Consider the following 72,089-nt stretch of genomic DNA (forward strand, 5'->3'; position numbering starts at 1 on the left):
TATAAGAGAATGTTCAGCATCTAGTCTTGATTCTAGGCATTTGATTGCCTTTGGAGTCTGTTATTAGCATCTGTCAGCATAAGGAGTGCCAATGAAAGTCAAGGAAGCCATTATGAGGCTGGGCCATTATGTGTGTGTGTATATACAGACGGGTGACAAATTAAAGGAAAAACCTGAATACATGAGTGGAAAAACATAATGAATGCTGATGCATCCATACAGGTGTACTGCATGATACAATTAAGCAATAAAACAACCTATCATACTTTGTGGCATGTATAAAAATGCTGAACAGGCCCTGTTGACCTTGAGTTTGGATCAAGATGGCAAGAGGAAAAAAGATCCAAGTGACTTTGAAAGAGGGTTCATTATTGGGGCATGGATGGCAGGACCTTCAGTCACAAAGATTTCTCAACTGGCTAGTGTTTCAATAAGAACAGAGACTAAATCGCCATTTAGATCTATGGGAAAGACATCAGTAAATAGGGTCAGAAATTGTGGTCGAAATCACACATTTGATGACCGTGATGCTTGTGCATTGGTACGATATGTAAGGGAACAAGCACAGAACCGTCCAGACCCATGGCGCAACTCACTTCCGCAGACACATTTTAGCTGGCACCACCTGCGCATGCGTCCGACTAAACCTCCATGAGTGAGTGAGTGACCACACGCATAGCCCACGGCGGCAGTCCTGCCTGCGCGCCGTGGGGAAAACAGAAGAGCTACTCTTCCTCAGGTGACTGAGAATGTCAATGCAGGACACGATTACTCAGCAAGAAGTGTGTCAACAACCACATAGAGATGGACATTATAGTAGGGTTGCGGTGCATGAACCCCTCATTACAAACACGAATGCACAACGGTGCAAAAACCATAGGCACTGGTCAAGAGAAAAGTGGGGAAAAGTGATATGGTCAGATGAGTCATCCTTCAGCATATTCTCAACAAGTGGGTGAGTGCATGTGTGGTGTACACAAAGAACGGTACAGACCTGAATGCTTTACCTCTACAGAGAGGGGGTCCGATGGCACTGTTATGCAGTGGGGGGCATTTTTCTGGCATGGCTTGGGTCCACTTATCCCCTTAGAGGGAAGGGTCACTGCAAATCATTACAGTTATTTTGAGTGATCACCTTTATCCTATGATTAAACATTTTCATCCTGATGGGAGTGGTCTCCTCCAGGATGACAATGCCCCCCATCCACAGGGCATGAGGGGAGACTGAATGAATCATATGCTTTAGTTTTCAGTCAATGGATCTCAATCCAATTTAACACCTACGGGAGATTGTGGACCGATGTGCTGAAACAGCACTCTCCACCACCATCATCAAAACACCAAAAGAGGGAATATCTTTTGGATGAGTGGTGTTCCATCCCTCCAGTAGAGTTCCAGACTTGTAGAATCAATGCCAAGGCACACTGAAGCTGTTCTGGCAGCTCATGGTGGCTCAACACCTTACTTAAATACTTTATGTAAGTTTTTCCCTTTGTCACCCGTCTGTACAGTATATGTATGTGTGTGTGTGTGTGTATGTATATATATATATATATATATACACACACACACACACATGCATACATATAGACAGACAAGTAAATGCTGCATTGATTTGTTGGGAAATGAATTGAGATGGTTAATCAATGTGTGTTGTCTGTTGTGCAGGGATCGAGAGCACGGATCAATTTCAGCAACCGTAACCGTGGCGAGGAACTGTGCTTCAGCTTAAATGCAGGGTCACCCGAGAAGGACCAAAATAAAATCTAATAAGAAGCTAAAAAAAAATCACAAAATACTTGAAATAATCAAAGAAGACCATGAATACATCAATTTCTTTAATTGTGCAGAATTCATGAGTGAATGCATTGAAAAAGATCAGCCCCAGCTGAAGAACGAAAGCTTTGACCCGTAAGATCACAAATGCACGAAAAACACTAGTCACGCACTTCATTGTGGGTGACTGATAATTAAGGCTCCTATCAGAAGCACTTTGATTTTTTCCCCCTTTTCTTTTTCTGAAGCCTGCTAAAAGCAGCTTCAGAAGACAGAACCAAATCAGTACAAATGCAAGCTGGACCTGAGAATCAGTTTCAGTTGTGAAAAATGAGAAGTTATTCATGCATTAACCCTCTCCTGACTTTCTATGTTCTGCTCATGGTGAAAATGTCAGGGGTTGCCTCTACGTGCTACTATTTATAATGCTACAGTTCAGCAGACAGGAAGAAATGGAAGGTTAGGGGCAAACCTGGCAATCTGTGAGACAGTACAGTGAAATTACTGCAGCTACACAAAGTATTACTTATGATATATCAAATATATTAATACCCTGCCTGAAAGTACTTGTTTTACCCAACCTCCCTCTTCAAACTAAACAGAAAGTTCCAGCAAGACACCCAAAGGAAGATTATTCAAATGGCCTGATTATACAAAACATTAACATTTACCAACGTACTGCATTCTCCCAATAAAGCTGCACCTTTAAACAGGCTGGTGTGCAAGTCACCAGTGTGTTGTCCTGTTTAAAACTGCTCATGTTTCACCCATTTTAAACTGACATTTCAAATGAGTAAAAATGACTAAAATTCATGCAGCATGAAGCTTGATTTCATTAAAACAAAGGTTCACACCTTGTCTGTAAAATTTTAGCGATGAAAAAACAAAACCAACCTGAATTTTAGTCAAAATTTTTGAAAAATATGTTGTGATTTCAGACCAAAAACAGTAAAAAAAAAAAAAAAAATAAAATAAAAAAAGAAAACAAACCCACAATTAAGGCTTTGCTAACAAGATCCGATAGGCATCATTTTTTTTTCATTTCAACAAAACCAAGACACTATTCTCAACAGCTTATAAGCTACATTTTTCTTAAAGGCAGCAATAGCTTCTGACTCATGAGCATAAGCCTGTGAAAAAATAGCAGAGGCCCATAAATGGAATGGATCTGAAGAAAACAGAAATAAAATCATTTTCTTCCCCCCCCCCTTCCCCCAGGTTCTGGAACACGACTGGTGCAGAGAAAACAGACAAATTCGCAAGTGGCTCGATCTACTGCAGAGTTTGGCACGGAGTCAACAGCATTCGTGATTCTCAGTGTTCCGTGCAACCCAAGCTAAAGGCCACAGCCACAGCTAAAACATAATTCATCTGACAACTCCCCCACCCCCAATAGAGAAGCAACGACAGAAAGACTGCCTCAAATTTAATATTGCATGCATCTCCATGGCTTTTCAGTCTGTAATCAGAGTAGACACTGTGCACATTGCTGGCATCAAAGAAATGGCAGCGTTTCTGAGTTTTGTCGATGCCGTGGTTGCCGTTTGGACTTCCATCACTTCTGGATACATTTCAAGCTTGTGATAACCTGTGAGATAGCCACATATGTATTCCCATACTGGAGCTACGGATGTAACAACTGTGTGCATGAAAACTCATTCTGAGATGCACCAGGTTCAAGCTCTTCGAGGGCAAGCTCTGTCTGGACATCCCTGGTGACATCACAATTAGAGAGCTTTAATTAGAGCGCTTCAGCCACAGGGGACAGGTCGCCCTCTGCTGGTGTGAAGAACAAGACCACATTGGCCGGATGGAATTACTTTGCTAAGTTACTTAAAAATGATACACAAACTTTCTGCATTATACTACAATAAAGAGTTACGAGCAGTTGCTACCCACATTCAAATCAAGCTTTTATGAAGTTGTGCTTAAATGTAAAATTGTACTATTAACAGGGAAAATGTCATTCTAGATAGCAGGTTGTGGTGCACATTAGTGATAATAATAAGAATAATAATAATAAGAATAATAAGTTTATTTCATGGTCCATGGCTAACCACTAGTTTGTGCCATTATAATACACTGCAAAATGCAGGCCTATTTTGTAGGTAGTAAGAATGCAAACACCACACAATGGACATGCCCAAAAAAGAACATAACTTCTGAAGTCTAAGCCAAGATTGCTTTGATATGAAAGACCAAGTCCCAGCCTCCACTTCGCTCTGTTATCTAAACTGTAACCTTTGTACTTCTTTCCCCTCACATTCATTGCACAGTAAAGTCAGCTGTCTACACAGCTCCTGTGAGTCGTGCACCCGACTGTTAAATGTCACACGCATGCACGCACGCACACAGGCAGGCAGGCAAACACCCCAAGCATACAGGGACATGGAGACAGACACACACATGTACACATGCATGCACAGGAGTACACATTTGCGCACGCACACACACACACACACACACACACACATACAGACATTCAGGCATGCAGGACGGCAGCATCCTCACACGCATGCATTCAAGCAGGCTAGCCATCTACAGATGCATGCACGCAGGAAGCAATCGATGCTGTACAAGAACACGCACACACAAACACACACGCAAGAAATGACATGCACACTATACATGTGCACGCACGCGCAGGCACGCATTCACACACGGCCTTCAGGGTGGCTCGGTGGTTCACGGGCTTCGTATTACAGAAATGAGAAGTGCGAAATGTGTGGCTCTGGTGCGAGAGGATGTCCACAGATAGAGTGTAGAGCCTGGCAGGCTGGACCCTCACGCTTCAGATTAAATGGTTAAAAATAAAATAAAAACTCCCTTCAGTAATTCCAGTGACATTTAGGTCACAGCAATGCAGCAGAATAAGAATCACCTCTCATAGTTGTCACACATCATCTGAATCAGAGTGCATACACACCAAGTCTCATATTCAACCAATGACCATACAAAATCTAATCTAAAATGCATGTTGTTTTTTTCTTTTGCATGTCTTTATGAAAATAAAGTTTTACTTTTAAGTGCCTTTAGAATGGCTATCTACTCGAAAAAGATTTAATAATGCACATTTTGAATTTGATCATTGCAATTTACCAAGCAAAGGCAACAATTTGTGCTTGATCTGAGGCATGAAACTACACATTAAACACTATTGCAATAAATCTGCTATCGAAAGCTAACATATCCCATATCACACTGTAGCTACTGCATTCGCCTAATTCTAACCCGTTATGCTAAAGGTTTACGCCCCCCCCCAAGGGTGACTTACTTCTAGCGCGACCTACAACTTAGATGCTATTTGCACGAATTGATTCTCTTCGTCCTTCCATCCATTTTGTCCGGTTGTTTACGAGAAGGAGATACTGGGACGGAAGCCAAGCAAGCCACGAGGCTAGTCTCAGCGGGGCACACTGATAACTCTGTCTTTCAAAGGTCACGAGGCAGGACGCCGAGGGTGAGAGAAATGGGGGGGGGGGGGAAAGGTTGTTGGCGTGCTCAAAGTTCCAGGCGGGCATTCCCTAGCCTAATTGCCCACTTAAAAGGGATAAGATATGTTCATCCTTTAAAACGGCACAACCTCACCCTACAGCTCTTGCTGCCTCGGTTTTCGGCTGAACTGATGCTTTGCTCGTGCGTTATAGCGAGGCGAACAAGTCTGATAAGCCGTCACTGCAACTTTACCAGCACACTTTCACCATGCGGTTACGTTATCATCCACCGCTTAAAAGCTGGCTTCCAAGAAACTCATGAAACCACACACGCAGTTTATTTTTTTTTGTGGCTGACTCGTACGAATGCAACCACCTGCTGCACATGTGGACTGGAAACTTGCAGCTCTTCATAGTTTTGCTTAGTAGAAATTCGCTGATTGTTCCGGCTTGAAAGAAAAAACAGCTTATGAATACGAGGTAATTTTAAAAACCTACATCTTAAATTGTGCCAAAGTGGATGCCTAAGGTTGTTCAATTGAAACAGGAACTAAAAACTGAAAAAAAAAAAAAATAATAGATGTAAACAAAAATAGAATAAATCTATAGCTCTCCATTTTCTGATTATATCTATGTTGGGTTGAAATTCACACCATCCCTTTTTTAATCCTTTGAGATTTAACCTCAACATAATCACCTACCGCTATTCACATTTAAGACCACAACCAAACAAACGTAAAAAAACCTGAAAGCTTAGTCAACATGCTTAAAACTCATAAGAGCACAAAACAAAAAACCCAACTTGAATTTCAAAATGACATCCCCTTTCATGTGCACCAAAACCCAACCCATGCTGTCAAAAGTGTTCAATAATCATGATATGTGCATTGTTGTCAATCTAGCGGACACCTATCTGTGCTTAAATTGTGCGTGATACGTTTTTGCAATCCGTTTCTCTGATGAGTTCAAGGCACACGCTTTGAAATTGATAATGCAAGAGGCCCCTTGGTTCCTGAAGCTCCGCACTCATCCTAGCAGCACTCGGAAGACATTTTCAAATCAACCGCGTGCCCTTCGGTCTGCGCGGGGAGTCAGTGAAATGCACTTAGCAAGAGGTATGCTGGAGATTGCACAAATGTGGCATGGGAACATTAGGACGGCAAAGTCGCAGGAGGGGTTAAATTGTAAGAGCTGGATGCAGCTCTCTCAGGAATACGTTCTCTCAATGAGCACCAATGTAATGGCTGATGATGAAACTCTTTGACCCGGGCAGTTATGTCCAGGTCGGTGAAATAAATAGCTGGTCAATACTAAACACATTGCTGCTTAAATGTGGGCGAGACAACAGAGTCCGATTTGCAGCGTTAATGTTTTACTGCACCCACACAAAGTAAGCGATGTCGTTGAGGTCCACGTGGTAGTCGGTGAGGTGCATGGGGCCTTTGTCGTAGTATTCGCCCCTGTAGCTCCTCCACCGCCCTGCCGGGAGGTAGATGTCCCTCTCCTGCTTTCCGGGCTCCAGCACGGGGGCCACCATGAGGTCGTCGCCGATCAGGAACTGGGAGTCGATCTTGTAGGCCGCCTCGTCGTCGGTGGCGATCCACCACAGGGGCCGTATGATGGGGTCGCCCGTGTCCAGGACCTCGGCGGCCAGCTCCAGCACCCGGGGGGCCACCAGGGTCTCGTGGAGCTTGGTGAACTTCTTGGCGATGGCCACCACCTCGTCGTCGTACTCCCAGGGCGGGATGGAGAAGCGCATGGCGGGCATGAAGGCCGACAGCTCCAGCCAGCGGATGTACAGCTCGCGGTCGGGCAACCGCTGGCCGCCGTAAGTCCTGTTGGGATAGACGTTTCCGCCGATCATGTCCGGCAGGACGAACTGGTACCCGAGGATGCTGATGGTGAGGACCGTGGGGATGATGGACTTCAGGCCGAGCTCGTAGCCCCAGACCGAGTCGCGGTCCATGATGCGGAAAAAGCAGGAGATGTTCTGTGACTGGTAGCCGACGCGGAGCTCAGCCCGCTCCCTGAAGGGGATGGCCATCTCTGAGTAACGGCGGGTGTAGAGGCTGGGGTCGCGCAGGGGCACCAGGGTGCTGAACTGCTGGGGGAGGTAGCTGGTCTCGCCCGCGTCAAACTTGAAGGAGACGACGCCAGGGTACTTGGCTTTGAGGGCTCGAAGGTGGGAGGCGTACCATTCACGGGCGCCCGGGTTGGTGAAGTCGAGGATACCGGCAACGCCGTTCCACCAGTGGACCAGTGCCGGCAGGTCCCCCTCTGGCTGTCGAACCAAGAAACCCTTCTTCATGCACGTGCCAAAGTTAGCCGAGTTGTAGTTGACAAAGGGGTGCGTCCAGAGAGAAACGAGGAACCTGTCGGCCTCCAGCGTCCGGAACATGTCCGAGGTGTTGGGGAACTTAACGGGGTCGAACTCGAACTCACCGTAGCCGGTGGTGTAGCGGTCATCCAGCTCCAGGTGGCTGCAGTTGAAGCCGTACTTGCGGATGTTGGCTGCGTAAGCCAGGAGCTTCTCCTGGTCCACCGAGGTCTTGTGCACGGCCCAGGTGGACCAGATTGGGTGGCGGAACACCGCTTCAGAGGGCACTTTGTTGGGCTTGTTGAAGTACCGGCGGACCATGTATTTGTGGATGGAGGTGACGTCGGAGCCCACGCACACGCGGTAGCTGAGCTCGGCGCGGGCCGGCTGGCCCGGCTCCGGCTTGTACAGGCTCTCCTGGTACCGGGCCTGGAAGCGCATGATCATCTGGTCCTCGTCCCAGCCCAGGTGAAAGGGCACCGAGTCGTTGATCTTGATGGCGGTGGCGTTGGACGAGAGCCAGTAGCGCTCGAGGATGCCACCGAAGTCGCGGCGGTTGGCGTAGACGTCGCTGGTGATGAAGGGCTTGGGCGTCTGGATTCCCGTCATGGATATAGGCCACCGCTGGGCGCTGGACTCCGCCCCTCCGTACCAGTGCGAGCCGTTGTAAGACATGGCGTGCTCCACGGGCTGGTCGGACTCCAGCTCCTCCCAGCGCACGCGGTAGCACATGACCGTGTCCTTGGGCCTCACCGTCTGGATGAAGAAGTTGAGCTTCCGCGTGTCCGAGCGATCGCATCTCAGGATCGTCCCCTCCTTTGAGCACGATTCCAGATCCAGGCTTCCGGACCTGATGTTCCAGAGGAAAACAAGAAAATCGAGACCATTAAGGCTACTTTTCGAGCCTGACATTTTCATTTAATTTACAAAATCAAAGTGCATCACCTCTCTGGCACATCTCTTGTATCATCCTATTGGCCCTTCACATTGGTCACAATATTAGCTTATCAGGAGACGCTGGTAAGCCATTATCATGCAATACAGACTTGACTTTTTTTTTTACTTATAGTGTATCACTTGAGGGATTTTGCACATTTGGCATGAATACTTTCCAAATCCTCTCGTTTTCTTTCGTCTCATTTTACAATTTCATTTTTATTTTATAGACAGCGTCATATGGACAAAAACAGTATTTGATTGGTGCTCAGAAAGCATCAGTCGAGGATGATTGGTGTTAATGGTGCAGTAACACATCCGAGATGACATGGCACACAGAAAAGTAGTTTCTGACAGACATTGATAGACACAGATAATCACGACATAATTTGTTGAGGATGTTTGATAGAGACAGCATGAACACATCAGAAATGAAATGCCACACAGATATTTAGTTTCTAAAAGGACAAAGCAAAGACAGTCTTCTTAACTATATTATTTTGGTGCACCGGTAAACTGGCAGTTTTATTTTTTACTGTATGGATGCACATGTGTATATGTGTATATGGATCTGTGAAGGCAGGGCTACATGCAATGTCTATGTAGATGCAGCCTATGGGTATAGGTAGGCTATATATGATGAAGAATTTAGCATACATTATGCAGAAGATTAGTTACTTTGCCGTTTGTTTTTTCTTTTTTGCGGCCAGGACGTAGCCCGGCCTTCCCAGTTGATTAAGTTCAGCTGCCTCCAATTAGATTTAATGATGTCCTTTCTGGAGTTTTCCGCATTCTGATGAAGGCCTAACAATAGGTCCGAAATGTCAATGTTTTTAATAAAGATGGAGTAAATAAAATTTACATTTTTGACATTTTTACTGAGAACAAGAGCTACGCCTGTTCATCCTTTAGTCTGTTATATACTTCTCGGCTGCACCTGCTCACAGCCAGTTTGATCTCTGTCTTTACTCTTTTAAACAGACATGGCAGACAGACAAAAGATAGCTATGAATTTGTCCAGTGTTTTCAGGGCGGCGGAAACCCGGACAGAACCGGATAGAACCGGATGAAACCGGACGGAACCGGACAGAGGCACAGACCTGAAGGCCATGCGGAAGACGATGGCCCCGGCCTGGCTGCGGATAATGAAGCCATCCTTGCTGAGGTCCAGCAGCTCCGTCTTCAGCAAGTCGGCCTTGCGGAGGGAGCTGCTGTAGTAGCACCAGGCGGCCACGGCCGTGATGACCAGCATCACTCCCAACAGGATCGCGAACATCATCTGCCTCCCCTCCTTCCCCATCTTGTGCTTGCGGTGCAGGTGCGAGTGCTCGTGGTGGTGCGTCACGGCGCCCACCATGGCACCATCGGCGCCTCCCGGTACCACGTGGTACATCGCGAAAGGTGCTCCCCCCTTTTCACTGAGGCGATTAAAGAGAGAACGTTTCCCTCGTTTCCCCCTCTTCCGCTATCAAAAAGGCACTTTAGCACAGTTGAGGTGGCGCCATTGACTGTAGAAAAATATGGACTAAGTCACTGTGACGTCACACGCTGAATCGTCACGGGCTCGGTGAAAAGCATTTTGAAGCCTGGGAAGTGTAGTTTGTGGGCACCGACATGTTGTACAAATTGGAACCAGAGACTGCACAGTAGGGACATGAAGTCTGGTCATCCAACTAACCACGTGAGACACAGTGACTTGGTAGTGATGCAAACTTCCCCCGATTCGTCCAAAAAATATTAGGTCCAATAGCAAAATAACTTAACCAATCGGCATTTGGGGAGACATTAGATGAAGGAAAAACACCTATTGCGACTACATTTTCTTTCGGAAAAAAATTTACTTATTTTGGCTGTATTGTTGCTATCGACTTACATTAGTTAGTAACATCTCTCAACAAGACAAGGAAGTGAGTTTCAAAAACGCAGCCCGGTTTTGGCTGCCTTAGGTGGCGCACAAGACTGCATGACTGCCTGACTTCAAGTTAAGCTGCGGTTGCATCCTTCGTCGCAGTTCTCCAAGACACCGCAGAAAAGAGGGGTGGAAGATGACTAAGGGAAGTCTACACCTCCCTCTTCTTTCTTCTTTCTTTCAGCTTTATTTTGGTTCCTCTTTTCCTTTCCTGCATACATCCAAAAAGCAGAGCTGGAAAGAGAAGAAATTTTTATTTTAGATTTTCAATTTCAAATTTTGACATTTTATTTTAATACAGATCAGAAAACATATAGGCCCACATAAACATGACCATTTATGCATTTATTCAAACCAAGAAAAGCCAGTATCCATTAAAACTTTCCCACCACTTCAAGGTGCAAATTAAGAACCGACCATGAGAAATACAGACATGATGAAATACCATTGTTAATTGTAGGTGCTGTGTCAGCGCCGGCTCAAAGACACAGGTAAACGGGCCAAAACTTTACAGCCAGACGCTCCGCCACCGAACAGCGTGCCGACTCACGCAGAAAGCAGCTGGGTGTTACCTCATCTGCTTCCCTGTTATTAATTCACCACACAGCCAAAAAGCATCTCGTCAGCAATTCTCAATAACACCCAATGCGGTGCTAATGTGGAGCTTCTGCAGAACCGTGACATGTCCCGGAGACGCAGGGGGAGGGTACCCACAGATATGACAATGGATGTGTCTGGACGAGAACTTTAAAAAAACTCGGTTTCATTACAGCGGAGGGCAAGCGAGGTGACACAAAGCAGCTAACAAGGACCCATGGCCTGGGTGCAGCCTACAGTACGTGTCTCTGTAACTTCTTCCACAGCTACACGCAAGAGTTTTTATTAAACACCTTTATTATCTGCAATCACAGTTCGGCAAATTCATAAATTGAAAATCTAATTGAAGATGTCTGAAAAACAGATTGTGAAGAAACGTTTGACACTAACTGCATTTACTTGCAGGTCAAATTTAAGTCTACACAAATTAGCTAATTCCATCTAAGATTTGGTAAACACTTGTTCATATAATTACACTGCTTTTCCTGTTAATCTTGGTATTTAAGACCTACCCAGACATCAAGACAGGTTTTGTTGTGTCTTCTATTTCATAGTGTTTCAGCTTTTCACGAATTTCTGTCATGTTAGAGGTGAAATACAGTTTTAAAATATATGTTCGCCTGCCAATAGTGTAAAACTTGCACAATATAGTTTGCCCTTTCAAGATCTTGTTCTGGACGACAAGCCGACGCACATTAACTTGCCGCCATCTCATCTGTGTATCTCGAAGGCAACAACAACGTATGCAACAGGAGTTATCTTTCAACTAACTTGGTCAAATTAACTAGCTAACTTTACCATTTTGTTGAAGGGGTCAGTGGAGTCACCCCGTTTTACACAATCGATATAGTCAATCCGTCATCTGCAAAGCGAGGTCAGTAGTTTTGACCAGAATTACTGACGGTGACATGGTGGCGACCAAGTAAAACCATGCATGCACTGGTTCAAACCAGAGACTGTAAAAAATAAGTAAACTGTAAGTAACCAGTTTGCCAGGTTCTCCCGCATTGAGCTCCACACGGTTACAGCTATTTGCAATGACCTATCTGGCTTGGTAGTACAAACAGCTGTAAAAAATGCATGACGGTTTTTTGAAACCCGTATCGGGACCAAAAGACTTAACTCCAGCAAGCCAGACAGATTCTACTTTTTGTTTAACAGATGGTAAGTAGCCAAATATTCGAATTCCAAAATCCAACAACAAATAACATGTCTTACCACCTTCAACGCTCCCACTGCATTTTGCTTCAGTTGACCGAGTTCATTCCTTCAGTACAAGTTGGCAAACGACGTAACACAGATGGCCACTGGTGATTGTACACTTCATCTGTCACTCAAACTAAATACCGGACGTGTGCGCTATTTCAGGAAGTGTAGTTTAAAAAATAAAAAAAAAACTCGCCCAAGTTTCTGTATGTGATCGGATGGACCTAGTACTGTAGGATCATTGTCAGTGAGTTGTTTGATCAATGTACAGTTACATTTGTGTAAGAAACAAACAAGAACATGAACTACTACTCATTGTACGGGGGTGGCAAACTAATGAGGAAATAAAGCGAGGTGAGATGCATAAAAGCTATTTGAAACAGTTCGCTGTTTGAAATATCCCAGTTACCCACATTCATCCTCTCAACTGCTGTACTGCCCAGACTTCAGGCTAACATCACAATAGCACTGCAATTTCCCCATGTACATGGTGTTTAACCGATACCCACAAGTCTCTAATTACACTTGGGTACGTTCTGACTTCGGTAATAATGGCTAATTTTCACCCCCACTTGAACAGTCTGCTCATTATTGTCTTATAGGAGTGCTGAATACGTGGCCATTTACAGATATTATAGAATATCTACTTATTTATTCATTCATTTGCTTCAAATATGTACAAAGCTGGTGACAGGTGCATTGTTTTAACAAGGAGATATAAACACGTCGCTTCGCTTCCTCTGACTCATACTAACTGCCTAATAGTGAGGGCTTCGCTTCATTACAACTTTCAAGAGGAGGGCTGTGTATTCAGACCTTATGATTCAAACGAAATTTCTGGCTTTAAGTTTGGCTACTTAAAAACAGCAGCGAGCTATATAGCTGATCTTTGTTTGCCCTCTAGTGGAATAAATATGAAAATACATAATTTCTAATAACTCCCCACAAAATTCCGTTGCTTTGAGAAAGTAGGCTGTTTGCCCCTTCCTGATTTCCTCTATAATTGAATATTTGCCACTCTGAATGTTTTCAAATCTTTAGACAAAATTAATGCAATATTAGGCAAAGAGAAACTCAGTAGACAAAAAATACATTTATCAAATTATTATTTCATTTATTTAATGAAAAAGATATCAAATGCCCATATCACACATGTGAAAAAGTAATTGCAGCCTTAGTTACTCAATCAACCAATTAACCAAATTTAATTGATAATTAGATTCAGCTGACTAAACACAGCGAGGCTTGATTGTAGCCAGCCCGGTTGAATCTAAACCTCACTCATATTGAACCTTACCATCAGAGTGAAGTAGTCACCACAAAGTTTCTACAAGCACACTATGCCACGATCATAGGAAATCCCAGAAGAGGTGAGAAAAAATTATTTCAAATATATCAGTTGGGAAAGGGTTACAAAGCCATTTCTAAGGCTGTGGGACTCCACCAAACCACAGTGAGACCCATTATCTCCAAATGGAGAACACTTAGAACAGTGGTGAATCTTCCCAGGGGTGGCCGGCCTGCCAAAACTTCTCCAAGGGCACTGCAACAACTCATCCAGGAAGTCCAAAGAACTACTGGCCTCTCTGGCCTCAGCTGAGGTCAGTGTTCATGACTCCACAATAAGAAGGAGACTGGGCAAAAAATGTGATTTATGGCAGAGTAGCAAACCACTGCTAACCAAGAGAAACATCCGTGCTCGTCTCACATTTACAAAAAAGGCACATGGGTAATCCCCAAGCCTTTTGGGATAATGTTCTAAGGTCAGCTGAGTCAAAAGTGGAACTTATTGGACGATAAAGGTCCCATTATGTCTGGCGTAAAGCAAAAAAGCATTTCACAGTAAGAACATCTTATCAACAGTGAAATCTGGTTGTGGTAGTGTGATGGTGTGGATGCTTTGCTGCCTCGGGACCTGGACAAATTGCCTTTATTGAAGGAACCACACATTTCTGCTCCGTACCAGAACATCCTTAAGAAGAATTTCTGGTCATCTGTCCATGCGTTGAAGCTGAAGTGTAACACAAAAGCAAGTCCACATCTGAATGGCTGAAAATAAACTAAATTGAAGTTTTTTGAGTGGCCAAGTCAAAGCGTTGACTTGAACCCAATAGAGATGCTGTGGCAGCAACTGAAACCAGCAGGTTCATGCTCAAAACCCTACTGTACCAATTTGGATGAATGAAGGCAGTTCTCAAAGAAGAGTAGGCTAAAATTCATCCACAGTGATGTGAAAGACTGATATCAAATAATGGAAAGTGTTTGGTTGCAGTTATTGCTGCTAAAGGTTGTGCAACATGTTATTAAGTTTATGGGGCAATTACTTTTTCACATGGGTTATATGGGTGTTTGATAGCTTTTTTTTCATTAAATAAATGAAGTAATAATTATTTTTAAAAGTATTTTGTTTATTCAGGGTCCCTTTGTCTAATATTACACTTCATCTAAAGATGAGAAATCAATCAGTCTGACAAATGTGCAATAACATTGGAAATATGCAATAATAGAGGAAAACTTTTTCATGGCATTGTACCTCGGGCACAGCCCAAGTTAATCAACCAGAAAAACTGGTATTGGAAGGAAATTATATCCATCAAAGTAGTGACAATGGGCTAATATACACTACATGACCAGTTTGTGGACACCAGACGTCTAACATCTCATCCAAAATTATGGGCGTAATATAGAAGTTGGTCCAACCTTTGCTACTATAACAACCTCCACTCTTCTGGGAAGACTTTATACTAGATGTTGGAGCATTGCTGCAGGGATTTGATTCCTTTTAGCCAGTGGAGCATTAGTGAGATCGGGTACTGATTAGGTGATTAGGCCTGGCTCGCAGTTGACTTTCCAGTTGATATCAAAGGTGTTGGATGGGGTTGAGGTCAGGGCCATGTGCAGGCCAGTCAAGTTCCCCCACACCGTTCTCCACAAAACCATTCCTATGTGGACCCAGTGTGTGTCCGGTGGCATTGTCATTCGCCTGGATTCAATGGCTGTTTGTCCTTAACTTTGACTGGAAATTAAACTGTATAGTAATTTTCTGCCCAAATACATTTTTAGTAAGATCAGTAATCACGAAAATGAACTTGTCAAAATGTGTTTGTAAATAGGAAAATGGAACATCTCGCATTTAGCTGTAAGTATAAATTAGGGACAAATACAGATTAAATCAAAGCCACAGATAAGAACAGATGTCGACTGAATTTGGGCAATTGTTCTTCCAGTTTAAGACCACAATACTGCTCTCCCAAAGTGTGGTGCTCATGTACAAAATGAGATGAACAAGCTCTGACATTTCCACTTGTCTTGTTTTTATTGATATGTTACACTACACAGAACAATAACATTGTTAAATACTGGTATGGAAATGTTTACATCTTCATAATTATTGTAATAGTAATCATAATAAAAAATTGGTGTGTTTCTATGTTTTAAAAAAATGCATACTTTTTTCAATGTAACTTTCAAATAAATTAACACATACCACTGGCAATAAATATAAGTTCTATAAAACTCATCACTTAAGGCATACTCTAACCGCAAACTTATTCAAAGCTGTGAGCAAGTGCATTATGAGTGAAAAAGAAATCAGTGAAAGTTTATCATGTTGAGGTGAGGTGCCAAGGGAGGGTATTAATTGCATTTTAAAACAAACCAAAGAAGAAAAAAAAAACCCAGACAACATCCCTATTAATTAGATGGACTGGCATGTGCTTGTACATTTAACAGTTTAAAATTAAAGACAACAAACCAACATATCAAAAGAGGCAAAATACCAGTACTGCATATGAATAGACATGTCAGGCTGAAAATGTTATAAAGAGGCATGTTGGCTCTTGTTCGTTCTCATTTAATTCTGGGGTAGTGATGTCAATATCTGTGGTCTAAAACCAATCAAATTGCTTAGATATTGAAAGCGGCCTTTTGATTGGCTTCCACCAGTGATCGACAGCACACTCAGCTCCACTCATCACCGGGTTTGCGAAGGCGCACTTTCCCATTAGGAGTTTCTCTCGTCTGAATTTTTGTCAGGTTGTGTTTGACACATTGCTCTATGGCAAACCAGCAAGGTGAGACCAATATTATGTCAGTCTCCAAGACCCGCTTCAGGATCAGGGCCACTAGGCAAGGTGATCCATTTGATTTCTCTATTTTATTTCATGTCGCTTGATCACGAAGAAGGAACAAACTCAGGAATTTAAGGATGTTTTTTTTTTTCCTCCAGTCTAATTCAGTATCATATCCAATATTAAAAAAAAATATATAAAATACATATGTACATTAATCAAAATTATAAATACAAAGCACAGCTGGGAACTGATACATAGTAACTATGTTTTGTGTTGAAGAGATATAACAAAAATGAACAAGACCGTTAACTCTCACCAAAACTGCCCATGTAACAAATCCGTGTTTGACGAGGGAGTTTCATTTGCTTGGTTAACAGTGTAGAGGGGCAAACGGGACAAACCTGGAGGGGAAACCTAAACCTCTCATTCTTTTCTCAAAGACGATGTACAGTATCAGAGTGCACGAATCCTCATCTTGAAGAGGAACAAACCGAAACTGAAACATTTGTTTGAAACTCAGACAAACCTGTCAACGTGTCAGCTCGATATTTAAACATTTGAATAACAGAAAAAAATAAACAAGACAGAGGCAGGAAATGACCGCTTCACATATACAGTAATCATACATTTCAAAATCTCAATTTGAAATTTTATTTTTGATAATGGCAATTCCTATTTCTTCCTTACCATTGGAGGCTGTGCGCGAGTGTGCGTTTGTGTGCGTCCTGGTGTATGTGTGTGTGTAAGCCATTTACAGTAAGGTGAACTATAAGCACTGAAACAGTGAGTAACAGTGGGCAACTGTCTGGCTACTCAATGCTCAGGCTCCTATCATTAGTAATGTGGGTGCTACACAACAGCTGGGGATGAAGTAACCCATTGCACCCCTGTAAACAAGTTGAGTACACTACTCTCCAGTTTTTCCAGTGTCCTAGAACATCCCGTAGCCCAACGCTCACAAAACAACATCTATCTTTCTATCTTCACTGTTCAATGCACCGTGTGCAATGTAAATATGTATCAACAGTCAGATGAGTGCAAAAACATGACCAAAAAAGCAAGGGTTTTTATATTTGTTATTTGCTAATAGCAGCTGGTTCTTGATTTGGGCTACAACATAGCATGCAATGTTGTACGCAAGTTGTTTACTTTTTTCTTCCAAAAGTCACAGAAGCACATACTTATTATTATTTTTTTGATCCCTAGGAGCAAACCTCAGTTCCTGGCCTCTCACAGTGACTCAAAAAAGCCGGTATAGTCGTCACACCTGCAACCACCTTTTTTTCAAAATGGGAGTCAACATAAAAAATAAAACTCTATGAACAACAAAAAAAATCATAAAATAAATAAAATTAATTCTGATATATACATTGCTCCATTTTAAGTAAGAATTGGAGAACACTGGGATTCCCGTGTGTGTGTGTGTGTGTGTGTGTGTGTGTGTGTGCATGCGTGCGTGCGCATGTGCGTGTATCCATTCGGTGTGCTAGCCTGGAAATTTAGACAAAGCATTCAAAAGTGCTCAATTAATTCTACATACTTCACCCCCATTACAGTCTATTTGTCTTTGAAGGACCCATCAAGGGCAAACATTAAATAGAAAGGAAGGAAACAAAACCCACTTGCCTTTCAGAATGCTATACAGCGAGAGTACCCAGCAAATTTCCCACAATCCCCGGGATACCGCCAGTCAGTACCGAGGGGAGATCGGTCATCAGTTTAATGGTACCTCTCTTGTACCTGCCCCAGTGAGATGCCTTCCTAATCTCAGCATGTCTGTTCTTTACATTAAGCACATACACAATCACACTGAAATTTAAAATGACAAGGGGTGGAGAGGGGGGGGACAAAAACAAGAAGAAAAGTCTACTCAGTGGGCTGTCATCATGTCAGCATTCACTCCATAAAATGTATCATTTGTATTTTCTGTTTATGTTTTTTTTTCTAGCTTTAACTAGATTGAACGTGTAGTTCTTTATTTTTCACCAGCGATATCACACTGTTGGCAAGGGGTGGGGGGGGGGGGTGAGGGCGTTGCCTAGGCTACCCTTGGTTTGGCTCCTCCTCGCTCTGAAACACAGAGGGGGCACACGCATGTCCTACCATAGGAGGAAGCAATGGCTGTTTACTTCTCTTTTTTTTGTATTTTTACTTTTTTTCCCCTTTTTAAATATTGGCATTTAACTTTCTATTTTTGCCTGCCTCGTCATCTTCATCACCATCGTAATATTACAATTTTCGTCGAGCTGTTTCGCCGCCCTGCTGGCGAGGGGGACTCACTGCAGACAGGCGGGGAGGGGTTGCGGGGGTGGGGCGAGGGTAGGCGAGGGGGGTGGGACGAGGGAAGGGGCTACTGGATTTGGCAGGCGGTGGAGGAGGTGGCCTGGCAGCACATGCAGGTGGGGTTGACGGATTTTGGGGGGATGAGGTCGAGGTCTTCGTCGTCCGGGATCTCGTCCAGCCGGTACCCGTCCTTCAGCAGCTGTATGTTCAGGTCCTGGTTGATCTGCTGCAGGGGCGAGAGGGAAAGAGATAGAGGGGGAGATAGAGGGGGAGAGAGAGAGAGAGAGAGAGAGAGAGAGACAGAGACAGACACACATAGAGGGAGAATGAGAGGGAGAGGAAGAGAGGTAGGAAGAGAGATAGAGAGGGACAGGGAGAGAAAGAGAGAGGGAGGGAGAGAGAGAGAAAGGGTAAAAGTATAGAGAGAGATATAGAGGGGGGGAGAAAAAAGAAAGTAGATAAAGAGATATAGAGGGAGAGTTAGAGAGATAGAGAGGGATAGGGAAGGAGAGAGAGACAGGGAGGGAAGGAGAGAGAGAGACAGAGAGAGGGAGAGGGAGAAGGAGAGAGCCAAGGCGTTACCATGGTACCGATACCCCCAGCCGCCTCATAGTCAGTCTCATTAACGCTGTCATACCACAGCACACATCATTAATCCACATGATAACATGATCTTATGGAGGAAATTCAACATTGCATAATCAATATCCAAATTAGTGCTTTCACATTTGTGCTCATATAAAACAAAATGCGTAAAAATAAAAAGCGAATAGATTTTTCCTTATAAAGCATTATTGCAGAACGTGCAAGATGAACGGACAGTGAAATGAAGAACAAAATTGTTTTACAAAACCAAAAAGGGGCACTGTCCGTGTTCATCTTGCCAACATTTTGCACATCGTTATGGGTCTCGCGTGCTGAAGGTAATGTCAAGACAAATGGCTGCGATGAGTAAGGCCATCTTTATGATGTGGTAAGTGACATGAACATTAAAGCAGTGTTATACTGCGTGGTATGTGTGGCAGAGCACGTGATACGCTGAAGTGATGTGGCAACTATCGTTAGTGCTAATTAACGGTGGCAGTAAACTGTGGCGTACGCTAACGTAGATGACAATTAAAGTCGCATTAACATAAAAGGTAATGAACGCAGACGTGTTATAGGTTAACTGTGGCGGCATATGTGGTTATAAAGCAGGAATTACATTATATACGAGGTCATTATCTGGCATGTCCTCGGAGTTCAAGCCGTGTTGCTGATAACGGCGGCAGTAAATCGCACGCGGGGTCGCTGATGCAAACGCAAAGGCGTAGCAGGTAATTCACGTTGAGTGCTTATGGCAACGGCACCATGTACGAGGTTACAGGCACGACTTTGAAGGTAAGCGACGTTAGCATTAATGGTGCGAACACGTATGCGTATGAGGCTCTACATACAATGTGTCAAAGGTAAACACTGTTAGCGTTAACGGTAAGCTTACACTTCGTGTAAGACTATGTAACATCACTTACCTGAAGTTACAGGTAAGTAACGTCAACATTTATGGCAGTGGTATACTGCATGAGTTGTGACTTTAAGGTAAGTAATGGTAATGTTGATTGCGGTGATACGATGTAGGAGCTCACAGGTGTGACTTATTAAAGGTAAATAATGCTAATCGCAATGGTCGTTGTGTGAGGTCATAGGCGAGACGTTTTGAAGGTGAATAATATTAATCGCAATGGTCGCTGTGTGAGGTCATAGGTGAGACGTTTTGAAGGTGAATAATATTAATCGCAATGGTCGCTGTGTGAGGTCACAGGCGAGACGTTTTGAAGGTGAATGGCGTTAATGAACGCGGTTCGCTGTGAGACGTTCAGAAAGTAAGGTGTGTAAGCCGGGGGGTGCATAGGTACCTGGTCCCTCAGACATCTCACCTCGGCCGAGGAGTATCCTGACGAGGAATATCTGGACATGTCGAAGTCATCGTCACTGAAAGGCAAGGAGAGGGTCAGTCGGGCGCCTGGGTCTCATCACCGAACCACAGCATCACACAGTGGCAGGCTGAGGCATTGCACGTGGCGATCACAGCAGGTAAAGAAGTCAGTAAAGGATTATTCTAGCCTAATTACAACGCTCAGACGCATTATGGGTACGCTAAGCTATTACAGTAGGAATTTACACAGTGCTGCGTTTATACAGGGGATGACAGCGAGTGAATGTGAACATTCAGAGATGAGGTGCTTTTCTACCTTTTCCTTCATGTAATTGTAAGTCAGTTGATTGTAAGTCAGCATAGATACAAGAGTCACATCAAATGTGGGATTAATAGGAATGTGTGGATATGTGCATACATGCCTCTATGTGTTGCGAATGGGTGTGTCCATGTTTGTGTGGACGTTTTTCTCTTTATATGAGCTTGTGTTTTGACACTTGTAGACGTGTGCGTTGGTTGCCGTGCTCACTTATTTGCATTTGAATTTGTGTGTGTGTGTGTGTGTGTGTAGTTGTGGGTTTCTGTGTGTTGCAGTATGGACAAATAATATGTTGTGTAACGATGGAGAGAGAAAGGGTTAAAGAGAGAGAGAGGGAGAGGGAGAGAGAGAGGGTTAGAGAGAGGGAGAGGGAGAGGGAGAGAGAGAGGGTTAGAGAGAGAGAGAGGGTTAGACAGAGGGAGAGGGAGAGGGAGAGATATATACAGCTTAGGGTGACACATCTGTTACAGTCTGATGTGTGGAGTAGAGATGACACCGAGCGGCCTCTCCTAATCCCGCCTTTAATCTTGCCCCCGGAGGACAGGCCCGGCAACCGCACCTCTCTAATTGGCTGCAGCTCCCTTGCCTGTGCCTAACCCATCCAGGTTCTGTCCAATCGAATCGCGGCCCAGGCTGTGACACGCGGTTTGCAGTCCTGTCCCCTGTCCATCTGTCCATGGGAGGGGGCGGGGAAGTGCTCTTCGGGCAACTGATTTGGTCTTCTCACCAGTCCGCTCATTTGATGCCGGTAGAAAAAGCACTTCCCTTTCCTTAAACTAGTCTGACTGGACCGCATGTGATGGCATTGAAAACCTCTGGAGCAGTCAGACAGAGTGCTTCTAGCCCAGTAATGGGGACGACTATTATGCCCTTCCCTGTAGGACGGGACAGTGAAGTCTGTTACACATGGAGCTCAGTACAGACAGGAAATGCACCAGGGGACGGTTTAGATGCTACACAGTAAGTTGAAATTCTGAATGGTGCTACATAAATATATTATTATGATTTGACAATGACACTTAATATTATTATTATTATAGCACGTAAATATTGCATCTCAGATTATCACTCACTGTCCATATAAGATCATGCATAATCAGCATCATGCAACCATGAGAAATACCTTATAAAATGGGTAAAAAAAGTGATGTTTCTCACTAGTTTAAATCTCAGCGAAACCCCCTAAGACAACTGTATGAGAGATTGACTTCTACTTAACTTTGAAGGCACTTCAGCTGAAACTACAACCGTATCTAATGAAGTCATTTACTCCTTGGTTTGGTTTTCTTGTTTTTCTAATCTTTCACCTCATCAACAAAGAAAGTTCTCCTTCTCTTTAAGATCAGTCACAGTGCTAGGAGCAAATAAAAAAAAAAAGTCCAATTTACAAACCCGCTCCCCAAAGGGACATTCCTGTTAGCTTCAGATGCCAGTCCTGCCTGACCCGTTATGTGATTAAAAAACAGTCCCCCTGTGCTACAGCTGAGATGTAATTACAGGTGTGATGAATTGCTAATTTCCTGATCAGTGGTTAGGCCTGTTCAGGGGACAGAGCCAGGGGAGCCAGGGTAGCAATTTGCTTGTGGATAGCAATTAGCCAGTGGAGCATTTTTTTTTTTTTATTAGGTAGTGACCTGAGGAAAAGTCAGCGAGGGGGTCTGATTGCTTTCCCCCCCCCACTCAGGACCGTAACTTTGGACCAGAACCTCAAGCCCGGAACGAACGCCCTCCCGTTCCGTGTGACGGCATGGCTAATTATTTGGCGTCAGCACTGTCAAGGTCATCTGATTCAGGACCATGGACCATGTCACTGCACTCGGAAGGAGTGATTTATCTAGCAAGTGCCTCACTGACTATTACATTGATATTTAAATTGTATTAATCTATGTTTTCAGACTTCAGTCTCAAGTTTTCCGGAGTGTTCCGATAAGGCCATGGAGCTTGTGACTTTGATGGATGGAGGCGAGGTGTGTGTGCGTGTACGTGTGTGTGTGAATGCTCTAAAAGATCTCTCCTAACTATCGGTCTCCAGGGTGAGTGTGTGTGTGTGTGTGTGTGTGCGTTTGTGTGTGTACATGCTGTAAAAAAGCTGTCCTACCTATCGGTGTCCAGTGCAAGTGAGTGTGTGTGTGTGTGTGTGTGTGTGTGTGTGTGTGTGTGTGGATGTTTTAAAAGCGCTCCTACCTATCAGTGTCCAGTGCGAGTGTGTGCAGTGTGTGTGTGTGCATGTGGTGCGTGGTCAAAGTAGATGTTCCAAGCCTCTACTATCAGTGTCAGTGCACCAAAAGCTTCTCATCCGGCTTGGGCTAAGAGAGTACCTTACAGGACAAAACCTGTGGAGACAAGAGTACAGCAACGATGAACAAAGACAGGACGGGGTATGAAAGAAAGAAAAATGTGATAATTGAGGTAGGGAGTGTAGAGAAGGAACACTATAGCTAACTATGATAACATTCCACATAACTTTTCTCTAGACACATAGATTTGTTTTTTTTTCCAGATTTCCGCCAGTTCAAATTCCTCTGCTCAACAGTGACAGCTAACATTTTCAGCTCTCTGAAAATAACTCCGACAGACGAGTAACTCTGACAAGTAAAGTTATGCTTTCATTAATAATGAATATCCACTGGTCGGATCCTTACCATCATTACTGTTTTTTGTGATAAATATTTTAATAGAAAAAAGGAAAGAGTAGACATACAGTGATCGTGCATAAACTACGTACAAACTGCCATGGTTCACAGATAACTGCCAAAATATTAAGGATAATAAATACTGAATATGGGCATTTTTATTTAGATCTAATATTGCACTGGCCCGAGACTCACCGTGTCCTGGACATTACATTGTTCTTCTTGGGCTGCTGGTTGACTGGACTGCCAACACTGCCATTCTTTAGGGACCCCTTCCTGGCCAGCTCTCTCTGTTTCTCTACCAATAGGGAAACAGAACAGGGTTTTAAACGCCGCCCAAGCCACCCATGTCTCCTCCCACATCACTACACCATGGGAGAGAAGCCCAAAGTTCTATGCACCAGGCTATCCAAGACGAACAAACGAAAAAACCAGAGGATCAAGTGAGGCATCACCTTATTCATGTTGTCGCCAAACGCAATCCACTTTCTGCAGCATCAGCATTTTTACTCTGTTAAAAACGTCTTGCATACTCATGTTTTTCTCAATGTTTTATTTTAATATTATTATTTTAATGCTTACCTCTTCTGAAATCCGTTAAGAATATTTAATTCCCAATTCCCAGAGGCGCTATCACCATATCTGAGCCAACGAATGATGACCAATTGCGACATTATTAATACAGAGACATAGTCTACCTTATAACATGCTGACGACACTGCTTGACTGATTATTACTATTAGTAGTAGCAGGAGTGGTAGCAGGAGTAGCAGGACTAGTAGTAGTAGTAGCAGTAGCAGTAGTAGCAGTAGTAGCAGTAGTAGCAGTAGTAGTTGTAGTTGTAGTAGCAGTGGTAATGGTAGTAGTAGTAGTGGATGTTGTTGCAGTCGCTGTTTAGTGTTTTTAGTGTTCAGTACATAAATTTGTTGAGATAAGAGCATATAAACAGAAGACAAACGCACCCAAAACACAGCTACTGAAGACTCGAAACAGACTGAACAAGCACGTACCAAACCAGCCTTTTCATTAGAGGTGTTTTAATTTCAAGAAGACAAATGACTTGGGGGATAGGGAAGGGAATCTACACTCTCCCATTTAACAAGAAATCAATCTCCACCAGATAACCAGGTCTAATCAGCACTCTCCATTTGAAACTATGATGTTACTTTTATGTGCACAGTCATACACAGTCATAGGCGGCAGTGTAGCATAGTGGGTAAGGAACTGGGCTTGCAACCGAAGGATCATAGGTTCGATTCCTGAGTAGGACGCTGCCGTTGTACCCTTGAGCAAGGTACTTAACCTGCGCTGCTTCAGTATACATCCAGCTGTACAAATGGATGCAATGTAAATGTTATGTTAAAGTTCTGTAAGTTGCTCTGGATAAATGTCTGCTAAATGCCTGTAATGTAATACAATAATATGCTTGCGTACAGTCACTACAGTTGGAGTTCACAGGATTATTGTATTAGCGCACGCAGTATTGTGTGTGGGCCATACACAGCTGATCCTGACACAGGCTCTCGATAGCTGTCCTCAGTCCCCTGCGAGCAATGTCACTGAGACATAACGACCTGAACCGTCGCAGCATTCAGCGTTCTTCACGGATCCCCGACCACCGATTGGCCGGGTCAGCCCTGCCCCGGGCGGGGCCACCACCAGGGCTGCGACGGAATTGGACGGCTCCCGGCGGTGCTGCAGAAGCCGCGCGGAGCCAATATCCCATTAATCATCATCAGGGACTCAGACACTGGGAACATGGTGCCTCTGGAACTGTCTGCTCACAATACACAGGCCCCGTCTGTGGGTGGCATCTGCCATTCAGGTACACAAGGAGGAGCCAAGAACATTTCAACTTTTAAACTGCCGAAGGCCCAGAAGCCATTTCAGCTTAGCTGTTTTAGAAAGGATCATGCACCAGCATACAACCACCTCAGCTACTTTCTTATGTGTTTTTTTCTTGCGTGTTTTATGAACAACCATCCAATGAAATCCTTTACATCCTTAAAAGAGTAAGAGGATGGATAACATGTTTGTTATAACGAATATCAGATGTCAGTTTTAAATGAAAACAAAAGATAACCTTGCTAAAACATCATCAGGGGAAGCTAAGAAATCAGCTACTAAAGTTCCTATTTAAATAGGCAAATCTTGCAAACATCAGAGGACATGTTCAGATAAAGGCAGCTAACCAATAAAGGCAGGTAATTCTTTTATTTACGTGAACAAGCCCTGGCTCCTTCAAATTAATTTCTGTTGTTTATTTATGTAGGTTGTCTTGTTTACCAGACAGACCTGACCCAAGATAGCAGCAGGTTTGGCAAGACAGTAAATCATAAATAATACATGGCATGATACGAAAAGCAATAATCACGTGACAGTACATCCCAAAACAATAAATCAGTATAAATACAAGCACACAGTGTGAAATTGATTGTAAACAAAAGAGTCATACTCCAATCTACCAAATCGCAATGCGAGCTCAAACAGAAAATCATTATAACTAAAAGCAAATGTATTAAAATGTAAATACATAAGCCGGTGGTTATACAATTTCTCAATACAGAAAGACAGATTTAAATTCCTCAGTACAAGCTCTATTGGAGGATGACTGAGGAGACCATTTGTATTTATTAAACTAAGTTTACTTACTAATTTCAATTGACTTAAAAGGCTTACAACTGTCACTGCTGACTGAAGTGGATTGCATGACGTCACTGTCACTTTCCTGGCCAATTCGAGATCAGTCAGTATGTCAGTATGATGCAAACCCAAGCCCTGTCCATGGTGCTGAAACAGAAGGGACACTGCTCTGTGAAGGAAGTGATGCTGATTGGACGGCAGCTCCTCAAACAGTGGACCCCCCCCGACCCCAGGTCCTCAGCCAGAGCATCGAAGCCCTGTGAGCGATGTAATCATGGACCTGTGGGAAAAATTTCCACCCCCTCCACCCCCCCCTCCACATTTTCTCAGCCGCAGAATTTCTATCGCGGAGCTTTTTCACGGTGGCGTAACACAAAGGGTGCCGTGAGGAGAACTGGCTGTTCTGCAGTCTGGAGCTGTTCGTTCTCGCCCCGCGGGTGCGCCAGGTTCACCAGCTTTTCCTCTCGCTCCGCGTTTAATTGATCGATCGATCGATGCAGCCGACTACGCAGGTAAGTCAGCTGCTTTCTCGGGTTTGATTCTGTCGCTGATGTTTGGATGAAACTAAAGTCCGCAGGCTCTGCTCTGCTTAAGAGAGCAGGAGTGAGCAGCGCTGTAAATGCTTCTGCTTTCACTATGACCCCAGGCAAACAGGCCCACGTTTTCACAACGCGATTCCTCCTACAAACATAAAATGCACAAACAGCCGCCTGTGCTGTTGATTATGTCTTCATTTGAATGCTTACACAATAAAGCACCAATATTTTGCATGTACATATTGCATTTTCTTTACTTGTGTGAAGTACCTGGAGGTAAAAAAACCAGCATGAAAACGTATTATAGGAATGAGTAAAATGTATGCTGATAAAAGTTGCCCTTGAGAATTCCACAGGCCAGAAACGAGGACAGACAGACAGACGGACAGAAAGCTGGACAGACAGACAGACAAGCCAACAGGAAGGGAGGAACACAGAGAGAGGGAAGGGGCGGGGCTTCCAAGACATGTGGAAGGACTCACCGATTTTCATCTGTAGGGGGGAAGGTTTGTAGTTGAGGGTCACGGAGTCCCCCTCCCTGGCATCGGAGTCTCCTTCTGAGGTGGAGGATGCCGCTGGGTCCTGGACAGACAGACGGACATATGAAACGCATGCTGGTCGTAAATGTCTTAAATCATTTATCATGAAAAATTTATTTCAATGTATATCAAAATACATATAGTCTAATGCGCCAAAAGTTTAAAAATAAAATACAAAGAACTCTGTGGTTCTCAAACCTTTTGGGCTTTTTTAAAAAAGCCCCCTCACACTCATGCTGCACTGTGCCTTTTTCCTTCAAACCTCACACCCACCCCCCTCCACCCCCCCACCCCCAACCCCCGAGTTTTTTCTCTCCACCCAGTCTGCGCCCAGATCTTCAGTGTGTTTCAGCAACAGTATTTCATTGAAGATGCTGATTGGCTGAAGTCCACACGCCTTGTTCTCGAAGCCTTAATTGGCTTCGGACTGAAAGGAGGCCGCAAATACCTGTAGACACTGTGGACCACACCACAGGCACTCTAACAGGAACAGTGCTTTCTGGGTAATAAAAACGGGTGCTTCAGCACTCAGCAGGTGAAACAAACGTGTGGGAACACCTTGGACCCACAGTCAAACGCTTCTCCGACTGGACCCTGTTGCCTTGGTGATTGCGCATCGTACCCAAGGCTTCCGTCCTTGGCACGTGGCAGAGGGGAGAGAGGCCTGGAGGCCTGGAGGCCCCGCATTGATTCCCCCTCATCGGCTCGCTTCCACAATTACTCTCTATTTGACTACGGCTACTGCAGAAGCACCGCCTGCTGTAAACCAATTCAACAGCGCAGGCCTTGAACATCCATGACACAACAAAGCCCATCAACGCTATTTATGCCCACGCCTGTGTGAAATACCACCACCGTGCACATCCACATGACCGCAGGAGATCCGTTTGCTTGCGGTATGCATTTTTAAACAGCCCTCCGAGGACATCCACTGGAAAAGCAATAACGGCTATAAGAAATATCTTTCCCCAAGACGCCCAGGTGACTGCCAGTGTCCGCTGAATAAAAGATTCCTCGCCTTCTCCTTCTAGGCAAGCCATGAATTAGTAATGCTCAGGCCTCCGTGCTCACACTATTCATTGTAACAATGCTTTGCAGCAAATCCCTATTAGGTGAGAATCAACAGCTGGAAGGCCAGAAATGCACAGAGCTGTGATTCTCATATTCACATCCAGTCATTCTGACTACCTATTAACCACAGCCAAAGACAGATGATTAGGACAGTGTGCACTGCCACAACTATTCAACTATGAGCCGTAACTGTTCTTTGATTTGAAGCTGCTTCTGATTCTTTTTTTAATTAGCCAGATGCTTGGGACAAGGTCTGTCAGTGTCAGAAGAAGTCTAGCAGAATCTTCTTTCATGTTTGGGATTGTAACTACTGATTGGAATACTATAATTACAGTCAAAAAAGCTATTTGAAAACATATGGACATCTCTCTCTCAAATAAAAGTTGCTGCGGCCGCCATTGTAGAGAGCTCTTGCTTTCTTAGCAAGTCTCCAAGAAACAATTGAAAAACCTGTGAGCTCAAATTCTTTCTTCTTTCTTTGTTCATGATCATTTTTTGTATAATACGCAGCAATATCCAATTAGGAGGCTAAGCACCGACTGTGCATTAACAAATGACAATTCTGAAACAAAAATAATGCAATCATATTTCCCTTTTATGTTTTGAGCGCTCAAGCTGAATCGATTTTTTCAGCTGCACAAAATGGTGGGATTTTTTTGCATCAGAATTTGTTCTCCAGTCAAAGTCTGCCTCAATGCAGAGGAAGAGCTACCTGAGCTTAGTGTTACAGCCCTGGGTCCTCCCCCTGCCCATAACTCTCTCCAGATATGTACCATAAATACCATTCTCGCTGTGTTAGCATATGACCATTTACCAGCGTGAGACCCCGCAATTTCATAACTTAACACACAAAAATGATCAGTGTTAAACCAACACAGACAGAGTTCATATGAGTCCATAAGGTTTTTTGTTTCCCCCGTTTTAGTTGAATATGACTACATGACTTAATGACTCAAACTATTTATTAGGACAGTTAAGTGACTCTGGGTGCCTCAGGGATTGTGCGTTTATAAATTTGCTAATAAAGACTGACATTTTGCTATTCTGATGGATTGTTTCGAAACTCTGCTTCGCTAAAACAGCGAGTTATAAAATTTGGCGATAACAGATCACTTGAAATCTTGTCCATAATTCTGACAGATGAACATTTCCATTTGCGGTCGCACTGATGGCGGATTTACGGAGCTGAGGAGGATTTACGCAGCGCGTACGCACTCCTCTTCTCTCCCTCGCCTGCATCTTTCTTTGAGTCTGAAATGATCCGCGCGATGGCTAACCCCTGAAACCTTAGCTTTCCTCTTTCAATTCAGTTCAATTCAATTTTATTCGTATAGCGCTTTTTACAGACAACTGTCACAAAGACGCTTTACAGAGTAGCAAGGCAAGAGACAGAGCAAAAAGAGCAAACAGAGCTAACACCAAATCTGAGCCCACTAATAGCAAGTACATAAGGCAAAAACTCCCAGTTGGGTGAAAACCCTCAAATGGTTTGCAACTTCTTTGCGAAGTTACATTCATATACAGATAACGCCCTCTTTCAAAGGCTTTTCGGGAAACGAAATTTAGCCTAAACGACAGCAGTGAAAAAGAAGATGCATTTTTAGTATTGCTATTCTGATGCAGACAAAACAGTTTATCTGGGTCCATAGAGAAGAGAGATCGCTTTATTGCATCATATCCATCTGGCTTAATCTGCGCATTGTTGCTTTAGAACCTCAGTGGTCTTTCACTACCCATTCCTTTCAGCTCTCCTTTTTTATTCCTTTATCTTCCCACACGACTCCCTACGGCTTGACAAACTGCACAGAATGATTTTTTTGGGACACACACACACTCTCACACATTTACATACTCACAGACTCACACCCTTATACACTCACAAACACACGTACACACTCACACATACATAAACGCACACACTCACACACACTCACACACTCAAACACACTCAAACACTAACAGACTCACACACACTCATACATGCACACACTTACACACACTCACAGACTCACAGACTTAAACACACTCAAACACTAACAGACTCACACACACTCATACACACACACACACACACATTTCCCAGAGTTCCTATTTGAGTTTTGGGTTTTCCACGCTCCATTGAGAACACAGGCGGGGCTGACCTGAGAAGAGCTGGGTCCAAATCCACTCCCTTCACCCTTCCCTAAGCCCCTAATTCCTAACCATTATCCCCTAACCCACAGTATGTTTTAAACCTTAATTTCACACACAATTTCTAATTCTGAAATACAAATTCAGATGAACTAAATTCAAATTCAGTTGTCTGTCGGCACAAGATTTACATCATACTCCAGCCCCTACCTATTCTTGGTTTTGCACATGCACACGTGCCATATTTCTCAAATTCAAAGCTTAAGGGAAGGATTTATTGGTAATTTACGCACCTAAATATGTAGCTTGTCAGAGCCTGTCAGCTTGCTGTCTGCAAAGAAAGGGATATCCCACAATGCTCTGCATTACTTGTGGCACAGGGGCACAAATCCAAGTCTTGACACAGAAGATGCAGGAAGTGTAACCGCTGACCCCTCCCCTGCAAGTGGGTCAGCAGATGATGTCATGGACACCTCAGGCCGAAGGCCAGTAACAGCTAAGGGGAGGAGTCAGGGGGCTGTCTGTGATGCAGTCTATTGTAAATTGTTATATAGGATTGGGGTAGAGCCATGGATCTCAACGGCATAATCTAGTGCTTTACCACCTACCACATCATAGCTAATTAACTAGTGTTATGCTCTTTTTTTTTTAAAAGCAATGATGGATCGTTAAATAAAAGCATGTAGAACAGCATTCTAACATGCCATTTTTCAGCTGTTGGAGCAGATTTCAAAAGCCAATTAAACCCCTCCATCTGTTCATCTTCCCCATTGATGTCTAGAAACCAGGAAACAAACTGTTCCAGGATCAGTCCAAAGACTCTTCATCTTCATTAGACTGAATGAATCTTCATTCTCAGACTTACTGAAGTACTTAATAGTTTACGGAGGATTAATAAAGTCAAGTCCACCGGCCTGCTCAATTTCCTGGAGCAGAACTCAATGCAGGTGGAATTAAACTGAAATATAAAATTTGCGCTGACAATTTAACAAACTTCTTCACACAAACAGTTTTTAATGCACGGGCAGAGAGACAGAGATAAACTGAAGGGATTTGTAATGGATTTGCTCAAGGGCCTGGGATCCTTCCAAGATCCTTCTATAACACAGTCATGCACTCACCCGCTTATAGGCAAATGAAGGAATTATACTGGAAACGGAGGCTTTTTTTGGCTCACGTCAGTGGTAAATCCCAGGCAAACACACACACACACACACACACACACACACACACACAAACACACAACACACACAAACACAAACACTCACATACACATACACACGCACGCACACACACACACACACACACACACACACGCACACATGCATGCTATTGTTTTCGCTGTTCTTCTATTCACAACAACAGATTTGGAGGGGAAATGACAGCAAGCTGAGATCAGGCCTCGGAGTTTCTCTGATTCTGAAGGCTCTTTGTTTTTCCTCTTCTGCGCTCCATGTGACCGAGTGCCCTCCTTCTCCTAAAGCAAGGCTTACATAAGGGAGAACACCTCCAACTGATTCTCCTTATAACCAAGAACCTCAATGTTTCAACTCAGGAAAAAAAAGACACTATCTATGGCTGTGTTGCTGTACCTGTGATTAAGAGACTGTTGTGTTTTCGCGGCTCTGTAGCTTTGAGTCAACATGTTTAGTAAAAAGGACGTAATATAGTCTAATATTTCTACCAGTCAGTTACCCACCTTCCTATAATTTTAGCTCATAAAAATATGTAAAACAAAAAGGTGTAAAAGAGATAGGAAGGATGTTCTCTGTAATACAAGATATACATACACTACTTGTGTTATTCTGAATTATAATGCGTGAGTGAGTGAGAGAGAGGGAGAGAGAGAAAGGGGGGAGGGAGAGAGAGAGGGTGAGAGAGAGAGAGAGAGAGAGAGAAAGAGAGAAAAAGAGAGAGAGAGAGAGAGAGCGAGAAAGAGAGAGAGAGAGAAAGGGGGGAGGGAGACCATCTCGAGGAAGCACGTGCCAGTCACAGGCACTTCCGGGGGGCTTTGCTGAATAAATAAACCCCAGGGCCTTCAGTGAATGCCACTTCAGTACATGTCTCTGGGGGACAGAGCATTGGCTGCCAGGCTACAGGCCCTCCTGCCCTGGGGGCTAACGGGCAGGGCGAGGCTGGCATCACTCTCTCCAGCTCATTCAGCATTACGACTGCATGCAAGAGCATGAGACCAAACACCTAGCCTACCTAGCCATCAAAACTATATAGAACATACAACAGAACTGAATGTTTTAACAAATAGACGCTTTGTTCTGATGATGTTACAACTCTCTCTCTCTCTCTCACACACATACACACACACACGCGCACACACCACAAATATGTGTGTAAACATCTGCAAACACAACTTATCTGCATTAAACAAATGCAGCTGGAGGCTGTACATATGTCAGGTTTGATAAGCCGTTGGCAGGCCTTCAGATGAATGAGTGATAAACCTTTTTTAAAAAAAAGAAAAAACAAATCAATCTAGGAAGAAAGAGGACATCAATGTCTCCCTCCAGGGGTTCCTTATCTCCACTTTCGGGAAATGGAGGGCTGGGGTTATTAGCATATTAGCCTCAATGCTAAAAAAATTGTGTTATGAACCCCACCCCTCTCCCCTCCCCCTCCCCCCTCCCCCCTCCCCTCCGTGTTACCAAGGCAGAGCACTGGACAATGAACAGTTTGTACGGCCGGATAAGAGAACGGCACCATGGGTAATAAAGGGGGGAAAGCGGCAGCCGTCCGCAGGTAGCCGTAAATCAAAAAGTCTGCAGCCGGGTCGCTGATGCATCCTCCCTTACTGCAAGGGACATTTTAGCATGGCTAGCGTTCCAGGGGCTGGCCAGAGGGTATAAGAGTGAATAACACCCCTGTTCAGGGGGTGAACCTTTCACTGAACCTACATCGGTGCCCGGGTGCACGGCTTCCAGGCACCGCCCAGCACATTGCGCCCTCATAAAACTGAGAGCGTCTGCAGAGCGTCGGTGGAAGGAAGATCACAGGGACGGGAAATGCAAAGGAGCCTCGGCTGGTAACAGCTGGGTCTAGACTCATTTCGAAAACGCACACTCTGTCTGCATGTCTATTGGGCTAATTAGCGTGGAAATCCAACAGAACACCGCAGCTTTCTCAGAAACGCGGTTCTGTGCAAGGCGGGTCGGCAAGGTTACCGGAATCCGCGTGGATTGACTCGCCGATTTGAACCCACTGTTTCCGCTTGACGGCTAAAACGATTCGGTGGATTCTAACAGGTCGGCGATTGACAGCTCATTGTAGGTACAGACGGTTACGAGGTTCAGGAAACCTTTGTCTCTCAGTGGTAGCCTTGAGGCCTCCTTTTGGCTGACTTCGCATTTGCCGGAGTGTAACGACCTGCTAATTGATCTCTTGCCTGACTTAACTCTTTCCAATGACCAGCCGTCTATGACCACACTGTGTCAGAAAGACACAAGAGGGCCATGGTGATCGAAAACAGCCAATACTTAGCGAAGGACAGGCTAATCAATGTGATCAGAATGCTCTCAGCCCGCTAATGTATTCTTTCCTCTTCCGTGTAAGAGGCCGCATTTGGTCATTTGCTTGAGTGATTGCTCGTCTGAACGAACGACCAAACGACGCAAGGGAGAAGTCGCACTTCCTGGAAGTGTGTGGACAACGTGCTGTATCTGTGCATCATTTCAGAACAAGGACGGTCAGTGAAATGCTGCAATGCTGCAACGTTGCAATGAAAAAGTCAATGCTGCATTGCTGTAGTGACTTGCTGCAAAATCAGTTTTACTCTAGCCCCTAGTACAGATCAGGCTGGGATTTGGACTGGGGAAACCTGATCCTAGATCAGCAGCCGTATCCTTATCACCGTTATGAGTTCAAGCTCGGGTGCCTGTTGTCTGGGACCCCAGTGTAATGCAGGTGCGAGGCCTGGACACCTGGGCAGCACACCAGGGTTCAGAAACAAAGCAAACTGGCCAGAAGCCAAAAACACCTTATTTCAGGTAAAAGCAGCTTAAATACAATATGGTGGAAGCACATGAACACGCTCGCAGATCTAGAGATTGTGCCGGAACAAATGTTCCAGGGACACAAGGTGGAGGGGGGTGAGGGGGTGGGGGGGATGCGGTGGTGGCAGTGTGGGCTGGACCGTATGTGTGTAACCCTGGACTTTAACTTAATAACCTCAGCGGGTGGCAGTGTAGCGGAAAGGCTAATGATCAGGGCTTTGTAACTCCAAGGTCGCAGGTTTGAATCCCAGACGGAACACTGCCGCTGTGCCCCTGAGCGAGGTACTTAACCTGAACCGCCTCCGTAAATATTCAGCTGCACGGACCGCACGTGAAAAAGAGGGCAAGCTCTGTGACTGGCTGTGGATAAGAGTGTCTGCTAACCGCAGAAAATGTACAAAGTTTAACCCTTAAGTAAGTAAGATCACAAATATGTGATTAGAATGTTCTTAACTGAACATTCCAATGTTGATGTCACAATCACTACTGGTAATTGAAAGTAAGAGACAGAACACTGAAGTAGTTTTTTTTTTTTAGAAAAAAAAAAATAATTTCCAAAAAACCTACTCGTCAAAGGTTTAGATCTCTGGTCCAAAGGACTATGGCCACTATTCTTTGAAAGCAGCAGTTGGTGTCTCTCTACCAAGGAGAATAGAGTGAACAGCCATGAGAGAATGAGAATACATGGACCACAGAATGGGTTGAGTCATCCTTACTGAAGTGACTATAGTGTCTTGCTATGAACCGTAAAACCTAAAAACCTCTGAATGGTTTATGCGAGTTGGTGACTGACAGCACAATGTAGCTCCGCCCATCACAGGGATCATAATCCTCACTTAACACTCACTACGTTTAAAGCCAACCTTCTTAAATGGGAGCCAATGTGCATAGTTAACATTACTAGTATTCTTCTTCTTCTCTGCTTGTTTACGGTGTAGAGGAAGAGGTGCCCTTATGAATGCCTGGGACGAATCACGGCGCTCGAACGCTGACGCGGCTGAAAAGGGCCATCCTCCCAGCGAAGGGCGGGACCCCTCCGCCCTCGGCCAATCCCGAGCAGAAGCAGCGGTCAGCTGGCCGGCCGTGGGGAACCATGAATCACCTCCGAAGCACGCCATCTTCCCGTGCAATCAATTTCGGCGCAGAAACTCACGACTCGACAAAACTAGACACATCGTGTTGATGAACCCTCCTCCCTCCCCCCCTCCCCCCAGTGAAGTTTTCGCAAATGAGCCTGCTTAGATCAGCAAGACTGATATGAAAAAAATATTCAGATTCATAGCTCGCTGATTACAGTAGATAACATTTAAAAGACACTGCCTAAAAAACTCCCACACACACACAGGCACACACAGAGACAGACAGACACACACACACAGACAGACACACACACACACACGCACACACACACACTGCCTCGCATTGTAAATCCTAGCTCCGCAAAACCTTTGTGAAACTGTCTGTAATTGAACAGATTGAAAACAAGGGCCCGTTCTCACAATATAGCCTTGTGAAAAGGAAATGACAATCAAACGGTTTATTTCTCAGACGTTTTTTTTACATTTGCATAAATTAATTTCGCGGACACCCCGAGACTCACGGTGTGAGCATGGTCGAAACCGCGAACGCGTCTTCCGCTCTGACAATTTGGCCACGCCACCGATACCAGGCTTCTCGCAAGCGGCCTGATTTGCACATAAAAACGCCTTTCATTTAAACGGAATACATAAATACCGATGCCTTCAATTTCCCCGTACAGGATCTCTCAATAGCGGCAGAAACGCCAGACAGAACGCTAACGATACAGACTCCGTGCTCCCAACAGGAGACTGTTTTGCCCGCAGCTGAAATCATTTTAAGAAACAGGCTTTTTTTTTTTTTTTCTTCTAAAAGAGCCTTAGCGCCCAGCGCGTTTGAGAGACAGGTGTCGGCCAGGCAAATTAACCCGATTTCACAGGACGAGCTCAGCCGGGCGACGCCGCCACCCTTCTTCCCCCGTCTCGGTTGAAAGCAGCTGCTTCCGGAACAATGCGCGAAGGTTAGGGATGTCAAAGTCCTCTCCGCGTTCGTAAATCGGTTTCGCCAGCCAGGCTTGTGATGTGGAAAGACAGCGCGAACGCCGCTCCACCCTCCCTCTCCTTCCTCGCTCTGAAACGGAATATGTACAGTGTGTACTGTACGTCTTCTGACCGCCTCAGTTGAGCAGGAAAACTTCTCGAGTCGAACTCTGTTTCGATTTCTATGCTCATCAGACTCTTCATTCCACTTCTTACGCTGGTCAAATAAAATCCATTCATACAGGCGGATGTTTACTGAAATAATTCAGGTAAAGTAGTTGGGTCAGAAGTAAACAGCAGCACCCACCTGAGAACTAAACGTACAAACTGAGACCTGCACAGCTATTCCCAAACAAACACACTGATCTCGACTGCTTAGTTAGCAGCTTACCAAACCCACGCTGTTGAAACGGACATTGTTTCCCCCCCATTAACCCTCCACAATGTAAATTCAAATGTGCAAATTAACTCACAGGCTACAGAAAAGGTTACAAGAACCAGAGAGGCTGCTGGGGTGGAACAGCTGAAAATCCAAACAGGCTCACGTATCGGACTGCGCTCACAAGCTCACACAAGATTAAGTGATTATGTTCACCAGCCAATTGGGACCACAAACAAATCCAGTTTTCAACGGTACCTGAGTCCCCATTTAAACAATGATTACTGTTATGACATGTGTACAAAAATATGCTCATATATAAACAAATCTTACATCTGAAAGCAGAAAACTGCTATACTGAGTGCATGATTACCAAATCGGATTGGAACAAGAGCTGTCAGCAGAACAATAACAGTAATATCAGTGTGCCATGCTAGAGATGATGCTTTGGATACAAGATCCACAGCACCTGCTGTGTCAGATTCAATACACCTGACAGTCTGCACTTAAGGCCGGCGCACAGCGCGGGCTAATGCTCAAGCGTCGGGATGGTAGTAAATCGCCTAGGAAGGCCATGTGGCTGAAGGTCGTGTCACCTTGGCGAAGGTAAAAAAAATTAAATTAAATAAGCAAAGCTTTATGACATGTGACATCAAAGCTGAGTGATGTCACATGTCAGAGCTTTCGCCTCTGTGAGCACACTAGCAGCCGATGCTTCTCTTTATAAGGCGCTGAGTTCACCTTCCCCTGTGATTTGGAACACATTGACAGGTTATTTTGTTGGTGATACTTGCAGACTACCCAGTATTTTCCACTTCCAGAATGACAAGGTGCTGGACTGAAAATTATTCTCTGAACAGGACGAAAGGTGGGGGTGGGGGGGCACTTTTGTTATAGCTGTTATATAGCAGTGTATCATATTTCACATGTTCCTGCAAAAATCAAAAAAACTGGATTGGTTCTAGAACGTGCAGCCTGAAATGTGGGATTCAGCATTGTCTTTTACTTGTAGCATTTAAATATAAATGTAGGTTATTGCTTCTGATATCAAACAAACCTGAAAAAACCCCATGCAACTGGTCGAATTCTCATTACCATGTGCATCAACAAAATCCTGTGGTGGCATTGCATGGGAAAACTTTCAGAAACAGAACATAAGAACAAAAGTGAAGGAACGTCCAGATTATGAAAAACAGAGCGAAGACGCCGACAGAGGCAGGACCTCCATCATCATCACTCCCCCCCCCCAAAGGGGGGACCGGTCACCAAATCAAGGCCTGCGCTCCCAACGGACCATCGGCTCAGCCGTTCCAAAGGAGTCTCCGCCGGAGTCCGATCATATTGGAATAAAACAAGGCTGAATTTGTTAGTGCAGAATCGCAGCATCCCCACCGGGTAGCCCTGACAAAATTGGGGGTACATATGGATTTACTTCCCCCGTCTCATTGTTTCAGATTTTGAACAGCGTATATCTGAAGCGTATGAGCAATGCAAATGTATGCGGTTTAATTTAAAAACACAACCGCAGAAGACACACGTCAACGCGTCGCAAGGAAAATGCAAGGGAGTGGGTGGATAGACTAGAAAGCTGATCTTTGCGGAGACTCCGCATTATGAAGTAATCTGGCTACAGCACCAGTTAAGCACAAGCACCGCTCTCCGCCCTCCAGCATCCCTCGTTCGGATTGCTTATCTGAAACCGACACCGCCTATGCGCGTATAGTCTGCTTCAGATCAGCGTGATGACAATTAAGATAAATCTCCGAGGCCTTGGCGGTTTCTGCAACAAATCCCACCTGTCATCCTACAAGCATCTTGAAATTACGAGGTTACAGTGTTTTTTTACTTGTTTTATCTACGGAAAAACAATGTCTGAGAGCCCGCTACGCGTGCAAGGGAGACAGCATCAACTGCTTCGCTCCGCAAAAAAACACCCGTCGTGGTCACACGGGTCGCCAGCAATGAAATATACTCACCCTGTACAAGGACTGCGGGAGTTACTGTTTTCATATAAAATGTGTTTATTTTATTTTATTTTTATTCAGCCCTTATACATTGATGAGACGCTGCACTGGCATGATTTCTAACTATAATTTTGTCGATACTATAATACGGACAACACAGCTACCTTTGAGCATCGAACAGACTTTCCTAAAAAAAATAATTTATTGATGTGGGGTTTTTTCACCAGAAAAAATCCCTTAATCACAGACATTCACATAGCCCACAGATATAGAAATGTATCGGTCGTGCGTAGCAAGCACGCTACGTAGCCAGAAATATTGCACTCACCAAAGGCTGCATCTCAGACTGAGCTGTAGGCACTTGGAATCTATCCATTTCCTCCATCATTTTTGACGGCGCACTCCTTCTATGGACTTACACTCAACTGTATTCCTAATTTCCTTTAAATATATATTGTACACGCAGAGAGACAAATTAGATTAGATTAAATATTATCTAGAATCGACAATTCTCCGTTCAGCTTCATCCCAGCCAGCATCAGCGGTGACCAGGCGGTGACTCAACATCCCACTTCCGGGTCCGGGAGCTCCAGTCTCACCACAGCTTGGCTTCAGCATTTTACCAATCCGCGCGTTTAGCCTTTTTACTTATTCATGAGAGTACCATCTAATTAAACCCAAAAGCAACGGTGGTGTAACGACTAAATAATAATAATAATAATAATAATATGCTCAGTGATTATTGTTATGGGCTTAAACATGGTTCGTTTTGAATTTCAAATCACATAGTATGTATTATGTGTATGTGTAAATTCAAATCTTTGTTTCATTATGAAATCTGTATTTGTGCATCACTTGATAAATACATTTCACATATCGTCTGCCATGGTTCAACGTTCCCTTCCTGCAACATTAATCTTTGCATGTTCCACAAGCAAGTCACCAAGTACTGCTGTTCATGCACCCAGAGTAAAGTTTGTGCTCACAATAGCTGCAAATCAAGAACAGCATTATTGAAGCATAGTATTTTCTGAAATTAACAAGAAATTATTTTTTTTATATACTAGGCTATAGTTTTTGGACAATAAGACAGTACATAAATCTCTGCCCTTGATTTGATTTGACAGTTAACTATATACAGCTAACACCAAAAAAGTAAGTTATGTCCATAATTAAACTAAACTTGAGTTTAATATCTCAACATGGCTGTCATGATTCTGTGAGCATTTTCAGTGTTTGTCTGATGAGGTAGAGAATGGAGCGGTTTGCCATGGTTACCCATCTGTTTTGCCCATTTGGGATTCTGATACAGAAGATTGTTCATTTGATTTAAACTCCCCACATGCACTGATGCAGTCTAATGGAATTTTGATACAACGTGACCTGATGCATAAACTCAAAAACAGCAAGTGAACCAGTTACTCGCGGTGTCTCAAGGACAACCCGTTTTTAGGTGGAATGTCATACGCCTCCATCCCGGGGCCCCTACGGGTGAACCATCCTTAAACGTGATAGGGTGATCCAAAAGGCACAGAGACTGCAACGAGTAATTAGTCACATTGTCATCATCAAGTACAACTAAAGGGTCATTTTCTTCTTGCATTTAAATTTCATGCTTGTATTCAGGCAACATGTGTGATATCCTGTTGATGTTCTGTGTCTTCCCCAGTGCAGAAAATTGATTCAACAGCCGGAGAACTTCAACAGCTACAAACCATCTCCGCTGTCCTCTGAATATTGTCAGAAGCTTCAGAAGCAGCAGCACACTGTGTAAAGCACCATGACACAATATAAATCTACTAACCAGCATCGCTTCCTCTTATGAAACATCCACATATCCACACATAGGCCTAATATATGCAAACACAGTATTTAGCGAACTGTTATGATCACATCTTTTCTAATTGCATCCAAATTTCAGGCTATTTTATCTCATATCTATTTTATATTCATGATCAAAGAGATTCTTGTTATCATTTTTTTTTTTTTTTTTTGCTATTCTGTTATTTCACATGGCTTGGTTTTTATGACCAAACGTTTATTAAACAGTATAATCTTTACACAGTACCTGATGGACAATAAGAATTTACGGCGTCTGCAGGGGATTGTTTTTATTATTCATATATTGTCAAAGGGCTGAGAGCGATGATCTCATTTCTGTCCAAAGTCAAACAAACACAAGACCATTACCTGTAAAATAATTATGGCAGACCTTTCAGCTCCATCGGCTGTAAAATCAGGCCACGGGGGGGCAGTCTGTCTCTGTCAGACCGGCAGTCATTCATCTCTGAACTTATAACGATTTCTTCTTCTCGTGACCCGATTAATACTCATGGTCCATCTTCGGCCTTCGCTTACAGTCAGTGTTCACCTTATTTCTCAGTGGCTCAGTTTGATCAGAGCCAGAAGAGCACACTTTCTGAGAAATTCTGACACGCGAAACAGTCACATTTTCCTGATAAAGCACCGATTCTCTAAACGGTTTGACGCACGGTTTGACTCAGCGACCTGGAACGGGTGACGACTGCAGAACATCTCCTGATTCGTCGCTGGTCACAGGATCTCCCAGGAAGGGTGAGTTTCCATCAGCAGGTTTCTCATGTTGCAAAGAGCGCCCCCCTGTGGCTCGTCTCCAAAAGCTCTAAACAGAGCATGCTCTAACAGGATGGGTGCGTCCCAATCGATCAACTTTATAAGAACAGTTTTGTGGTCCCAATGCTAGAAAAATGTATCCTCCTTTCCTTGACTATCCCCTTGTCTCCTCCTTACCCTGGAAACCAATCTTTGTGTCCTCCTTCCCTTCAGTGTCCCAGTATTGGAGGAGACGAGCAAAGTAGCTTCAAACTCGGCTCCTCACCTCCTCGCCTGCAAAGGATACATTGATGTAAGCTTCCAGGGAATCTTTTCATATTTCTAGGTGACATCATTGTTGTCAGGCCCACAGAGAAAGACCACCCTGCAGAAGCTGACATTCAGAATCTGACAACTTTAGAAAGTGGTGATGGTGAACTTGAATTTCCCCAAATGCAAAATATTTAGTCAAATCTGTGTGTGGTTCAGTACGTTATTATCAAACATAGCATCCTACCCGAAGGCTAGATTGCCGACAATGAATAATAAAATATCAGTTTGTTTTTGTAGCTCATAACAAACAGACAAATTAGGCAATTTAAGACAGGGAAGAAAGTTTATTTATTTTCTTGTACATTAATATTGCTAAAACAAACATGACTCTAAACATAAATGGCAGCTACCAGTAATTCACTATGTGAATATGCATGAATTTATTCAACCGTTTCAAAAGAATGTACTGCAGCCTATTTATTACCAACAAATTTGGCTTCAGGTGTTACAGAGGGAAATGTTTTTCAATGTGAATACTGAACATATTGAAACAATAACTCGGATAATATGAAGTGACAATTTTTTTTTCACTTTTCTACGGAAAGGTTTCTGAATTAGCCTATGTGAGATGCAATGAACTTTCAATAGAATGTAGGCTGTCACAGTATAGCTCAGCGGTAACCAGCTCTGTTCCTGAAGATCTACCGTCCTGTAGGTTTTCACTCCGACCCTAAAAAAGCTCACCTCATTCAACAGCTAGAGATCCAATTGAGCTGCTAATTAGTAGAATCAAGTGGGCCAAATTAGGGCTGAAATGAAAATCAACAGGATGGTAGATCTCCAGGAACAGAGTTGGTTACCACTGGTATAGCGTTTGTTTATGGGAGGAATTAGTGCTCTGTATGTTCAGACATCGGGCAAAGTGGGATACTGGAATTACAGTAAATGATTATGTTTGTATAGTATGCAATATTTACTTTGATCTAATCTTGCTGATTACATATTAATTAGTGTCTCAATGTGAACCGCAATGTCAGGTTCATGTTTGTGCAGACTACTGTACACATACTTGTACTTGAAACTTACAAGCTTTTTTCAGCTTTAAATGAGCTCACCACATATAAGATCTGTGTTTGGCTACAGGACTATTTGTGGGCTTGGAAAAAAAGATAGTGTTTATTGTAGGGTGTCAGGATCTGGACTGTAATTAATCCTTTTGGCCACCAGATGACATCCTTGTTGACTTTGGGTTTCCTTTTTTTTTTTCTTTGAGTGTGTCGTGGTAAAATGTTCCACCTGTGTCTTAATTGTGCTGTGTATTTAAGTTGCCCGTTTTGTAGCTGTCTTTGCTCAGTCTTTGTCCTGTCTACCTTGAGTAAGTGCTACCTTGTGATCTCTTTTGTTGGACTGTTGCTGTGCTTGAAAACTCTCTTGTGTTTAGTTTCTTTTTCTATGAGTTTTTTGGATTTAGAAAATTTTTGGCCTTCCTTTTTGGAATCCAGTTTGTTGTTCTTGGAAAATTAAAAACCTTTTTTTGCTTGATTTTCCGGTGCCTGCCTCTACTTTTAGGTTCATCAGTCTTTGAGTCTAGCCCAGCAGTGGAGCTCTAGACTCTGACCACAAGGACAGGGGTTTGAATCCCAACCCGGTCCTGACAGTAGGGCTATTTCATCAATAGTCAATATCAACTTTGAAGACGGATAAGCTGTCCCAATTTTCTCCACGCCTCCTTGTTCTCTCCTTTCCTCCACCCGTCTTCTCCCCTCCTTTCCACCACATACTTCTGGGTAGGAGGCAAGTGGTAGTGGGAGAGTGGAGGAAAGAAGGTGAGGAGTGAAAAGTAATAGGATGCATCCACTGTCTCTTCGGTTCAGCTGGTGGTCAGTGACAAACAGTGCCACCTTTGGATGACTGCGTGGTGTTGATGTTGCTGTAATGAATGGGAGATTCCAACTGAGAGAACAGGGGAAAGATGGCAGGGGATAAATATATATATATATATATATTTTTTTTTTTTAAACGTGCATGCGAAATAAAAACACAGTAATGTATTTATTTTAAAAGAGAATAATAATACAGAAAAAATACTGCTTCTGCTGAAGGAATGTTCCGTGCGAAGCTGGCTTGTTGCATTAAGAATTCTGAACAAGTGGTGTGGAGGCAGGCAGCCAATCAGAGCCCTTGGAATGTGCTTTTTGGAATGCCATCTGCATGGTAAAATCAAATAAAACCCAGCAAAATCCACACCCACAGCTGCACTTATTGCCACTGTTGTCCCTTCGGTGATTTTATGTCAATATAGTCAACTGTGCAGCTTAAACGTAATTGGCGTATTAAAGTAGCTGAAAGCTATTTTCCTCAAAGAGTAGTCAACAAAAGCACCCAGAAAAGCAGTCAGAGGTCTTTTATAACATACAATAAAGGAATCTCCTGAGAGATTGCTCTGAAGAGCGTAAGTTTGGAGAACAGATCGTTACTGGTGCAGCCTACCCTTGCATCAATCCAGGGCACCTTTAAAACTGCTTTTATTACTCACCTGATCCCAGAGGCACCGTGAATAAATGCAAGGCAGTGTTGGGCGGTTTGCAGAAGTGTGCCCCTCATCAGACCCCCGAAGGAAAACAGTCTGTGTTTACTGTGTTTACAAGGATCAGCAGGGGTGATAAAGAGACAGCGCTCAGACGCAAGACATGCCACTGGATCAGCACTATGTAAACCTTGGGTTCTCCACAATACAGTGTAATCATGTTGGAAAGTCAATGTTATGGGGAACAAGTCTTTAGTGGTGAGGTGAATACTAAAGATCTTGATACCTATGGGTCAGTGTACAGCCGGATACAAAGGCTAACCCCATGTGGTGTGCTTACAGAGATAGCGCACGCAGGATTGTTGAAGCGCTGTTTTGTTATGATTGTGTCTATTTGTGATGACTCAGGGTATTCCTTTGATTATAAGTACATAAAGGGAAAAATAAAATTGTCAGAGGAGACTCAATATGACCTCCTGTGCGCCATTGGCATATAGCCATCTCATCTCAGCCATCCCATAAACATGGAACGCAAGATATCTGCACCCCGTAGCCACTCGCTTATACATTAATACCTTAACAAGATACACAATTGTATCTTTACAGGCAACACATCCCAGAGGCACATCCATGTGTATCAAAATAGATAGCGATCTGTATAGAGCCACACTACTGGCGGGTCATTTGCAGTCTCGTTCTATGCAAAAATGTTATCATGGAGGAAAGGTTGAAAACATTACATGTGTTTTAAAATCGCTGCACTGGCTACCTGTTAGTTTTAGAATTGATTTATTGGTCTACAAATCACTAAATGGTCTCGCTCCCGACTGCATGTCTGGCATGGTTTTAAAATATGTACCCACTAGATCCCTCAGGTCCTCTGGTAGTTGTCTCTTGGTTGTTCCAAGGGTCCGGTCTAAGTCCCACGGCGAGGCCGCTTTTAGCCACTATGCCCCCAGCCTGTGGAACGGCTTGCCGGAGGACCTCAGGGTGGCAGAGAGTGTGGATAACTTAAAACACATCTTTTTAGCCTGGCTTTTATCTAGTGTGTGTTGATTTTGACTTGCACCGTTACTGTTATTTCTTATTTTTATTTATTTATTTATTTATTTATTTATTTATTTATTTTTAATTAGTTTTATTATACTATATTTTATTTATTCATTTTCATGTTTTTTTTATTTAAACTCATGTCCTTTTAACTTACTATTTTTTCCACTTTTTATGTTCAGCACTTGGAGTTGCATTTGATGTATGACTTGTGCTATATAAATAAAGTTTGATTGATTGATTGATATTTTGGAGTTTGATAACTGAGATATCATTGAATTAATCACATTACAGTAGCACTGCTCTCTGCAAAATCATGGACTAAATTTGTGTATCTGCATGTATCTGTGTGTCAGTGAGTGTGTACATGTGGAGAAAAGTGTGTATGTGAGTGTGTGTGTGTGTATGTGAGTGTGCATGTGAGTGTGTATATGTGAGTGTGTATGTGTGCGTGTGTGTGTGTGTGTGAGTGTGTGTGAGTGTGAATAGGTTTGTGACTGTGAGTGTGTAAGAGTGTGTATAAGTGTTTGTGAGTATATGCGTGCAGGTGAGTGTGTGAGAGAACGTGTGAGTGTATATGAGAATGTGTGTGTGTATGTGTGTGTGAGCGAGACTGTATGTGAGTGTGTGAGTGTGAGTGTGTGTATGTGTGTGTGTGAGTGTGTGCGAGTGTGCGTAAGTGTGTGTGTGTGTGTGTGTGTGTGTGTGAGCGTGAGTGTATGTATGTGAGTGCATGTGTGTGTGCAGGAGCATAGGAAGTGGGGAAGAAGTTTAACAGTCACAATATTGGAAACGGTTAACAGTTAAGTTTTATTTATTTCCAGCATTCCATCGACCAAAAATGCGGCAACAAAAGCAGTCCAGAAACGGATCCAGTCCAATGTTTAATCTGGCACAACGTATTGTATTACCACATTTGACACGTGCTGTTGTACATGTTGTAACACATAATGTTACACTGAACAGCATTCCGATGGTCGTGTGGAAGCAAAAAAGTATAGTGGAGTTTTTTGTGACCAAATGTTTTCCTTTATTTATTTTTTGAGTGTGACAGTTGGGTAGGAAGAAAAGGGAACCCAAAGACTTTCCTGTATACGTGTTATGATTTTAGAATGTGTTTGCGTCTGTAATACCCATAGCTTGATCTTGTAGAACCAAACTCACTATAACACTTATTATGGCGGTGGGCAGTAGTAGGGGCTGGAGAGCAAATGTGCACACGCCCCTGTGTGTGTGCGTGCATGTGTGCAAGTGTGTGTGTGCGTGCATGTGTTCATTTTCACACAAAAATGTGGGAAGGATATGTGGATACAGTACCTGTTATAACCACTAGGAAGTTGGAAGTTTATTTCTTTACAGTTTCACTTAGAAAAAAGAAAAGACCAACTCCAGTGCTAGAGGACTACAGTATCTGCTGGTTTTCAGTGTGTTTCAGCATGAGTGATTCATTTAAGCCAAGGAAACCACATATACCTGCAGCCCTCCAGAACTGGAGTTTGACACTTCTGGTATAGACCCTTTGTCTCTGGTCCAATACCTTCTTGATATATTTGCAAGCTGGAAAATTACATTTTCAGTAATAATTTTGAAAAAAAAAAGACAAACACACTAAAAGGATGACAAACTGTCTGTATTTTCTAAATATCTAATGAGTTCCTTATTTACAGGGGCGACATAGCTCAGGAGGTAAGACCAATTGTCTGGCAATCGGAGGGTTGCTGGTTCAAACCCCGCTCTGGGCATGTCGAAGTGTCCTTGAGCAAGACACCTAACCCCTAACTGCTCTGGCGAATGAGAGGCATCAATTGTAAAGCGCTTTGGATAAAAGCGCTATATAAATGCAGTCCATTTACCATTTGTGGTCATTTTTGTTCGTAACCTGAGCCGTTGATATGGAAATGGAATGATGCACCTTCTACGTTACTGCTACTACACTCAATCCACCACCAGAGAGTGCCATTGCTACACTAGAAGAAGTCTTCTGTCAAAGAAATTGTAAATAGATTTACACCATATACCATTTGATTTACTCCATATTATCTATCTATTTATCTATCTATCTGTCTATCTGGCTGTCTGTGACTGCATGTTTGTGTGTTTGTGTGCAGGCGTGCATATGCATAATGCATGTGTGTGTGTGTGCGTAGGTGTGCATGCATGTGTGTGTGTGAGTGAGAGTGTGTGTACATGCATGCTTGCATGTGTTGATGCATTTGTGAGTGTATCTGTACATAAATGTTTGCTTGTATGTGTTTTGTGTGTGTGCGTGTGTGTTTGTGTGTGTGTATGTACATGCGTGCATGTGTGTGCTTGTGCGCACGTGTGTCTGTCTGTGAGTGTATCTATGTGTGTGTGCGTGTGTGTGTGTGTGCATGTGCGGGTGCGTGCACGGGCATGTGTGTTAACCCACAGGAGAGTGGACCGTGGATGGATGCTTTCAATCTAGCAGCTGCCCCTAAAGTCTCAGAGAAGGAAGCTCTTACACTCAGGCAGGGCTTTCAGGGGATTATGCTCCACTGTGTCAGGACCCACAGACTGCCTCACCCTTATCAGAAACAGAAAATGTGCAATATTAATGCGCTGCTTAATACGCTGTCATAGAATTTTGTTTTTCCCAAAACTGTTCATTTCCCACACAGCTGTTTTTGTTTCCTAGTTAACAAACATAATCATTATTATGAGCGCATATATCTGCAGAATATATTCAGCAGCACTGATCACTGCTGATTGTTTTGCAGTGGGAGTCTTCACAGCTTTTGGCTGTAGCGGCAAATTAAAACCCATTAAAATGTCTCAGAAGGAATGATTTCTGAAGCCATTGTTATGACAGAGTTAGGTCTTGTTATTTTCTCTCTCTGAATCAGTGTGTGCCATGGGGAGATTACATGGGAGAAACTCACAGCTATTGACCTGTGAGCATATCCCCCCTGTACCCTTATCATGGGTAACTGCTGAAGCTAAGCAGCCACACCATCCTGTACCCTTATCATGGCTAACTGCTGAAGCTAAGCAGCCATACCACCTTGTAGCCTTATCACTGCTAATTGCCTAAGCTAAGCAGCCACACCACCCTGTACCCTCATCATGGCTAACTGCTGAAGCTAAGCAGCCATACCACCTTGTAGCCTTATCATTGCTAACTGCCTAAGCTAAGCAGCCACACCATCCTGTACCCTCATCATGGCTAACTGCTGAAGCTAAGCAGCCATACCACCTTGTAGCCTTATCATTGCTAACTGCCTAAGCTAAGCAGCCACACCATCCTGTACCCTCATCATGGCTAACTGCTGAAGCTAAGCAGCCATACCACCTTGTAGCCTTATCATTGCTAACTGCCTAAGCTAAGCAGCCACACCATCCTGTACCCTTATCATGGCTGACTGCTGAAGCTAAGCAACCATACCACCCTGTACCCTTATCATGACTAACTGCTGAAGCTAGGCAGTCATACCACCTTATAGCCTTATCATTGCTAACTGCCTAAGCTAAGCAGCCACACCATCCTGTACCCTTATCATGGCTAATTGCTGAAGCTAAGCAGCCACACCATCCTGTACCCTTCTCTGAGCTAACATGTGAAGTTAAAGCAGGATTGGGCTCTGTTAGTACTTGGATGAGAGGCCTACTGCAAAAAAAATTGGTTCTGCTGTGAAAACTAGGTGTCTCTTTGATTGAAAAGAAACCTAATGCCCCATAATGAACAACTTAATGCCCCAGAAGTGAGGTCCTGACTTGCAGTCATTAAAGGTTCCATGGAACTTTTCAAAAGAGGGGTGTCCTGGCTGCAATCCCACAAAAAATGGGTCTGTACATCCAGCCATGTAATCATTCCCTGTGTGTGATTGGCTGCACAACCCCCTACATTCCTTCCCTCTCTGACAAACTCAAGTTGTCGATAAAAAATAAAACTGCACTCTCAGTTGACAGGTCTACCGACTTAACTGAAGGAAAAATAAGGGAGCTTAACATGTGACTTCTTAAGGTGTGGGTGCTTTTTCAGCAAGTCTACGCCCCACTGTCCTGTACTGCGCCCGCTGTAGGGTCTGGCTTCTGCCGGTTTGGTTATCAGAGTGCCTCACTCAGTAGGAGAGAAATCTCTCTCACAAAGGCACTAATCAAGTCCTCCTGATAGCTCCAGCGATGCGCCCATTCCGGCGCAGTTGCTTGTGGGCGGAAGCCTTAATTAGATCAGGGCTTTTCGCGTGGGCGAAGGTACGGTTCCTGGCAAGCTCGGCGGGACACCGGATCCGCATGCAAATTTGTTTTCTTTCGGCTCGTCTGCTCCTCTGCGATTCGAGCGGAGTCCCCGGCACCGCTCCGGTTAGCCATCGATTACCGAGACGCGCCCTTCGCTCGGAAGATATCCCCGACGCGATCGAGGTCCCCACGTTCCACTGAACTACACAGAAGTCGTATTACCGGTAACTCGATCAAGAGCCGCTTAGGAACAGCGAGATGGAAGTCACAGCGGCACCAGCCCACCCTGGCCATCGCCACCTCAGTCCTGACGGAGCTTGGCGCTCGCTAAATTAGCTTCCTGCCAATGACGTGCGGCACCACTCATTAACCCAGATTAATATGTTTGTTTAATCGACAGAGCTATTGCATAAACAGAGCACTCCTTCTGTTTCTGTTCCAGTCATTTTGAAAATGAATGGCTATTACATTTATTTTGGGATTGGGCTAAAGCATGAAAACCAAACAAACACAGCTTGTTTGTAGTCGGCGACAAAGTTATCTCTCAAATTAATCAACAGGCAAGTGACTAACCACAAGCAGCTTGCCATTAGATATATATTCATCAATAGTAAGCCAATAAAAAGTAGAGAGGAAATTTGACATGATGTATCATGATGTATGACAAACAGGATTCGGAAGCGGAGGCAGGATACTGGGTAATATAATATTGGAAAATAAAATTTACTGATGGAAATAAAAATCTCCCTCGAACAAATTCATGTTGCGCAAGATTGACAATCGACACACTAAGCAATTGAAAATTGCATTGACAGATGGCGGAAATAAACACGCTCCATTCCACATGCATATTGGTGCGGTCATATTTGAAGTGCAGAAATGTCTGTAACTGTACAGTGTACAAATTCAAGGCTTGATATACTGTAAGTGGTAGGATGGCGGACCTTATAGAATTCTGTCTATCTGGCTCAGGAGAGAGGAAAGATTTCAGAATTTCTTATTTTTCCCCCATTAATTGCTTTCCCTTTTTTTGGACCTATCAGTTGTGATAGTCACCCCTATACTCCATGCAGGAAGTAGGCCTACTGCAGCGGAAGACTTAATGTTTTTCCCACAATATGCTAATCAGCGCTACAACGACAGGGGAGGTGTCTCTCTTAACAAACGGCAGCATCTAGGCATCCGGCCAGCCCTCGGGAGGAGCTAAAACCTAACAAGGCCGACCCCAAAGATCCGCCTTAGCCCTGGTAATAAACTGCCAAAATGTGACCCGCCACTCCCGGCTCCTGATTATAGTTTTATGGCGCTAACAAAGCTGAGATTCATGTAGTTTTATGGCACTTAACAGATTCATCGCTGCCATTCTTCGGGCCAACAAGGCAATCGGATTAAGGCCATTTCGGACTGCGGCGCTGTCTGGCGCATAAATCAAAATGCAATTCTCTTGATTCTCGAGCCCGTGTGCACTGTGTGTGTGTGTGTGTGTGTGTGCGTGTGTGTGTGTGTGTATCCCAGGTACGTACATCGGCAATAATGGTCGTCATGAATCACGCCGTGTGATTAATGATGGCTTGTTGAGGTGCTCACCTCTCCGCGGCAGGAGAAATAAGCTCTTCCTGGATTCTTCCGCATCACATTGATTCGATTACAAGCACTGCAAGAAGTTTCCTTTCTACAGCATCTGCAACATCAGCCCCGTGCCTTTAGGGAAGGACTCCAGTGACTTGAGAAGCTATTTTTTTATTTTAGTTTATGAATTTGGCAGTGCAAAAGGGCTTTATTTTTTATCTCTTTGTGAATGGTGGGGTATGGAATGATAAACGAACAAAGCACAAAAAGGGAACAGATGTGGGGAGGTTACGGACAGTGAAGCAGAAGGGAGAGAATGAAATCAGCAGTTGACTCATTTTTATTTATTTTCAGCGTTGTTGGCAATTCTCAAATTACCCTTCTCTTGTACCTTTCTTCAAAAAAAAACAAAAAAACAATCAACGAGGAATTAAATAATAGTGGTAACAATTTGACTTATTCACACTGCTCGTTTAAGTTATTATAAAGTTGATATGAAGCTGATGTGTCTACTCATCAGTATGACCTCCGTGGAGGTCAAAGGTCCAAATACATTTTTACATAAAGAGATTGCATTGGAAATGGAATATTATCTGATTATTCAAATAGTCAGTCACAGCTGGCTCCACAGGACTTACTGCTAGCGTAAGTTTCATTATCTCTCATTCAAATGTGGCTCTACATAGCATTAAAACCTCTAATTGTGGGATTTGTGTTATGCAACTGCTCTAGCATCGCAGATGGAGTGGCGGATTATGTCGTTTGTTAGCAATATTAGTATTTTAATTTTTTTTTTGCAATATTCCCTGGTCTTGTTATGCAATGATGCACTGGTCGAGTTCACTGCATTAACCCTGTCTAGTCAGGTCACAGTCAGAGTGATTTAATAAATAAATAAAATCAAACATTATATATACATACACACACACACACACACACACACACACATATATATACATATATATCCAACTACATTTTCCAGTAAACCTTTTCACTAAGCTGCATATACATTCTAATATATAATCTACACTACAAGGGACATGCAATAAAAATTGTATGAATAAAATTTGACAGTAGTTTCACTGCAACATGCTTTCGTCATCCCAAACACTTGTGTCATGTCAAAAAATTAAACCAACTTTCTGTCTGGTCTTAGGATGTCACAGAGGAATCCACTTGTGAGCATGTTGGGTGTTAGAATAACCCCGAGGGCTAAAACGGCAGGGACCCAGAATTTAGATGTTTCTTGATGCTTTTGATGAAGAAATGGATGCAGGTTTTTTAAAGGGTCTGTAGAATGTATAGCCGAATACCAGAAAGTAAAGAGTCACACAAGAGTTCAATATTCTGTACTGTACAGTATGTTATAGACTGACTGCTGTCACAGTAATCTTTCCTGATAACCTATCAGGTATCAGAGACAAAGCAATGTTCTCTTTGATGATATAGCACATTTTCTTAACACGTTCACAAATATGACATTACCACTAACACTATACATTATGCATGAACCTATTTGTGAATGACTTCTGAAGGTATGCTGTATGTGTTTTCTCTGTGATGGGGAACATTCGGGAAATCATGCACATTGAGCATCTCAAACATCAAAATACAGAACTAACATTCATCCCTTTGGCCTTCATGCAAATTAAAGTATATTAAAATAATTTATAAAAAAGATTCAAGAGAACTTAAAAAAAAAATATGTAAATGAACTACTTTACCACCATATAAATGCAGACATCCGTTCAAGTACATTTGCGCTGAATCTGAATTTAAATGCTGATGACCATATCAATTAACCATTATGCTTTTAAAAATGACTGTTTGATTAACATATTTCAAACACTTTCAACCGTGTTTATTAGGTTGATCCAACAAGACTATAAGTAATGCAATGCAGCCTTCATACCAAGAAATACAGCTACTTCTATTAGCTGTGTAGTGTTGGCAAATGTAAGATCTTAGTTGTTGTAATCAAAGCAAGCAAATAAATGAAAATGCCATTTCAATTAAATATATATATATTTTTCAGAATGTACAGAAAGTTAAAAACGAAATTGAATTAAGTTTAAATGAAAATGATGAGTCAGTCAACTAATCATTTAAATTAATTTTTTCCGTTGCATGGTGTTCTAGAAGACAGACTGGTGTTTTTTCGCCGTAGAATTAAGACCTAAGAAACCAGTTCAGATGAATTAATTACAGTTTCCTCCTTTAATAGATCAATTACACACTGCCTAGTAGCGAAAACAGGATATGAAGCAGATCTTCAAGGCCAGGGGTTGGGGACACCTGGGGGCAAATAAATATATAAGTAAATAAACAAGGAAATGTCATATGAAGTTTAACTTGAATTTAAGTGGAACGCGTGATTCAAAGGAACACTCCAGCGCAGTGGCAGCTAAATCAACTGTCACCTTAAGGCTTAGAGCTCCGGTATTAATCCTGTCTGTCAGGAGAGGCTGCCAGAGCTCCAGGAGAAGGGCCGCCTTGAAGACAGAGCCTGATGCACCATCTGAAGGAATATTCTGCGCCCTGTCAAAATGGACGCCCGGTTTCTCCGATGGCGATTCGTAGTCGGGGCCCGGCTCTCGGCTTGGGCGACAAAGGCGGTCGCCTGAGGCGCCCGATGATGGGGAAAAAAGAAAATAAAAATCTACGCGTCGCGTCCATGATATTTGACTGCGTGAGAGTTCGCGACAAGAGAGTCGGCGGTGCACCAAAATGGCGGGCCTACAGCCAGTGATCTGTATGTTCGCCAGTATATTTTGACGTGTTCCAGTGTCTTCAAAATATCTCTTTTTGCGTATGTCTTCCGTATATTTGGCATTTGCATGGCAGCAATACGCCCCCCAGACCCACCGCTGAATTTTTGTGACGGTGGAGCCTCTTATGTAGATATGAAGGGATGAATTAGAGGGAAGGAGAGCACTGGTGCTATTAGACTCTCAGTCTTTCAGGTGCCTGAATTAACCTTCCCTGGTCTCTCTGGGGTTGTGCCAATTACTAGTAAGTCCCACTTACAGTAGTTCCACTAACTGATTAAAAGAGAGAAGAACTGCAGCTTTCAGAACGCTGCATTTTAAAAACGTTAGATGTTATGCTTTGAATTCACTTCGATATCATGTTCCAGTCTTTTTTGCTTAGTAGGGGTTGGAGTTTAAACATAGATAAAATACAGCTCAGTCTTGTCATCAAAGGTTTTACCCAAATTCAGTTCAGAATGTAGAGCACTTACTGTATGTATAAGACTGAGAGCAGTTTCCAGTGTCTAACACTGAAAGCCGCTTCTGTCTTGGGACAGGTCCATTACCTAATGACCCCCCAACAGGGGGTTGAAAGTTAGGATGATCCCAAGGGCCCTGACTGACAAAATTGTTCTGTAATTATGCAGGTATGAGGTGGCCTGGGGTAGTGGGGCCCAAAGAAAGATTTTTTCAAGGGGCCCAAAATCTCTGGTGTTCCCCCTGTCCCCCAGTGACACAAGACTTCTCTGCAGCGACACTGACCATCTTTCGACGCTGACTGAAGACCCATCTCTTCAGATTGAAGCTTGGCTCCTCCACCCTCTCTAGCACTGCCACCTGTCCCTAACTTCTGTTCTTTCAGTGCTGATGGGTCCTTACTGGTAGGTTTGTTCTGCTTTGTGTGACTTGAGTAATATAAAGCGTAATGTTCAATAGGCTAATTGGCGAGTTGTTAGTGGAGCTAGCATTTCTTGCACTTTCTGTCACTTTTAGGACCACACTCTTCCTCCTCGAGAGACCTGTTGTGCATTGATATTTGGTCTTTGCATTTGTGTTTGCTTGGATAAGAGCATCTGCGAAATGGAAGTAAACGAAGGACCCCAGGAGGGAGGAGTCTGGGGGTGCACGGCGGTTGTGATCAGGGCTGGGCTACAGTGTTGTGGTGCTGTTACAGTCTGGCGATTGTGAACTGACTGGAAGAAGAGAAAAAAAAATGAGGCCGTCCCTGTGCGATCGCGTCAGTTACGCAAATCCTGGAAGCTCGGCCATCTGCCACAGCGCTGTGGAAACTGACTCTGAGGGATTGTTACCCACATCAATAGAGCCTTCATTGAACATATCCCTCTGATTCAGACAGAGACGGAGAGAGAGTGAGAGAGAAAGAAAGAGAGAGAGTGAGAGAGAAAGAAAGAGAGAGAGAGGGAGAAAGAGAAAGAAAGAGAGAGAGGGAGAGAGAGAAAGAAAGAGAGAGAGAGGGAGACTGAGATAGAAAGAGAGAGAGTCTTTCTACACGATGTGTCAGTTTCACAAGGTGATTAGGCTTTGAGGTTCAATGAAGGACAGTGCTTTAAATAACTAACCTTGGGCTATTCTATTTCAACTCCTTCGAATGTCCTGATTGACAGCGAAGGCTTTGAGCTCTCTAAATTACAAAGGCGGTTATTTTACATCTTCTATTTTTAAAATAATTACATTTCTTCAAATAAGCTCAGAATGAGTTATGAGTATATATACAGTGTATATATACTCATAACTCATTCTGAGCTTATTTGAAGAAATTGAATTATTTTAAATATGTATATGTATATATATATATATATTTGTATTTATGTACTTAATTGCACTCACTCTTCTTTTAGATTACAGAGCATATACTGTCTATCATCAAAGCTATTGAATGCCATATTTATGGAAAGAGCACAATAGAAGCTTTCGTCTTGAAACTGTCCTTTAGTTTTCAAAGAAATGGAGGAAATCATCTCGCCCGATTTTCCAACAGAGCCGCCCCTGGATGACAGATAGACAGCGAGGCCTTACGGATATTTGAGAAAAATGTTGCCCCGAGATGTAATACAGAATATGAGTTTTCTGTCAAAATCTAATCACTGCTATCGTGAGTTATTGACTGGCAAAATTACCAGGAGAGATTCTTGGATTGGCTGAGAAATACCCCCACTCAATCCCCAAAGGAGAAAGAAGGATCACAGCAGTCCAAATAATATATTTTGAATAAAAACTAATTAATTCAGCCTGTGCATCTTGCCTTATGCAATTATTGTGCTCGTTTATGTATTTTGTTTGTTTTCTATTAACACCTAGAGATAGTTGCAGAGAAAACTGAAGTCTAAAAATAGGTATCAGTTTATCTCCAGTTCCAACTGGCTTATTATTTCCTGAGGCCTTCAGTCTATCTCCTCAAAGAGCGACCTCTCTCTCTAGGCGTGATGAATGTCCGTTTCAGGCTCTGGGATCGGACACAGATTCTGACGGGTCTCTAGACGCGTGTACGTTCCCAAATATCCGCAAGAGCAGTGGTCTGGTTTGCGCTTCTGACAGCGTGACTACCTTTACACAGCACTGAATGTGACTACCTTTACACAGCACTGAATGTCACTACCTTTACGCAGCACTGAATGTGACTATCTTTACGCAGCACTGAATGTCACTACCTTTACACAGCACTGAATGTGACTACCTTTACACAGCACTGAATGTCACTACCTTTACGCAGCACTGAATGTGACTATCTTTACACAGCACTGAATGTCACTACCTTTACACAGCACTGAATGTCACTACCTTTACACAGCACTGAATGTCACTATCTTTACACAGCACTGAATGTCACTATCTTTACACAGCACTGAATGTGACTACCTTTACACAGCACTGAATGTCACTACCTTTACACAGCACTGAATGTCACTATCTTTACACAGCACTGAATGTCACTATCTTTACACATCACTGAATGTCACTATCTTTACACAGCACTGAATGTCACTACCTTTACACAGCACTGAATGTCACTACCTTTACACAGCACTGAATGTCACTATCTTTACACAGCACTGAATGTCACTACCTTTACACAGCACTGAATGTCACTATCTTTACACAGCACTGAATGTCACTATCTTTACACATCACTGCAATGACAAGATGATAATATGTGATAATTCATGACAATCCTTCGTGTACACTGGGGCAGTCACTATTGTGTTCAAACTCAAGGCAGCACTTTGTTTCGATATTGGGAAGGCAGGTATGCCATCCGCCAAGTTACAGCTTGGCGGGGTATAACAAGTACCTATACACCACCAAGAATTTGGCACTTTTCAGGGTTTCCCACAGACATAACCACAATGACCTCAGACTCTCGGCCCTTGAGAACATTAACCTCTGTACCTTCGGTAAATACACACAATTCAGATGCAACTTTACGTGTCCACACAATAGTGCTTCAAAATTGGGTTATTTTACATTTTCTCCTGCCAATTTTATCATCACAAATGCTCCAGTCCCACAATCAATTATCCTCCCCATTGGAACTTTAGCTACATCTGCCAACAGCAACATCTGTTCAAAATAGACCGCTGAAAGTAAGCAATTGCAGGATACTTGGATACACAGTGCAAAATAGGGGGCGACATAGCTCAGGAGGTAAGAGCGGTTGTCTGGCAGTCGGAGGGTTGCCGGTTCGATCCCCCGCCCTGGGCGTGTCGAAGTGTCCCTGAGCAAGACACCTAACCCCTAACTGCTCTGGTGATTGAGAGGCATCAATTGTAAAGCGCTTTGGATAAAAGCGCTACATAAATGCAGTCCATTTACCATTTACCAAAATCGACATATAAAAAAGTGCATGTGATGCTATTTCAGTCAATAGAACATGTTTTTAAAAGCTCAGTGGCCACAATCTTTGTTTTTTTGTGAAAGCTTGCTTGCTTGATGACAATAATTGCCAATTAATACTATTGCTTTTACAGCAGTATAATCTTTGTGGAAAGCTCATTTATATTCCTGAAATGCATTCTCTATCATATTCACATGCAAACCCCACATAATAATGTTTCATTACTAGGGATGGGGAGCACTGTTACACTTAAGACAGTTTTGTTTTTTTGCATTTTGACCGAGTTTAATGTTAGCTAGCTTGCTAACCTTACCTGTCTTCTACAGAGAGAGCGCAACATTAGTGAAGATGGCACAGAAATGAAGCCCTGGAATCTGCGTTTAAATTATGTCTTCTTCCATGAAGCAATTTTTGTTATTTGACAATTTTTTGTGACACAATGTTTGGATGAATGATCACATTCTCTTGAGATGGTAGGATGAAAAAACAAAGGGCCAAGTTACATGAAGCATTGGGCAGAATTGCTTTGAAATAGAGAATTTAATTTGTGCCAGCCAAGATTGCCAATGTTGTTTGTTTGTAACTTGACCTCATTATAATATCAATACTTTTAACGGCAGGCCTAGATTCTGCAAGTTTTAATGAATGAAGTATAGACAGTGCTTCGTATGGATGAGGAACATGTCATTTTTCTATATTAAAAATGTGTTTTTGTTGAGATACATACATATATGCACTCATATGAGAGATGTCCTTAACCTTAAAATCCTGATGGAAATTGAATATAATGCAATAAATTATGTAAACTTTCTGGAAAATATAATGATAAATATACTATACAGCAATGTATTTGTTAAAAATAATGCAATGCCTTAGTGTGGCAATAATTTGTATATTTACCCAATTATTTTGGTAATATATTTTATGTCACTACAGTTTATTTCATTTCCTAGTCAAGTTATTTGTTCAGCTTAGTATCGTGGTGACCTTTATCTCATTGAGGTCATTCAATAAAAGCTATAAATAGAAGAGGGGGGTGGGGAGGCGGCCTGGCTTTGGACAGACAGGCTATCCAGGATGGGTAAACGTGTGTTGAGCTATGAGCTTTCTAACGCAGTGAGCTTATCTGGCTTAAACCTGGCTTCCCTGATGGCCTTACAGGAGGCTGTTATTTGGTCTCATTTATTTTTGCATGAAAAAATACTATAGCCTTTCAGCTTCCAGAACAACACCTCACATAATACTAAATCATTCAGAAAATGTATTTAAATGTCCATATGTAATTGCATTCACTTTCAGTATATATGATACCTGGGTCTTTATGGTTATTTTGTCCATGTAAATGTTTCTGTAATCCAAAATGCCCCTGCTCATACTCAAGCTAAAGCTGTTTGCAAGGTCAGGCACCATTTTCAACTCAATCCAATAAGCGTCCATGGCCTACATATCTGACCGCCCGATGCTCTCTTTACATACAGTAGTATTTTGTACAAAAGACGTTCGGTTATCTGAACTGTGATAGATTCACTTTTAAGTCAGTCAAGTTACAGGATGAGTTAAACAAGACTGTGGCCTTTCAAATGAGCTCTTGTTGGTTCATATGGGTCCAGCCATTCATGAGTATCTGTCTTCCCCTCCTTATGCTTAAGGTAGACTGCGCTGACAATCAGACAGTACATGCAGACTGAAGGGAGCTAGTTCTCGAAACAACTGTGCTATACAGAGTATTTGTAATAATGGCGGATCAGAGAGAAAGGTTTTACACTGCCTGAAGTAATTGAAGAGCCTGAAAAGGTGAATCTGTGTTTGCAGCTTTATTTTAATATTTGGAAAGTGGGGATTCACTGGAAAAGGGTGTTCTACACAAAGTGTTAGTCCTACTGGTGGGCATGTGAGTTCACTGAAAAGACAAATTTAGTGTTCTTATTATTTATTCTTATTCTACATAAACATTCTGTACACTAATCCTCCTACAGCTTTTCAGCAAGGCCTAACAAATATGGCTAGTAGCTTTACCCAGTATTGTGTGTCAATAGTGCAAATATTTTTGAGATATTTACAATTTTACATCAAAAAAATATTCCACATTGACTATCACTGATGGAATGTTCAGAATCTGAACAATAGCTCTGCAGCTGTCATTACAATCAACCACTGCAGCTATCACAGACAAAAACTCTCACGCTTATGCAAAGCTTCCAATGAACAAATCTCTGGAAAGGCAGCAGCAATGCAGGTCCAACCTGAACTTATTAATCTTCGGTTATTATACCTGCCAGCTAACATGTATTTCAACAAACTGTTAATTCTTGTAAGATATTGACACTCTGTTATCTGTTCAAAATATGTCATTTTGTGCAGAGAACTTGTTTTGTGGTGTAGATAACGTGTGCAAAATATCCAAAATGTGCAATTTGGAGAGGTTTTGCGACAAGGTTTTCACTGCTTTGAATTATCTGCACACACTGTTTTTTTTCAGTGGTTACGGATGAACTGTGTACAACAATTCTGCCACTAGTTGATATGAATTTTGTGAAATAAACAGCAGAGTTGCATTTTTTTGTACATGATGTGTATATCCTGAATAATCATTTAGCTAGTTCATAAGTTTTAATACATAGTCTAGATGGTACACTTGTGCACAAAAAATGATATAATCCATGTCTTTGCTGTGTGTTTCCACAAAGTAGTAAGGCTTTATTTAAGAGTAGTGCAAACCAGGTGGAAGGAAGCTGTCACTCACTGTCCAGTAGGCCATCCCAAAAGACCACTCACTCTGTCCACCACTCTTCCCCACAAAAACCCTGTGTACCATATTTAAATTTGCATTCAATTTTATTTTGTTAATTAAAAAAGAAATGTATTCACAGTGGCTAACTTCACACTACAAAAGAAAAGCAGCCAAAATAAAAAGCAGATAAAACAGAACATGATCAGTGTTATGAAAATAAATACTTTTTTACATTTTAATTGAAAAATATCTTTCAAATTTTTGTGTGGTAAGCAAAGTACTTCATTCAACAAAAGAAAACAAAAATCAACTTGAGCATATTCCTTTCTGAAAAGGCCCAAATAGACAGATGTAAATGGTGAAATTAAGCACTGGTGTGCTTCTGGCAGAAAAGGAATACACATAATATCTGGAATTCAGTTTGCAAAAATAAAAATTACAGCTTTGAAGAATAAACAAAACATTCAGTGAGTTACTCTTTGTCAGCAACATTATCCTCATCCATTAACATTTGAATTTGAGTGTCCTCATAATTTACAGTAAGAGTGTCCTCTTGATTTAATATTTGAATTTGATGAAGAGCGTCCTTATGATTTAACATTTGAATTGAACAAAGAGCCTCCTCATGATTTAATTCTCATGATTCAACATCTGAATTAAAAAAGCAGACAAAAAGCTAAATTGAAAAATCCTATAGATTATTAGTTATCACTTCAGTGGAAGAACATTCAGTCTCAACATATTAAATGTAATATCCCCCTTTTTATATTCTTTCCATAGGTACAAATCATTCTCACAAAATAGCCTCTCACAGTCCTATATTTAAATAATTATTATTCTATTAGTTACATCATTCTCTATTATTGTTACATTTCCCCTTTTAATCCCGCATCAGAATTACAATTACACCGCGGTCAGGCATCCCCAGTTACACCCCCATTTGTAGAGATCTGCAGGTGTAGCACAGGCTTTTCCAGATCTCTGAATCCACACTATACAGCCATGCACTGTACAACAGAAATGCTATCTCCAAGTGACTGTCCTGTAATAATCAAAGGACTCCTGGCCGACTGTGCTTGCTCACAGCCAACCTGGGGGTACACCACTGTGGACCCCCAGTCATATCCCCGACAGTAATGCAGTTAAATTTACAATAAACGGAAGGAAGTATTACTCCATTGCAGCAATAACTGTCGATAACTAGCGCAGATGAGATTAATGTATATATCAACAAGATATATTACATATTATTGTGTCAGAATCCTGGATTTCATGGCTCAGTCTTCCAGAAATATTAGTTGTTGTTCTTTTTGGAAAATATAATTAGAAATAAATGTCATGGCTGTGTATATATGTGGTTACCTGAAAGTAAATAAATAATGTGTATGATGAATGAATGTTGTGATGAATATATATTGCAGTATATTGCATTTCCAGAAGAGCAGCCCACACACAATCATCCACGGTCCTGATTCAGTTGAGTGGCTTAAAATACAACGGTGAGCGTCAGCTCGAATGACACACCTTTGTGTTTTCACCAAAAACTCATCAGAAGGACAAAGGCAGAGGAGGGTTCCTCTTTCCTGGCTGTCACTTAACTCCAGGACACATGCACACAAAACTTCTCTCTATTGTTCTGTTCCTCGTTCTTTTCCCAAATTATATCCGAGAATGTAAAGCACACGGCAGAGTACGCTGCCGGCATAAACACTCCATGCAGCCGTTTATCACCGCAACCAACCATGAGCCACAGAATTCAAGTTCTGTTTTGTTTTTCTGGAGAAGTTTGGAGCCATGACAACATTCTTATTTAGGGCCAGCAAAACAATAGGGCCGGCTCTGGCTCACAGGTACTCTTGGCTTTGAGCCTGGAGACCCATTCCAGGGGACCCCTCCAGAGCACTCCCACACTCTGCAAGCATGCTTCAGGGCCAGGCCCCACTTGGTGCACACAAGCGTAGCGAACGATGCAGGAAACACATACTGCTGCCCCACTGCGGGTCAGATACACATTCCTACTACAATCTGCGTAGATATTTACTGGTGTCTACAGGGTTAAGTTATTTGAGAGTGTGCTCTGGCTCAGGTCTGCTGTGTGTACGCGCTCACTGTAGACTAAGCTAGAGGTTTCACACAGAGGGTGTGTGTGTGGGGAGGGGGAACTCGGCCAGATTGTCTGTGTTTGCGCAGCCAGTGTTAGTTTCACAGATTTCCGCTTAAGCAATGTGGCTTGGGTAGAGCTTGAGGCCGCAGCGTACTGTGCTCCACAGCGAGTGCTGGGAACCCTCTGTGGGCGTGGCTTTGGAAGGGACCTCCCACAGATCAGGCGTGCTCTTTTAAATCCGTCCGACACGTGACCGTGTGAACTGCATGTTGTGCAGAAATATGGCTGCTCAAGTATAATTCTCCATACATTCCGACTGGATTTTATTGTTCTGCTTTGCTTTATTACTCTATTACTCTAGTCTGTGATAGCGTGCGTATGTGTATTTGTAAGTGTGTGTGTGTGTGTGTTGTGTATGTTTGTGTGTGCGTTAACACAAGTATTTCCTTCATCCCTCAGCCTTATTGCTCCTTGTATGTTCTTCTAGGATCTTCCTCCTCAGAGAATTGACCCTGTTGCAATTCCTATTAACTTGTTTTACACACACACACACACACACACACATACACACACCACCAAGCAGGAGTTCCTAGCTAGTCTCCATTCTATGGGGTGGCCGAGTGTTGGTGGAGAGGGAGGTTATTGCCAGTTTGAAAGGGGGGGGAGGGGGTAACCCCCCTGGAAGAACAGAAGCACATGGTTTTATTCCTCACTGCCATTATGTGCTGCCCCCACCGGAATGCTACGTATCCTTGGAAACGTCATGTCAGGGCACTGACAGCAGGTACTTCTGCTCGCTCTTCTTCTGCTGCTCCGGCCCCGCGGGCAATGAGCTCACGGTGAGCATCGGCGCCTTCTGCTGGGTGGAGGGCACCTTGCAGGCTCTGTACAGGATGACCAAGAGGATGAGGAGGAGCACGGCCACCACCGAGTTGCACGCGATGGCGATGATGGCCGCTGCCGACAGGCCGCCGCTCAGCTCGTACTCCATGGCGGGACAACTCCGGCGGTTTCTACGGCGATAAGAAGTGGGATGCTCCGGAGCTTTCCGTCACTGCTCTCTCTCCCTGGAGCGTCTAATCGCCCCGGACGCTGGAACTCATCGCGCCTTCAGGGCCGACTCTCGGCCCAAGGAATGACCCTCTGATGCAGCCCCGCCCTTATACGTGTGTTTATAATCCAGTGTTACCGCAGCAACATTCACATCAGCACCAATCCTAATACCACTGATGGTTCCACTTTCAACAACTGAGTCCGGCATTCATTTTAATCCCAGGATGTGAGACAGGGGCTCAGAAACAGGTTACGATAAGGCCACTTTGGACCCAGCTCCACGTTTAAAAGGGACGAATGGCAGCGGTGGAAGGTGGTGGCAGTGAGGACGGGGGGGGGATGGGGGGACGGGGGTAGTTTTTTCCAGCGCTTCGGGACTGTCTCCGTCTGCCTAGAGGGAAAAAAAAACGAGAAAAAGAATCGCATGAGTCTCACGGTGACACTACGATTTCCACTTGACAGGACGTGAGAAAACACTTTGAATAAATTCATTTTACGTTTCTTATGTTTCTTTCATCACGGGAGATTTTCCAGTCGTTTAAGCCTGCCGTGGTTTCGCCTGACCCGGCAGATAGCGGCCCATTAAATCAAGGTTTTGTGGTGCAGAGAGGCAAGCGTGATAGACCCGTTTTAAAATAAAGCACCAGGCTCCCATTGCTGCGAAGAATCACCCCATTTGACAGTCATATTGTGTTCATAAAAAAAAACAGTAGGATGGAACGCCTGACAGTTTTGCATGTTTTTTTCCTCCATCATTGCTGTTAGGAGCAGAACAGAATCTTACATAACAACACGAGACACTCTAAACTACAGAGATGTAGTGCACAAAAGCTCGAGGAAATAAAAATAATGCAAAATAGGCTCCATAGTTATCTTTTATCCAACTACATTTTTATGTAAAACATATACAGACAATGTACAATCTAAACATTATATGACATCATATATAACATATCTTGGGGCAAGAAATAAAAGACTATTTATTACTATTTATAAAAGACTAAAATACACACACACAAACACATGCATGCATGCACACACCCATGCACACAAACCCACACATACACACACACAGACACACACACATGTAGGCGCGAACACATGTGCTTACACACACAAATACACATATGCACATGCACACACATGCAAACACACACATGCACACAAACACACATCCACACACACACAAACACACACACACACACGGAAGCTGAAGTGCTCTACTGTTACTTTGTGCTTCTTACTGCCCACCTGTGAGTTCAGTAAGCAGCTTAGCTGCCCTACTTCAGACGGAAAGTACATCTAGTTGGGCTTAACCAATTTACCAGAAGGATTTTTACAATGGCTGGTGACATTGCTGTGGGGATCACATCTACTGCTACTGTTGACTGTACTGTATCACGCCCATCTCTTTCCCCGAGTCCACACAAGTGTGTGTGTGTGTGTGTGTGTGTGTGAGATGGTGTGTGTTGTTTGTATGTGTATGCGTTTGTGTGTGTGTGTCAGCATGTGTGTGCATGTGTATGGGCATGTGTATGTGTGAGCATGTGTGTATTTTGTGTCTGTGTGTTTTTTGTGTATGCATGTGCGTGTGTATGTGTATGAGCGCATGTGTGTGTGTGTGTGTGCTTATGTATGTGGGTGTGTGCATGTGTATGGGCATGTGCATGTGTGTGCACATGTGTGTGTGTGTTCATGTGTCCACGTGTTTGTGCTTTCCTCTAAGGCTATTCTTTATGACATTCTTTTCAGACACAGGACCTTGTGAGGAGTGTCTTACTGTATTCAGTAGGTTCCTGGAGGGCCGGATAGCTGGTGTGTGGGATGGTTTTTCTTACAGGCAATTATTCTGGGACTGGTTGTCTCATACCTGTTTATCAGACAACAGCAAAATTTTCACCATGGATATGTGTACAGTGTGCAAATGCAGCTGATGACCTATCCAATCAAATACATGATTGGGTAATTAAGAGCAGATTAATTAATGCTGAAACAGATTGGCCCTCTGTCCTCCACGTGTCTGTTTTTCATTGCAAGGTGACTTTATTTGGCCCCAAAGCCCCTAGCGCTCTGAGTGGCACCTTTAATACGGCCGTCCCAAACTTTGCCAGCAGAAGCAGAACAGCTTAGAAATGTGTGATGGGTACAGATTGGAGAGAGGACGAGAAAGGCGAGAAATAGATTTCACCTTAAAAACCCCAGCTCAACGTAAGTCAACCTAACAATAATAGAGGAAAAAAGGAGTAAATAAAGGACGAAATGGGATTGTGAGAGAGACAGAGAAAGAGAGAAAGAAAAAGAGATACATTGCTTTGAAACACCTATGCATCTCAAGCACACTCTTCTCCCTCTAGCCAGTGAAGCCAGAAGGATACATTATTCCAATCTCATTATTTCATTATTTCCATTATTTCTTTCTAGCACACAGGAAATGGTGCTTCTCCTCTTTCCCACACAGGAAATGACTCTCCCATCAGACATGATGACTAAATGCAACGCACTTTTCGAAATTGCAGATGGGGAGAGGCAGACAGTGGGGTGCTGTGAACCTCCAGCCCCCTCTGACAGTCCCAAAAGTAAGCCCCCCCCCCCGCCCCGATCACACCGGACTGTGCCCAAAATGACCTGACTAGCCAACCCCAATCAACAGGACTGGATTGCCTCTCACTCCTTTCTGTGGCATTCAATCACGGAAGACTGTGAAATGACTCATTAGCAATTTGTGACGCACAAGCAAGATGCCTTCACACCAGGGAAAGCATGGTGTTTCCAATATCCGTGGAAGCCAGTAACGAAACCGACTTTCCCATGCTGGATGTTGACAAGTAAGTTTGTCCACATTAAAGATGAATCGAATTGTATCAATGTAAAAAAAAGACGCAGATACAAATGCGACCTGACACTTGTACAGATACCCTGCAGCGGAAATGGTCAGGCATAGCTTGAATTGTGTGCTATGCTATAAACAATATAATTTACTGCATGGCAATGCAATAGCCAGTTGCAGTGTGCAGCCTGCACGTGATGTAATCTTCTGTAATTGCAATACCTGCAATTTCAGGGTCTTGGGTGGTAAAATGCATTATGGTCCTTACGGAAATGGAACAGGCTTCATTATATTGTATGTGTGTGTATATTTTTTAAATATAATGGTAAATATGTTTTGTATTTTTTAAGAAAGCATGTAGCAATATCAAAAGGCAGCAAGTTTGTACAATTCCTTAAGGACCATAGCCCCAGCCCTGTGCTTCGACTGACAGCTTCAGTGAGTGTGGAGCTTCTCTCCCTCTGAGGAAGGATTTGACACTCTTGTGCTATAACACTGTTCAATTTCCTCTCTCCCAGAGGAGAGTATCTCAGGTGTGCATGTGTGTGTGTGTGCGTGTGTGTGTGTGCGTGCATGCGTGTGTGTGTGTGTGTGTGTCTGTCTGTATGGTCCCACCACCTAAGATAAATCTTCCACTCTCCCTTTAGCTAATTGTTCCGTCTGTGATATCTCCCATGATTCCTTTCTTCCTGGCGCTCAGTGCATCACAGAACCAGCTGGTCTCTGTTCTAAACCAACTGGTGCAGAACGCTGGTGACCTCAACACACACTGTAATCTGGGGGGCCCACTCAGGTGGAAAATGGCAGTGCATATAAATCTTTGCGATTTGGGAGGAAATGTTCAACGTTTCAGCTGCACGGGATGAAAATTCTCTGCACAGATTCAGTGGAGAGACCCAGTGCTGCTGTGCCTTTCATAAGGAATTTTGTATCATATAAAACAAGAACCAGCCAAAATAGGCATCAACCACTGAGAGAAAAAACAAGAAGAACCTTGTTCTGCACACCTGGCAGAGATGTCTGAGTCACATGACCTGGGTTCAACAGACAGCCACACACACACAGAGCACAAACCAATCAGTAACTGTACTTCAAACCGGCACAATGAATACCACTGAAAACTCCAAACTAAATACAAAATATTTCTAAGTGGGTTTCCAATTCAAAATTGTGATTGCACCAACATAGCGAGATTAGAATTGCACATGCCCACATTAATTTCAAAACTTTTCAATTTTTTTTTCTTCAAAAGGCTTAAATTCATCTTTGTCAGCCGGGGTAGGTAATTAAGCATTTCTTTTCTTCCACGGCCTCCCGCAAACTCGTTGGCAATGCTGGAGATTTGACAGGTGCTGTTTTTAAATTACATTTACACTGCGACAAGCCGGAACGACAGTACCTGGGGATTACATTTCAGAGTTTCAAGCCAGCGGCAAAATGCAATTAAGATAAATATTGTTTTTTATGCCACTGCTCAACTTGGTATTGATAATAGGAGTTTTTTTGGGTATTAGTGAAATATGATTCAGCTGTTATAGTTATGTGTCCCTGTATGAAGCGCAGGTCTAACCTCCTTCCCCTGAAACACGCTCCCAGTCTGCAATGTAGTAGAAAATGACTAATCAAAATCTTTGTTATCTCAAGGGGGAAATGTATTTTGCGGCAGAAGGCAGAATCTTATTACATACGACACAGGAAACAGCAACATATAAGAAACATAATAAAAATGTGTACGTGCATAAATACACATATACATATATGGCACGCACACACACACACACACACACACACACTCACACACCATGCATACACACAAACACACGCACACATGTATACATGTACATCGTTGCTCCTTTAAACAGTAGACTGGGAGAAAGTGTTTTAAAAAGCAGAGTAAAAGTGGATGAATGATAGAAGCAGGAGGCAGGGGTATATCCACACAGAGCTAGTCTTCTCTCCTAGGCATACCATGGCATTCTTTATTGGGTAGATTAGCAGCTCTGCTTAACCATGGTGACTTGCAAAGATCAGACTGAGTACATTATCCAAGACAGCAAACAGCAGTGCTAAACCTGGACATATAAAATGAAACCTTTGGTTGACAAGCCCAGCTGCTTAACCCATCAAAATACATCTAAAGCTGCTGGGAAATAGGCTTACATTCACCCAACATTTGTAATTAAGGTTCCTTCACAAAATCATCACAAAAACAGTTTTCTGAGCTCTGCAATCACAGACATTACCCCACCAAACTGTGTTTGAGCGGGAGAAAACAAAACACTTGCATTATCTGTAAGGAAAGTTAAAAACAAATGTTGACTGATTCCAAGACTTTCCACACAATCGAATGAGTCATCTGATTTACTCAAGCATAGGTAAAGAGGTGGAGTTAGGGGCAGAACATAGTCACCTCTGAGGTAGGTGAGTGATTTATATCTTCTTTGGTAGTTACAGTTCCCTGACCAGTAATCTTCTGAAGTAGAGCATGCTGCTATAAGAAAATATAAGCATAAACCCCTTATAGATATCAAAATCATTCTAAATTATTTTAAATTAGTCACAGTTAGTGATGGGAGAATGTGGCATCATGAAAGAAATCAGGGCAGAACAACGTATGCTCTCAGCCTCTCTTATTGGAACCTATCGTGTTTTATTGAGGTTCTGATTGGTTCAGTCAATGATTGACAGCTGATATGAATTCCACCAACTATTTGACTCATGAAATGTCACTCTCACATCACCAGTCACAGATACCATGAAATGTGGCATCTGCCATATCTCCACATTACACACTATGTGACATAACAGATTGCTGCACAGAGGCTATTTACAGGGGGAGAGTTAATCATCAAAAAATCCGTTAAAGACATCCTGCACATATGTCATGTGTCTGAAAGTATTCGCTTCGTACCCATTAATCAAACTTTGTCCATTTGTAAAGCCTTCATTTTAAAAATTATTTCCACCTTAAAAGAAAATACCTCTGTGTGTAAAATTTATTTGTTAGACCTTTATCCTGCCAGACCATGAGCCACCATGATGAATTGTACTGTCAATAGAATGCACTTGACTCTCCCCTGGATAACCATTAGTTGCTAGACAACGTGCCGTCTTTTCAGTACACTCCCCAGGAAATTCTATTCTCTGTTGACAGGAATTTAACGATCAATAAGAAGAAAACAGAAAAGAGGGGCATCCGGAAATGATGGACGCATTTCGTGTGTGACATAAGACGTGAAACTGAGATGGTACACTTGTGTGAAATAATCCTAAACTCTGCGTTTACTATGGTCCACCTACGGACATTAAGGGAATGAAAAAAAGCTGCTTTCTCCAGTTCCAGGGACTTTCTGACACTGTTCATTCTCTGGGGGTCAGGATCTATTAAGCTCCAGTTTGACTGAGAAGGTCAGCTTTTGACAAATACCACCAAAGCAGTCTATTAAAGGTCTCAGGTGAGGTTAGCACGGAGAGACACTGCTATTGTTTTCCAAATAAACGGATCTATAACTCAGAGTCACAGGGGCCGTTCCCTCACCAGTCTCCAGGGTGCGAGCCGCAGGGTTCCCAAGAAGACACCACGGTCACGGCAGAGCCAGATTCAGCGCTTCATAAACCTGCCCAAACCCCGCGCGTCTCCAGTCTTAAGAGCGGAAGGGCGTAGACTGAATAGGGCTACAGCAGGCACTATGAATCAGGCTGCTGAGACGTGCGGTATCATTAGTAAGCGCTGGAGTGGGAAATGTCAGATCTCTGAGGGGATGACATGTTTGTGAGAGACAGTAGGCGCTTTACTGTCGTGTTGAGACCTCTCCCCCCTATACACACAGGCCCTTATCGCGCACGCAAACATGCACGCACGCACGCAAACACACCACAAACACGCACACACACATGCACGCACACACACACGAAACACATGCACACACACACGAAACACATGCGCACACACGAAACACGTATACGCACACTATCGAGAAACATGCGCACCACGCAAACACACACAATACAGACACATCAAAACGCACGCACACACACACACACATGCACACACACACGAACACACACACGAAACAGATCACAGGCCTATCGCGCACACACGCACGCATGCACGCAACACACCACAAACACCCCACACACACACCAGCAGCACACACACACGCACATGCACACATGCACGTGCAGACACACCCAAACACATGCATGCATACGGTGCTAACACTGCTCTAGCTCCATGTAGCATGTGACCCTTATTCCATGACAAGCAACACATACTGTAGGTGGATTATTCGTTGCCCAGAGCTCTGCTCGCCTGTTGGCATGGTGGCTGCAGTTCAAGTTCCTGAAGGCTTCCTTTGACACTTACTAGCATAAAAGCTTCAGTAATATTAATGTTACAAATGATCAAATCAACAGCTATTTTTACTATTCTTCTTCTTTTCATTCTTCTTCTTCTTCTTCTTATTGTGGCAAACGAGCCAGCCACAGGCCACCGAAGTGGCTTTCCAAGGGGCCCTCCAGCACAGAGACACAGGGAGACGATGTTAAAAACCAGTCCACATTTATTCTCGAGGGTGGCAAGATGTTACAGCCAAGGAGCAGATGTTAAGCACTGTCATGACAGGGAGGCTCTCCTTTGTGTGGGTGGGGATGGCAGATTTAACCTGTGCGCACTGATTGCCTCACTACGCACAGGTGCAGCCACCCCTGTTCCTGGGTCCAATTAGCCTGGCCAATTATCTCATTCTTAACCAATTATCTAATTGGCCAGGTCTACTTAGCTTGACCCAGGGCAGGTGTGGCTGCTTAAACCAGCCATCCCCACACCACAATTATTATTATTATTATTATCTGTTATTCTGTTATTCATCCAATAGCTCACCCACAGTAACTTTCAGGAGAAATCTCTCTACTCTGTCACAATCCTCCCTCATCTCCACTGCTCTGTCTACACTTCCCCCTCCTGCGTCTTTCTCTAACCTGCCAGTTGATCTTGCCACCTCTACCCTCAACTCCTGCCTCTCCCAGTCCCTCGACTCACTTTGTCCTCTTGTCTCCAAACCAGCACGCTCCTCACCCCCCTGCCCATGGCTGACTGAGCCACTACGCTCCAGCAGAACATCACTGCGGGCTGCAGAGAGGAAGTGGAGGAAATCCCGATCCTCTGATGACCTGACCGCATACCATACCCTGCTGGCGACTTTCACATCTGCCCTCACGACTGCGAAAGCCTCTTTTTTCCAATCTAAGATCAGTGCATGTGTCTCTAATCCACGCAAACTATTCTCCACCTTCTCTTCCCTCCTCATTCCTCCTCCACCCCCACCTCCCTCTTCCCTCTCCGCAGATGACTTTCTGGCCACCTTTGAAGGAAAGGTGGCTACAATCCGGAACTCCTTCGCCCATCCAGTGAGCCCCCCAACCCCCCGGGACAAACCCACAGCCACACTGACCTCCTTTGAAATGCTGGAGGACTCCGATGTATTACAACTCATCACCTCTCATCGGGCAACCACCTGTCCACTTGACCCCATCCCATCTAAAGTTCTCCAATCCATTTCCAGCGAGCTCCTTCCCTATCTGTCCTCCATTGTTAATTCCTCTCTCTCCTCTGGTCATGTTCCCTCTGATTTTAAGATGGCTCGTGTTACCCCACTTCTCTAAAAACCCACCTTAGACCCCTCCGATGTAACGAATTATCGACCCGTATCGCTTCTACCCTTTCTGTCCAAAACCCTTGAACGAGCAGTTCTTAAACAATTAACATCTTTTCTCCATCAGAACAACCTGCTAGACCCTCACCAGTCTGGCTTCCGATCCGGGCACTCAACAGAGACTGCACTCCTAGCTGTGACGGAGGCAC

At 43.3% G+C, this 72,089-nt stretch overlaps 2 protein-coding genes across 3 annotated transcripts; both read right to left on the minus strand.

Moving 5' to 3' along the window:
* Positions 1-1,825: 1,825 nt before the first annotated feature.
* Positions 1,826-12,280, minus strand: LOC135233150 (myogenesis-regulating glycosidase-like). Of its 2 annotated transcripts, none has more exons than XM_064296407.1 (3): positions 12,188-12,280; positions 9,564-10,570; positions 1,826-8,377 (listed from the first exon to the last, which is right to left on the minus strand). In XM_064296407.1, exons 2-3 carry the CDS (start codon positions 9,854-9,856, stop codon positions 6,583-6,585), a joined length of 2,088 nt encoding a protein of 695 aa, XP_064152477.1. In that variant the 5' UTR covers positions 9,857-10,570; positions 12,188-12,280; the 3' UTR covers positions 1,826-6,582. The 2 variants fall into 2 exon arrangements, with proteins under 2 accessions (XP_064152477.1, XP_064152476.1); XM_064296406.1 differs by having other exon boundaries at positions 9,564-10,606; positions 12,188-12,258.
* Positions 12,281-15,467: 3,187 nt separating this feature from the next.
* LOC135233727 (protein FAM219A-like) lies at positions 15,468-39,312 on the minus strand. Its single transcript, XM_064297527.1, has 6 exons — positions 39,050-39,312; positions 27,060-27,159; positions 23,594-23,696; positions 22,864-22,878; positions 20,448-20,502; positions 15,468-18,757 (listed from the first exon to the last, which is right to left on the minus strand). The coding sequence occupies exons 1-6, from the start codon at positions 39,107-39,109 to the stop codon at positions 18,599-18,601; spliced, it is 492 nt and encodes a 163-aa protein (XP_064153597.1). The 5' UTR covers positions 39,110-39,312; the 3' UTR covers positions 15,468-18,598.
* Positions 39,313-72,089: the final 32,777 nt, after the last annotated feature.

The sequence above is a fragment of the Anguilla rostrata genome, chromosome 10, assembly GCF_018555375.3.
Source record: "Anguilla rostrata isolate EN2019 chromosome 10, ASM1855537v3, whole genome shotgun sequence".
Classification (NCBI taxonomy): domain Eukaryota; kingdom Metazoa; phylum Chordata; class Actinopteri; order Anguilliformes; family Anguillidae; genus Anguilla; species Anguilla rostrata.

Coding starts and splice junctions, on each gene's coding strand:
- LOC135233150 (XM_064296407.1), bottom strand. CDS start 9,856: ATGTACCACGTGGTACCGGGAGGCGCCGATGGTGCCATGGTGGGCGCC. Junction 8,378..9,563: donor GTCTTCCGCATGGCCTTCAG/GTCTGTGCCTCT, acceptor CTGGAACATCAG/GTCCGGAAGCCTGGATCTGG.
- LOC135233727 (XM_064297527.1), bottom strand. CDS start 39,109: ATGATGGAGGAAATGGATAGATTCCAAGTGCCTACAGCTCAGTCTGAG. Junction 27,160..39,049: donor AGTCTGAGATGCAGCCTTTG/GTGAGTGCAATA, acceptor CTGTCTGTCCAG/GACCCAGCGGCATCCTCCAC. Junction 23,697..27,059: donor CCCCCTACAGATGAAAATCG/GTGAGTCCTTCC, acceptor CCCTATTGGTAG/AGAAACAGAGAGAGCTGGCC.